A 71,598-nucleotide genomic window follows, 5' to 3' on the forward strand; every position below is an offset into this window, starting at 1 on the left:
TTTGCCATGATTAGGTTAACTATCTATTCAAGTAAGGTTGGCACACCCTAACTCATCTAGCGTGATGAGATCACGCTCCTAGGAACCCAATACCTATTGGAGCTCATTGGGTTCACTAAATATTCACTAGGGATGACTTCCCTAGCAACCCTTCTAATGACCCTCCTAGGTTTTGAAGCCTTGGTCATTTGGGACTCATCAAGATCAATTCTAGGGGTGACTCCCCTTGTGACCTTGGTGATGGTCTTCCTAGCCCTAGATTTTGTTCCATAATCGAATGGAACATTGTGATAAGTGGGCTTGACCATTTGGGACTTAGGTTTGTGACCCAAACCTTTCTTGTCCTTGGACTTGGGTTTTTGACCCCTAGACCCTAGAGTCAAATCCTTAAGAGCCTTTTCTAGAGAGTCAAGTCTTGACCTCAAGACTTGATTTTCTTTCTCTAATACCTCAAGCTTTAATTTATCATTTTTCTTTGAGGTATTCCTAGGCATATGTCTAGTTGTTTTGGGATTTCTACTTAGGTTCTCCTTAACCTTAGATGAGTTAATCCTAGGGTTGACATTTCTAGAGTTATCCTTATCTAGGTTAACATGTTTGACTCCTAAGCATGTGTATCGATTTCTATAATTATCATGCTTATCATTATTGTCAATTGCAATCAAACTACTAGCATGCATCTTACTAGTATTGCAATAATGTGCCTTAGAGATTACCTTAGGGTTTGCCTTAGCTCCCCCTATCGATGTGCTCGGTCTCTTGTCCTTGTGAGATTGCCTCCCCCTCGGACATTGGCTCCGATAGTGTCCCCTTCGCTTGCATTGGAAGCACACCACGTGCTCCTTGCTCTTGCGTGTTGGGACTCCGGCTTCCTTGATCTTTGGCGCCGGTGAAGTCTTCCTAACCCTCTTTGGACATTTACTCTTGTAATGTCCAAATTCTCTACACTCAAAACATAATATATGCAATTTACTAGAATTTAAATTGCTTGAGTTACCTAGGGTTGAGGTGGGATGAACGCTCTCTCCTTCATCCCTTCCGGAGGTGGAAGCTTCTTCTTCTTGCTCCGAACTTGAAGAAGAACTCTCCTCTTCTTCTTCTTTAGATGTTGAGTGGCCCTCAACTTCTAAATCCATCCCTCCATGATGTGAACTCCTTGGCTCACTTGACTCCTCTTCATGGCTTGAAGTGGAGTTCCCTCATGGAACTTAGCCAAGTTGTTCCACAACTCCTTGGCATTGTTGTATCCTCCTATCCTACACAAAACATCATTAGGTAAAGAAAATTCAAAAATCTTCAATACCTCATCGTTGACTAGGGATTGGTGGATTTGTTCCTTGGTCCACTCTTTCTTCTCTAGGGTTTCTCCTTTCTTGTCCGTCGGAGGCTTGAAACCTAATTGGACACAACTCCAATTCTCAAGATTAGTCATAAGAAAATATTTCATTCTTACCTTCCAATACGCGAAGTCGTCGCGTTCGTAGAAGGGTGGAATGGTGATGTCTTCTCCAAGCCGATCCATCTCTAGCTTGTGCTCCCTCGGGTGTTAATCCGGCGAAGAGCGACCTCGCTCTGATACCACTTGTTAGGATCGATGATCGCGGCTAGAGAGGGGGGGTGTGAATAGCCGACCCCAAATTCTTCGTTTCTTCCTACGATTAGGGTTAGCGCAGCGGAAATAACTAAATAGAAACGTAAAGGAAAAAGACAAACCTCAAACTCGATGGATGTAACGAGGTTCGGAGATGAAACTTCTACTCCTCGGCGTGTCCGTAAGGTGGACGAAGCCTATCAATCCGTCGGTGGATGAGTCTCCGAAAACCCGGCTAATAATCACTCCTTCTGGGTGGAGAAACCTCGCCACAATGTCTTGCAACAGCAAGATAAACAGGAGTACAAGAATACAGCAAGAAACTAAGTACAATACAAAAATGTAATGACCCTAGCTTGCCTTCTTATCGACTGGATGAAGCAGCAGCTTCAAACGACGCCTACAACAGCAGGAATCCAGCCGATGAAGCTCACACGAAGCTTCAAGCAGAAGCGAGCTCAGCAAAGCTCAGATCACAGCAGTGAAGAAGAACAGCAGCTCGAGAAGGAAGAAGAAGAAGAAGAAAGAACAGTAGCTCCTCAACCCTTTTTATAACCTGCGAAAAAGACACAACAGAAACTAGCCGTTGCTACGCAACGGCTAGGATGTGGACCGATCAGGCTTCATTCTGATCGGTCACAAGACCGATCAGGTCCTTCCCTGATCGGTCCCATGACCGATCAGGGCCTTTCCCTCCTTCTGATCGTCTCCTTCTGATCGTCTCCTGATCGGTCTGCAGACCGATCAGGAATTTCACTGTATGCTACTGATCGATCACTGATCGATCTTCAGTCCGATCAGATAACACATAGAAGCTCACTGTGTGGTTACTGATCGGTCACCAGACCGATCCAGATACCCAGTGTATCACTGGATCGATCCACTGATCGATCCAGAGCTTGGTTTTCGCCCAAACCAAGTCCCAAGCCTTCCAAACCAACATCCGGTCAACCTTGACCTGTTGGTACATCATGCTTAGCATCCGGTCACTCCCTTGACCTGCTAAGACTCCCCGCCAAGTGTCCGGTCAATTCCTTTGACCCACTTGGACTTTTCTCTTCGTGTCAAGTATCCGATCACTCCCTTGACCTACTTGACCTTCTCAACACCAGATGTCCGATCACCCTTGATCCATCTGGATTTTCCCTTGCCCGGCTTCACTCACCAGGACTTTCACCTAGCTTCACTCACTAGGGTTTTCACCTGGCTTCACTCACCATGATTTCCAATCTGCCCGGCTTCACTCACCAGGACTTTCCAACTGTCTAGCTTCACTCACCAGGACTTTCCCACTGCCTGGCTTCACTCACCAGGACTTTCACCTAGCTTCACTCACTAGGGTTTTCACAATTGCCTGGCTTCACTCACCAGGACTTTCCCACTGCCTGGCTTCACTCACCAGGACTTTCACCTAGCTTCACTCACTAGGGTTTTCACAACTGCCTGGCTTCACTTACCAGGATTTTCCCACTTCCGGTCCAGAGAACGAGCTACCGAGCCCTCTCTGACCACAGTTCGGAGAACGAGCTACCGTGCCCTCTCCGACTTCCACTTGCCAAGTTCCCATACTTGGACTTCTCCGTGCCAAGTCTCCATACTTGGACTTTCTCCCGTACCAAGCTCCCCGCTTGGACTTTTCCCGTGCCAAACCCCCTGCTTGGACTTTTTCGAGTCAGGTCAACTCACCTTGGGTCAACCAGGTCAACTTTGACCAAAGGTTGCACCCACAATCTCCCATCAAAATACAACTCTTTTGTTCTTGTCAAACATTAAAATACAACTCGAGTCAGGTCAACCAGGTCAACCTTGACCTAAGGTTGCACCAACATGGACGAGGTCGTGCTAATGAGCAAGGATGTATCTCCAACAACAACAATGAAAGAGGAGAAAATTCAACAAGAGGACGTAGATCACCCAATAAGGCACACAAATTCAAGGTACGATAAGTCTCAAGTTAAGTGCTACAATTGTGACAAATTTGAGCATTATGATAAGGAATGTAGATCGCCCAAGAATAAAGTATATGAAAGAGCAAATTATATGGAAGAAAGGAAAGAAGTAGATGACACCCTACTGCTAGCATATAAAATTAATGAAAGAGGCGTAGATACAATCTAGTATCTCGACACTGGTGCAAGCAACCATATGTGTGGGAAAAGGAACATGTTCGTAGAGCTTGATGAATCAGTTGGTGGTAATGTATCCTTCGGAGATGAATCAAAGATTGAGGTGAAAAGCAAAGGTAACATTCTCATCCGTTTGAATAATGGAAAGTATGAATTTATCTCAAATGTTTTCTTTGTGTCAAATATAAAGAGCAACATCTTGAGCTTAGGACAAATTTTGGAAAAAGGATAAGATATTCATCTAAAAGATAATATGCTTATCTTAAAAGATGGTATTAGTTGCTTGATTGCTAAGGTGTTTATGTCAAGAAATAGAATGTTTTTACTTAATATTCAAAATGATATTGTCAACTGTCTCAAAGCTTGTCATAAAGAAATCACCTGGCTATGACATCTTCGATTTGAGCATCTCAATTTTGGAGGACTACAATTGCTTTCAAAGAAAGAGATGGTAAGAGGACTACCTTGTATCAAGCATCCTGATCAATTATGTGAAGCATGTCTACGTAGGAAGCAATTCAAAGGAGGTTTTCCAAAGGAGTTAAGTTCAAGAGCCCAGAAGTAGCTTGAACTTATACATACGGATATTTGCGGCAGGATAAAACCAAGTTCACTTGGTAAGAGTAATTATTCCATTCTTTTCATAGATGACTTTCTCAGAAAACTTGGATATACTTCTTGAAGCAAAAATCAGAGGTCTTCAGAATATTCAAGAAATTTAAAGCTACCGTAGAAAAGAAGAATGGTCTCGATATCAAAGCTATGTGTTCTGATCAAGGAGGAGAATTTATCTCAAAGGAGTTTCAAGAATTTTGTGAAGCCAACGGAATATGACGACACTTGACAATTCCAAGATCCCCTCAACAAAATAGAGTGGCGGAAAGAAAGAATCGAACCATCCTTGACATGGCAAGGAGCATTCTAAAAAGCAAGAGGCTACCAAATGAACTGTGGGCAGAAGTGGTTGCATGTGCAGTATACTTATCCAACCAATCACCAACAAAGAGTGTGTGGGGCAAGACACCACAAGAAGCATAGAGCGGAAGGAAACCTGGGATTTTTCATCTAAGAGTTTTTGGGAGTATAGCACACGTTCATGTGCCTGATGAAGCAAGAAGCAAACCGGATAATAAAAGTAAAAAGTTTATTTTTATTGGCTATGATACTAACTCAAAAGGGTATAAGATATATAATCTAGATACTGGGAAGACAATCATCAACCGGGATGTCATATTTAATGAAGAAGAAGAATGAAATTGGGAATCTCAAAATGAAGATTACAATTTCTTCCCATACTTTGAAGAAGAAGATGTGGAACAACCAAGGGTGGAGTAAACAAGAGAGGAGCCTACTACTCTATTGGTAACACCAACATCAAGTACTCAAGAAAATTCATCTCCATCAACTTCAAGTGAAAGAGTATCACACTTTAGAAACTTACGAGAAATTTATGAGATAATTGAAAATCAAGATAATCATACTCTATATAGCCTCTTTACCGATTGCGAGCCTATAGATTTCCAAGAAGCTATAAATAGCAAAAAGTGGAAAGATGTGATGGATGAAGAATTCAAGGTGATCGAAAAAAAAAATACATGGGAGTTAACTCCACTTCTTGAAGGGTATAAGACAACCAAAATTCAAGTTGATAACAAGTCTACAATAACATTAGCAAATAATATTCTCTTTTGATTTGGATTTTGATGCTTACAATTTCATTGTCTTTAGATTCTTTCTTACTAGTTATAAAGTATATCTATTTGGTGTAGGATTAAGGGAGTAATTGTGATGTGAGATTGATATAAACTCTTGGATTTGCCTATTTTCTTTCCATATGACATTATTTATGCCTTGTAATCCTTTGATTAAATGTGTGTGTGATGTGTTTGTGCTTAATTCACATGTTTGGTTGAATGATTGCATGCATTTGTTCATCCCGTAGAGGGGATGCTCTAGATCAGAGGGTCCTTAGTGACAAGGGCAATCATTTAACTGGATATCAAGAGCATCGCCTTGAAAGGGGAAGCAATTATCTATAAGGAGGTCTAGAATTATGCTTATTGGGTTGTTTCTATGTTCATACTATCAATTGTTTAGTGAATTCTTATGAATGTATGATCGGGAGGCTCTAGTGACAAGGGTATGATCCCTTAAACCAAACTTCATAGGAATCATTTCCATTAGGTAGCATTGGATGCCAATAGAGATGACACTCCGATATGACTACCGCGGGGAAATGTCGGTATCAAAACGAGCCTCCTACATATGCATAGGAATAGAGGTTGGGTAGTTGGTGATCCTTACTTCATTGATTAGCATCAAAATGAAATTGAACCGCTAGAACATTCCTCACAATCAAGTTTCTCAAGCAACTCTCAACTCATTCTCTCTCTCTCTCTCTCTCTCCTCTTTATTTCAATCTACTTCTTTAGTACAAGATTCTCAACCAACATTCGTTTAGCTAATTCACCGTGATTAATTTCTAATACTTATATCTAATCCTTGTGAGATCGATAATCTTTTATTACTTGACAACAACCGTGAATGCTTGATTCTAACTCGGTCGAATGGCTCGAAAGTCTAGGACATAGGTGTGAGAGTACGTTCACTTATAACTCAGTCAAACGGCATGAGAGTCTCGAACTTAGGCTCTAGAGCATACTTTCTTACAACTAGGCTAAATGGCTAGAGAGTCTGGAATATAGGCGCGGGAGCATGCTTGTTTATAACTCGACCAAACAACATGAGAGTCTGGGACTTAGGAGTGAGAGCACGCTCGCTTATAACTCGGCTGAACGTCTCAAGAGTATGAGACATAGGCGTAAGAGCATGTTCGTTTATAACTTGGTCGAATGACTCGATAGTGTGGGATATAAGCGCGTGAGCATGCTCACTTATAACTTAGCTAAATGGCAAACCAAGTAAATCGTTCAGCGTCCTTGTTCAGCCGACCCGAGAGCTTCGATCGACATGCTCGTTCGATCGCTCTGGGTCTTTGACCATTCATGACTTTGACCTCCAAGTCAGTGAGCCTTTCCACCTTTGACCAATTTTTGGTGGAGCCCCTTTTCATTATCGTATCAGAGAATTTCGACAGCCCCTTTCCCAAGTTGCTACCATATCTTAAAGGAAGAAGATAGAGATCTTCTTCCCTTTTTTTCATCGAAAGAGATCCATCTCCTTGTTATTTCTTCTCCTCTTCGAGAAGCATTATTGCCGCCCATCACTTTGCAGATTTTTTTATAGTTACCACCTCTTGTTGAGGGTTCTTTGGGCAGCCCCTTGTGAAGGGATAATTGGGCAGCATCTCCCTCATCTTCGAGGATGATTTGTCTAGTGTCTCGAAAAAAAAGGACACTTGATATCTAGTGTGATCAAGTATTTGAACAGGGACTTCGATCATGGACCAGATTAAACGAAGGAAGCATGAGCTTGAGACAAACGACGAAGAGCTATTTTACTAATACGGAAATAGTAAGAGTCATCTTCAAACAAAGGTTGTTGAGAGGTATGATTCTTAATATATGTTTTGATTCATACATATAATGATGTATGTGTTAATAGTTTTATTTAAATTATATTTAAATGTATTAGTTAAAGTTAATTATCTTTAAATAAAATGATTAAATTAGCATGAGTATATTTCAATCACTTGATATTTTATTTTTATTATACTTTTGAAATCTTACTTGAATAATTAAATTATAATACATATTTAATTAAAGAAAGTATGTTTTTTTTTGAAAAAAAAAAATCAGACGAAGACACTTTTAATGTAATTGTTGAATCATAAAATATAAATTTTAATTTTCCCTGTATATAGGGGCGTCGAAATATGACAAATTTTAAATTCATTCCTACAGTTAATTGGTTGGCGTGAGAATCGCTCAACCTAATAAATCAAACGTATTATCAAAATCCAGCTCGTCTCCTATTTATTGAGTACTTATTATGGATCTCCTCCAACGATATATATGCAACGCATTCACAAAGGATATACAGGCCACAAATTCTCAGAATTCTCAGCAGGTTTAATTTAAACCCTATTAGGCATGCTTCTTTCTCATTTTCTCTAAAATTAAGATTCTGCAGCTTCATATTTCCTTTTGGATATCTCAGTGTTGAAGCCGATCGAGATTTGATCTGTTACCTCGCGAACAACAATGGCCTTGGAGCAAAGTGGAAAGATTGGGTCCTTTGTGATTATTCTAGGCTTCTTGTCCTTCATATTGGCTATTGTTGCAGAGAACAAAAAGGTTCCCTCGGCTATCTCTTGGAATTAGATTCTTTAATATTAAGGTTTAGCATTTCATTTCGCGTATTCATTTTACAGCCTGCATTTGGAACTCCAATTCAAGGAAAGGGCGTTGTGATATGCAAATTCCCAAGCGATCCGACAGTGCTTGTCGGGTCTTTGTCAGTCGTTGCTCTAGTTTTTACGATCATCGGAGGGCATGTCGCTGTGTTCTTTAACTACAAAGGGAAGGTTGTTTCAAACAATGTCCTGTTTGGCTACTCCACCTTATTCGTATTCTTTGTGATCGCTGAGTGAGTTCACTCCTCTTTCTTACTGTGTAGGCATCAGTTCTGTATTCATAAACTTGTTATCGTCTTGTTTCAGGATTGTGTCAACTCTAGCATTTGCGTTCTTGATATGGACTGTCGTTACTGAAGGCCTACACCGATCGCGCAACGTTCACTACGATCTCACGACTCAGTGTCCCACGGCAAAGACCGGCATGTTTGGTGGCGCAGCTTTTCTCGCCCTTGATGCGGCCATCTTGTGGCTTGTTTGCCTCACGCTGACCTTGAACGTAAGAGCTGATCACTTTGAGGACGAGGAGGTTAAGAAGGGAGAGTATGGGCAGGTTTATGCTACTGAATTGGTTAGCCAAGGAGCTTAGCAATACTAATTACGTGCATTTCTTTCTCTTGTAACATTTGTAATTACTAATTAGTATTAGTACTTGTGCTCTGATCTTTGAATTATAATTTTAATGAATAATGATAAATTGTATAATATTATAAGGCTTTTTTATTTCAATTATTACATTCATGATTTTACTATGAATTTTTTACATATATTATATTTTTATGTAAAATTTTATAGAAAATGAATAGATATTTTTTTTTCTATTGTTAATTTGAACTTAAAATTTATCTCTAGTTTCTCCATTTTGTTCCAGTTTTATCAGTTTGTCAATTCAAGCTTCCTTTATTTGATTGGCCTTCCTTTATGATCTTTTAGTATTAAGTTCGGAGAGAGATAAATTTGTTCCTGTTCCTACTGTATGAATATTTATTATAATAAATTTTGTGATTAATTATTAATGGATACGAAATAAGTGGCTATGCAAGGATAAAGTTCTTTCGTGATTTATTTATTTTTTAAATATATAAAGCCTTTCTAAAGGAAAGGTTAAGATGATGATTTTATTTTTATTTTATTTTTTGAGATGAATTTGAGTGTAAAACTGACATTCATTTATTTTTAAATTGGATGCTTTCTAAATACATTACATTTTTTTTTTCTTAAAATATTAATATTTATGACTATTTTTTTTAAATTCATTGATCATCATTTTTATTACATCAAATATTCCAAAAAATTAAAATAAAATGTTATCACCAAATGATCATCAGACATTTTAATTTATTAAGATTCTCTCCAAGGATTTAGTAAAATTAAAAAAAATAAAATATAGATTTGAAGAGACAATTAGTCAATGCATGCCCTTTAGATTTGTTTGATAATTTAAAAATAGAAAATGACAAATTGAAAATGAAAATAGAATATTTGAAAAATTGTGCATGCTCAAATAATCAAAAATATTAAGGAGATATAATAATTTAAATTGATATTTTAAATACCAAAAGGGTCAAATTAGGAAAATATTATAAAATATTTTAAATACCAAAAGAGTCAAATTAGGAAAATATCATAAAAATACATTCCTAAGAAATTTCTGATTAATCATGTAGAGGAACCTATTTTGGGTTCCAAAATCATATTTAAATTTCTTAGGCTACATTTGGTAGGGTGTAATCTGCCTTGTAATGTAATCAAGATTACATTACAAGGCTGATTATTTCGTTTGGTTTAACTTTAAACTTGTAATGTAATGTAATCTCGATTACAAAAGGTAGTAAAGTTTTGTAATCTGGATTACAAAGTAAATACTATGTAATCCGATTACATTACGAGGTCACTGCTTAACTAAAATTTGAATGCCGAATATACCTCTAGCCAGGGCAACGACCAGTGGTGACGACCGCTAGTTGCCAGTGGCTGCCGCAAGCTTCGACCCGTCGGTAAAAGTCGCAGGATATTTTTGTCATTTTATAATAATATGAATTACATTCCTTATAAAACATAATGAACACCAAACAAAAGAATGTAATCACCCTTTTAATCAAAGATTACATACATTATATTACCAAACGTAGTAATGTAATCAAGATTACATTACATTATATTATAAATTTGATTACATTACAAGCTCCATTACATTACACCCAACCAAACGTAGCCTAGGGCTTTCAGAAAAAAAGTTAAATGTTTAAATTCTTTAAGAGGCTTTGTCCAGAAGTGGTTGATGCTCCAATAATCAAGAAGGCTTAGTGCCTCGCCATGACCTAGAAACCAATTACTAAATTAAATATTTAATTGACTTAACATTCAACTAATGCTTTAAATTTTTAGTAGAAAAATTTATTTAAGAAGGTCTAATCATTAAAATTTATTTAAGCTAATCTAAAAAATCTTTTGAAAAAAAAATTAGCTAGAAATTTTTATGAACTAGTGATCAAAATATAATTTTTTTTTTAATTTTGCCAAAAATTCAACTTTCTATGAAATTTTTTCTATTCAACCCTGGCTAAAGTTTTTATTATTAAAGGAGTTTTTTTTAATCAAAGTTTTCTTTTGAAGATTAATTTTTTATTTTTTTTCCTTAGACTTTTTAAACCTTCCAAGTAATATGTTTAACGTATCCCATTTTTAATGCGATAAAAAGGGAAGTAGTAAAGATTAAGTCTAGGAGGAGATAATACAATTTTAAAGGAGGTAGTACAATTTTAATTTTTGTATTTCTGTACTTGAAAAAAAAATTGCAAAAAATTATAACTATTTGTTTATGGTTTACCCTGACTTAACTTGTGTTTGATCACATAAAAAAGATGGAGATTGTTAGTACCCCAAGGTAGTTTTGATGTGATCAACCAAGTCAGGTTAGGTCCTGTTGGTATTTAACCACTGTGTCTAAGTGTGCAATAACTTAGGAGCAGAGGAAGTCGAGCGAAAGAAGCAGCTAGCGAGAAGGACGACACGGAAGAGAGCCAATGGGCTTGGTGCGTCTGAGGGACGAGGTGCTGCGGAAGAGTATGCAGGCGGACGAGAAGGAGGCATGCGACGTTTTCGAGGGACGAGAAGCCAGAGTAGAAGATTGCTCGAGAAGGCCAAAAGTTGGGTCCGGGTTGTTAGGATCGATGATCGCGGCTAGAGAGGGGGGTGTGAATAGCCGACCTCAAATCGTTCGTTTCTTTCTACAAATCAAGGTTAGCGCAGCGGAAATAACTAAATAGAAACGAAAAGAGGAAAGATCAAACCTCAAACTCGAACTCGACGATGTAACGAGGTTCGGAGATGAAACTCCTACTCCTCGGCGTGTCCGTAAGGTGGGCGAAGCCTATCAATCCGTCGGTGGATGAGTCCCCGGAAAACCGGCTAATAAGAACTCCTTCTGGGTGGAGAAACCTCGCCACAATAGCTTGCAACAGCAATATGGAAATACAAAGAAGAGCAAGAACAAAATACACAATGAATGTACGAATACTCGCTTGCCTTCTCGTCGACTGAAGTCCCGGATGAAGCACCAACTTCACGGACGAATGCCAACAAGCAACTCAGTCAAAGAAGCTCACACGAAGCTTCGGGGCTCAGCAAGGCTCAAGAGCACAGCTTTCAAAAGAACAGCAGCTCAGTTCCGAGCAGGAAGAAGAAGGAAAGCACTAGCCCTCGATCCCCTTTTATAAACTCTGATATCCTGAGCCAACCTGCGAACCTGCAAGCAAAAAGGCCAGAACACAGAAGCCCGAAATAACCTAGCCGTTGAGTCACAACGGCTAGGGCCAGACGATCAGGCATCACCCTGATCAGTCTGGGGCTGATCTGATTGGTCGTGGGGACCGATCAGGCTCTATGCTGATCGGTCCCCAGACCGATCAGAACGCTTTCACAGAGAGTTGCCCAACTCTCTGTGCGTACCCTGATCGGTCCAGGAGACCGATCAGGCTTCCTCCTGATCGGTCCCCAGACCGATCAGTAAGCTCACAGAGGCACACTGATCGCTTTCTGATCGGTTTCCAGACCGATCCAGGTCTTGGTTTTTGCCCAAACCAAGTCCAAACCAATATCCGGTCAACCTTGACCTCTTGGTACATCATGCTTAGCATCCGGTCACTCCCTTGACCTGCTAAGACTCCCCACCAAGTGTCCGGTCAATCCCTTTGACCCACTTGGACTTTTCTCTTCGTGTCAAGTATCCGGTCACTCCCTTGACCTACTTGACCTTCTCAACACCAGATGTCCGATCACCCTTGATCCATCTGGATTTTCCCTTGCCCGGCTTCACTCACCAGGACTTTCACCTAGCTTCACTCACTAGGATTTTCACCTGGCTTCACTCACCAGGATTTCCAATCTGCCCGGCTTCACTCACCAGGACTTTCCAACTGCCTGGCTTCACTCACCAGGACTTTCCAACTGCCTGGCTTCACTCACCAGGACTTTCCCACTGCCTGGCTTCACTCACCAGGACTTTCCCACTGCCTGGCTTCACTCACTAGGGTTTTCACAACTGCCTGGCTTCACTCACCAAGACTTTCCCACTGCCTGGCTTCACTCACCAGGACTTATCCGTCTGCCTGGCTTCACTCACCAGGACTTTCCACATCCGGTCCAGAGAACGAGCTACCGAGCCCTCTCTGACCTAGTCCGGAGAATGAGCTACCGAGCCCTCTCCGACTTCCATGTGCCAAGCTTCCATACTTGGACTTCTCCGTGCCAAGTCTCCATACTTGGACTTTTCCCGTGCCAAGCTCCCTGCTTGGACTTTTCACCATGCCAAACTCCCTGCTTGGACTTTTCCCATGCTAAGCTCCCTGCTTGGACTTTTCTCGTGTCAAGCTCCCTGCTTGGACTTTTCCGAGTCAGGTCAACTCACCTCGGGTCAACCAGGTCAACCTTGACCACGGGTTGCACCCACAATCTCCCAAGCTTGTATCCTTGTAAAACATCAAGATACAACTTTTCTGTTCACGTCAAACATTGTCAAACATAACTCGTCAAACATCAAAACACAACTCGAGTCAAGTCAACTCGAGTCTGGTCAACCAGGTCAACCTTGACCTAAGGTTGCACCAACACGGGTGAGCCCTATTCCGGATGGCCAAGATCATCCAAACGAGCGGAACCGGAGTAGAAGACCCAAACCAAGACGAGCAGAGCCGGAGCAGAAGATCAAAACCAAAAAATCAACAAAAACTGATTTTTCGGTCCGCGGTGCCCCGAGCTAGTCAAGGCGCTTGGTCTTTGGGTGCCCAAAACTCTTTCGGGCGTCCAAAGCAGAAAATTTTTCGGAGCACGACGTGACGCGTTCTGTTGTGACAGGGATAAAAGTTTATCATCTCCCAGGCACCTGGAATCCTTCCAGGCGCCTCGACCAGGGCTATAAATACAGCCCTGGTCCCAATGGTTCAAAACAACAAGAAAAAGAGAGAAACAACACTGGTAATTGATTCAGTTTCAGTTTAACTTTCTAGTTGTGAGATTTAACTATTGTAAGTAGCTTCTTCGTCCAGAGTAGAATTTTAGCACGCTTTACATCTTCTTTGGATTAACAACCTCTCCGGTTGTAATCAAGTAATTTTTTTGTCCCTCGTCTTTTTAGTCTTTTAATTATTTTTATACAAGTGTTGATAATTATCAAGCTATAAAATTCGAGATTTTTTTTTTTCTTTACAGGACTATTCACCACCCCTAAGCCGAAGTCCTACAACCCCCTCCTCTAATACTTGTCAATATTTTGTGATATTTTTTCTTCAACCTTAGTTTGCCCGTTTCTGAAAGCCACATGTTCTTAGAAATTCTTTCTTTCATTTCTTGTGTAGTTCTATAAAAAAAAATGATGTTGCATCAGCACCAGACAGAGCAGAAAGTTACTTACTATAATATCAAGCAAAACAGTATCATATTGTATAAACTACTAAAGAGACCAGTCAGTAAGTAAATCAAAATAAACTACAGATGCACGCATGTCAAACTAACATTTCTTTCTTAATTCTTCCTCCTATCTGCTTGAGTCCTAACCTTGAAATGCTTTGCGATGTCAAATAGATTAAAGAACATGTTTAATCCATATAATCTGCTATTTCTGTCCTAGCAAGACAATTTGGAAAACAGTCATAGGTACCCATTTATGAGTTACAATTGAATTAGCTTTATGCCTTTATGGTTGTCTTCATAGTTAGGAAACAGCACCAAAATTACCCCATTAAAAAAAAAGAAGATCAAAGAGTAGAAACATTCACTTTAGCATAACCTACTTCTGCAGCTCCAACATATTCTGTTGAAGAATAATTAGTCAAGGAAAACATTGCCAAGGATAGAGTGGAATCAGGGCTAGGTGGGGGTAGAATCCACTTGGTGTTTGGTTTAGAGATTTGGGAATGAGGGAATAGATTCATTCTCAAACCTTGTGTTTGGTTGATAGGAATGGAATCAAAATTTTGAAATGAAATCCAAAAATTGGGTATGAATGAAACTCACCCCCTCCCTTCGGTTTTGATAAAATGGGAATAAGAAGTAAGTTTTGGACGAAAATACCCTTAGTATATTTCTTCAATTTTTCTTTCATTTCACTCTCTCTCCTTATTTTCTCCCATCATACTTTCTCCCTCTTCATTCAATCATCACATTTTCTCTCTCAACATACTTTCTCTCTCCTCATTCTCTCTCATCACACATTCTCTACTATTTTCTCTCTATATTTCCTCTCATCACACACACTCTCTCATTATTTTCTCTCTCTTCATTCTATCCTCATTTTTTCATCGTACTTTCTCTCTCCTCAATCTCTTTTACCATACTCTCTCTCCATATTTCTTCTCATCACACTTTCTCTCTCTTCATTCTCTTCCATTACACTCTCTCTCCTCATTCTCTTTCATCACATATTCTTTACTATTTTTTCTTTGTATTCTCTCTCATCATACACTCTCTTATTATTTTCTCTCTCTTCATTCTCTCCTTAGTTTTTCATCATACTTTCTCTCTCATCATATTTTCTCACTCCTCAATCTCTCTTACCATACTCTCTCTCCATATTTTCCCTCATCATACTTTCTCTCTCTTCATTCTCTTCCATCACACTCTCTCTCCTCATTTTCTCTCATCACATTTTCCCTCTCTTCATTTTTTTCCCATCACACTTTCTCTCTCATCATACTTTCTCTCCTCAATCTCTCATTTTCTCTCATCACACTTTCTCTCTCTTCATTTTTTCTATCATTCTTTCTCTTTCAGCACACTTTCTCTCTCAGCACACTTTCTCTCTCATCATACTTTTTCTCTTCTCAATCTCTCCTATTACGCTCTCTCTTCTTATTTTCTCTCATCACACTTTCTCTCTCTTTATTTTTTTCTCATCACACTTTCTCTCTCGCTCTAATTTTTTCTCTTATTTTCCTCTAAGGGTAAAAAAGAAAATTTAGGTTCATTCCGATTGAAAATATTCAACTAACCAAATATTAATTTTAAGAATGATACTCAATCTCACTGCTCATACTCATTCCCATTCTCATTCTGATTCTTAGGAGAGAACCAAACGTCACCTAAATGTACACTCTACTGTAATATATCAGACATGAGCTTATAGTCTATGAGAATTTAATTCATATGAGAACAAAACGAAGTTACGTTAAGGATTCACATACATTCATTAAGAAACTTCGACTGATATTGTCCAACCACATTATGAATACATGCTTTAGATAACAAAAAGATTTGTACACGTTCCTCTTGAAAATTAAACAAGCATTGAGAAATGACATATCAATAAAACAAAAATGGTTCTAATGCAGGTAATCCATTAGATTTTATCAATCAACTATTATGAACATGGCGTAAGAATTTTTTTATTATTCGGCTTTAAGCATTATTTTTATTTATCATCAAAAGAATTAATATCCCATCTCATGTTTTCTATCAAATTTGTCCATCAATCCATGTCTTCTATATATATAATTTGCTCTTTAAACCACTGCACCTTCATACGCATGTTTTAAACAAACAAGAGCGATGATGAGAGGTTTGATGCATGTGCCTCGGCAATTCATGGAACTTTTTGGTCGAAATTGTTACACGAATTATAAATTTTTAAAAAGCAAAAAATATAAATTTATTTTTAAAAAAAAAATAATAGAGCAACGTAACAAATTCTGCATGCCATAAAGTTTTAAAAATTAGTATATTTATTATAAATTTAAAAATAATAAATTTAAAATATCTAAATTATTTATGAATGATCCAAACAATTAGGACTTTCAAATGGAAAATAATGAAATAAATGTCCTCATGAAAGCCACACACTTTTTTCCACAAATGTAGTTGCATGGATTCAATTATTCACGAAAGACCCTATCAACCAGCAATAAATAAACATTTGTTAGATGATGTGTGCAAAATTCTATTTCTTTGGCTAATTTAAGCATAGGCAAATGAGGTTGATGCCCGCAACAAAAAACAGGAAGAAGAAAAGTTCTTTTCTCCCCAAAATATCAATTTCATTCAAGTTTGAGATAAGCATAAACATTCAAAACCCAACAAAAAATATATTTTGTGGGGTTGGGTTAAAAGGCGTGCACCAAAGCCTATTGCAGAGCTCTAATACATTTGGCTAATTTGTCAATAAGCAACTGAACAAGATAAATTGAGCTGATGCCCTCAACAAAATAAGTATGAAAAAGGTCCTTTGCTGGTAAAAAGATCAACATTAGCCGCGGGAAAAATTCTGATTCTCATTAAAACACAATAATAAGCATAAATATTTAACTCCCGTACCAAAGGAAAGAAGAAGAAAAAGTGCTCTCTTGGGGATGGGTTGAAAAACACGCACGAAAGAAGAATTCCATAAAATGCACCTCCCGAGAAAACCAAGAATTTTCGGTCACTGCCTGTATAGGTAGATTGAAAATTTTCGGTCGGATTCGAGGTTGTGCCATGCAGTGTCCCGAACAATCCCGAGAAAACCAAGAATTTCAAGATGTACGACAAATATCCGTCAAAAATCCAGTGTGATCCTACTACAGTTGCCATGAAAGTAAATGAGAACCAACCAATAGCTTTCACCTATGAGGTTACCTTCATCGAGAGTGATATCAAGTGGCCTTCTCGTTGGGATGCATATTTGAAGATGGAGGGAGCTAAGGTTCACTGGTTCTCAATCCTTAATTCACAAATGGTGATTGCTTTCTTGGCTGGCATAGTTCTTGTCATCTTATTGAGCACTGTAAGAAGGGACCTTAACCGGTATGAAGAGTTGGATAAGGAGTCACAAGCACAGATGAACGAGGAACTCTCTGGGTGGAAACTCGTTGTCGGAGATGTCTTCAGGGCCCCAAGCCATCCAATGTTGCTTTGTGTTATGGTGGGTGATGGAGTGCAGATTCTTGGCATGGAAGTGGTAACCATCTTTTTTGCTGCACTTGGATTCATGTCCCCTGCATCTCGAGGGGCCCTTGTCACAGGGATGTTCTTCTTCTATTTGATTCTTGAAATCGCGGCTGGGTATGTTGCTTTAGGATGTGGAAGACGATTAAAGGAGGCGATCATTTTGGTTGGGTTGCTGTTTCCTGGCGCGTTGCTTGTTTCTTCCCTGGCATTGCATTCCTGATCCTCACAACATTGAATTTCTTGTTGTGGGGTAGCCATAGCACTGGAGCAATCCCAATTTCCTTATTCATTGTGTTGCTGCTGTTGTGGTTCTGCATCTCACTTCCACTTACTCTTGCTGGTGGATTCCTTGGTGCCAAGGCATCACATATTGAGTTCCCTGTTCGGACTAATCAAATCCCTCGCGAAATCCCTCAGCAGAAGTACCCATCATGGTTACTAGTTATTGGAGCTGGGACGCTACCTTTTGGTACTCTCTTCATTGAGCTCTTCTTCATAATGTCTAGTCTTTGGATGGGCCGAGTCTACTATGTTTTCGGCTTTCTCTTAATCGTGATGATTCTCCTCGTTGTTGTTTGCGCGGAGGTTTTTCTTGTCCTTACCTACATGCATCTATGTGTGGAAGATTGGCAATGGTGGTGGAAATCATTCTTTTCATCAGGATCCGTAGCTATCTACATCTTTTTATACTCGATCAACTATTTAATCTTTGATCTCAAGAGTCTAAGTGGACCTGTGTCGGCCACACTCTACCTCGGCTACTCACTGTTCATGGTCACTGCTATCATGCTTGCTACTGGTACTGTTGGATTCATTTCATCCTTTTGTTTTGTTCACTACCTCTTCTCCTCTGTCAAACTTGATTGATCTACTCCAAAAAGCTAGACCTGTCAAACTGAAGACGCGAAGATATTGGCACTACTTGATCAAACAATGATAGAGAAAAAATTGGTAGCTTGAGAAATCTACAAGGAACACGATGGTTCTTGTATGCTTGTTATCTTTAATTCTGTTAGTAGCTATGCCTTTTTTTTTTTGTTACCTGTTTTATACTTTTTTAGTTAACGAATGAAATGAACTTGATGAATCATTTGTTAAATTATGTCTTTTATTTCATAAGCATAAATGAAAATCTATCATCTTCTTATCCTGTTTAGGCACATGTAACTTGTAGTGCAACTGTTTGTTTTCTGAATCGTGGTAATGATAACTGACTAATATTCATGATTACTCCTATGTTTTCCACTATTGTGCTCGTCTTTAGTTCTCTGGTGGGTTGCTGATGTCGGTATGTTCTTTAGCTTCATTAATTTTGCCTGTTCATTTTTTAAAGTATATTGATTTTTTTAATCATGAAGGGTCAAAAAAAAAAAAAAAAAAAAAAAAAAAAAATTACGGATTCGAATCCTGAAAATAATTTTTTGTAAAAAGTAGAATAAAATTAAGTATAATGGATCATTCTCCGAGACTCGTATAACGAGAGTTTCATGCATGATACTATTTTTTTTTATTAATATTTTAATCATTACCACTCTGCAGACCAAAGAATCAATTACTCCAATATGAATATTGCTTATTATTTGTTCAAGAATCATTAATAATGAGTTAATTAAAATCAGATTTTCTTAGATGCTAGACAATTTTCTTTTCCCCAGACGACATAAAAAATGGTTGCTCATATTCACGAGAAAATGAACTTTAAGTGATGTCAGGGTGTTTGGTTGATGGGTATGGGAATGAAGGAATGGAATGAGAGTAAAAGATAGTGTTTGGATTGTGAGTTTGGAAATCACATTTTGGGAATGATTACCAGATTTATGGGAATCAACCAAACTCATATAACTTGATGGGTTTCATTTTCATTCCTATTCTCATTCCACCCTACTATTAAACTCATACCCATAGTCATTCCCATCATTTAACCAAACGTCCCCTAAGATTTTTCTTGATTCCGAGTTTAATGAAATTTTTTTACCCAAAATATTCTCGAATAAGAGAAAAATGTGATAAGAAAGAAAAATTGTAAAGAATAATAAAAAAATATAAAAAATAAAATAAAAAACTTTAAAAAAATAAAAAAATGTAAAAAAACATTAAAAAAAATTTGTAAAAAAATTTTAAAATAGAAAAAACATAAAAATTTAAAAAAAAGGGAATGAAAAATAGAAAAAAATTTAAAAATAAAAAATTTAAAAATATATAAAAAATTTAGAAATAGAAAAAACATAAAAAAAATAAAAAAGCATTTTTTAAAAAAGGAAAAAAAATTTAAAAAAACTTTAAAAAATACGCATAAAAATAAAGAAAAATGTGAAAAAGGAAAAATAAAAAAAATATAGAGTTAAAAAAAAAAATAATAATAATAATAATAATAATATTATGGTTAATTTTGAACTAAGGGTAATATAGTAAAATATTAAATTAGGTTATTCATTAAAACCTTCAAACAAATAAGTTTTTAATGCATTACCAGGTTGAACCAAACAATATTTGGTTATATTTTATTCTCCATAATCTTGATTATATGATTACTTGATAATCATATAACTAAGATTATACATAATAACTTGAACTAAACGTATCCTAAAAATTGTTATCAACGGTCTTTTCCGCAAGACTGTTAATGGCAGGAATTTTATACCCCACATTTGGCATATTAAAGGCATAGTCATTCTATTAGATCATCAAACCCAAGTTCACTTGTTTGTTCATTCTACTTTTACCTAATCCATTTGGCATACTAAAGGTATATTTCCTTCTAAAAAAAAAAATAGAAACAAAGGATGAATAGATATTCTTTCAAGTTTTATAAAATAATAGTAATGAAGTACCATTAAAAGAAATAGCAACTCGAAGAATTGAAATTTCAAATTCATTTTTATAATAAAACATATATATATATATATTTTCACAAAAATTAATTTAAGAAAGGAATAACTATTCCTGCAATCCCAGAACCATCTTATTTGGAATATAAATAAAGGTATTATCGAAGGTTCGTTCAACTAGTTGATGGTTTAGGTCAGAACGCTTTATTCACAGCAATGGTTAACGCACCAACTGAACCAGAAACCCACTTGAAACTGGTACTCATTGATCACATTGCTGACCAACATACGCCAATACTCTGGTCACAAATGGGAATGCAAATCGTTAGGACAAATATTCCCGTGATTTACCCCTTTCTAAAAAATGTAGGACCGTCCTAGAAAAGCCGTTAAGGTCACAGCTTCACCTATTACTCCAACAAATGGAATTGCAAATATATCTAGATACAATCAACCTTAACAAATCGCAAAACTAGTCAGTCTAGTCGCTATTTGCAACAAAACAATGTTTGGCACAAACTTTCCGGTCAACCTACTATAATATTCACTTCAACCAGGAAATTTTAAAACATAGTTGGGGAGACATGAGCACATCTGGGAGAAATTGGTTCGGATATAATTTACACTGGGGATGAAACCATTTTAGCAGCTTCTGCTCACGTTCATGCACTCGAAAACCAACACAAATACACGAATAATACAGTACAAGTTTGCTCGTCAGCTGACCGTACTCAGTAAGTAACAATTACTAAGCAAAAATAATAATCAGGACTTGAATTCGCGGCTTATGTTTGCTTCTTGGAAGCATACCAGCTCTCGGCAAATTTTGCATCAACAGCAAGGTCAACCTTAAGGAAATTTTCGCCAAAGAAGGGCTTGGACATGCACTCGACGAGGTCCTTCTAGTATAACTTCATCACGCACCTGATTAGAGTATATTGTTAGCAACTTTTGTAAAACCTTGTTCTCCCTTTCTACTGAAAACCTCCGGTTACAAGAGAAAAAGGAACAACACATGAAGTCTGAAAAATCAGAACTCCCAAAGTAAAATGGTTACATTTTTGTTTTACCTTTGATGAGTAGTGCTTGAGCCAGACTACAGAAACTAGCGTATTGAGAAGTTGGAAAGAAAATAAAAGAAAAGATCAAGATGGCCAGCTTAAGTAAACTCCAATATATCCATCAAGCAGCGTGTGTAAAGAACAAAATTCTATAAGGAAACAACTAGCTTTTCTAACCAAACATTTCATCTACCCCCGCAGTATCTGAGTTAGACACCCGAAATTCCAACACCGATACACCAAGATAGATATCTATACTCCTATGGGTCATGTGTACTTTGAAAAATATTTATTGGGATAATCATATCTGAGTTGATAACTGTCAGTTGACCGTTGTCTAGCTGCTTTACTAAAGACATTAGCAATTAGGCAATAACTTTCAAAGTATCCTAGCATAACAAGCATGTAATGCAAATGGGGAAAAAAAGCTTGGAAAGGTACTTCAGCATAACCAATAAAATATTTCTGACTTCTTGCTACAGTCACTATTTGTATCCTTGTTTCCAATTCTTTTGGGAAAATCTTGGCGATTAACAGGAGAAAAAAGAAAAGAAAAAAAGACAAGTCTTTGCATCAAACATTTTTCCTAAAAAAACGTTTGCATTTGGGGCCAACTTGTTCAGTTGCTTTACTAAAGATATTAGCAATTAACTGAGATTTTGAAGAATCTTAAGATAACAAGTGTCGTAATGCAAATGGAGAATTTATTGTCAACCTTGTCAACATATCCTGAAGGGTTGGTTCGCTGATTGCTCGGTCTCAAATTTTGCCTTGAAATTCTGTCGCGCTTTTTGGTTGGCAGTCTGTTGGAATAGGTTCGGCCCGTCGAAAGACTGTAGGGATTTTCTTAACTTCTTTCGTTTACCACGGTCATATTCCTCATTCCTGAGATAAGTTGTGAAACTGAATTTAGGAAAGGAAACAACCAGAGTTGCTGCAGGTTTAATGATAGAGGCTACAACTTAGCAACAACAGTATTATCTAGGAATCTATTATATGTCACAACCTGCTTAGATGAAAACGTGTCAAGTTTGACCACCAACCAAAAATATTTAACCCAAATTAATAGTAACTCTCGTATCCAAGATTTAAAGCTTATTGATCAGTTCACGACTTACAATATGAGAGTAAAATAGAGTACCACAATATTCCTACTCGGGACATCAAGATCCAAAGTGCAATTGTTGCCTAGGATCATCGCTAATCAGAAGCATATGAGGCCCAATGGTATCTATACCATCAAAGTAACATTTTCCAACACTTTACTATGCCTAAGATTAGGTTGCTTTGGTACAAATTGTCACGAGTTGCTTAGATGGGAGAACTAATCCCATTCAAGTCCAACTAATGGCCAAATTGCTCAAGTCCAATTTAATAGTAGTTCACACACCTAACCTGGTAAAGCTTCCTTTTAGTCTACAACATACAATGTGAGATTTATTGGGTTGCCACAGCATCATTTGTCTAATAATAAGTGAACTTCTCAGATAAAGTTCAAATGGTTAGATTATTAAAAAAAAAATAATTTGATAATCAGGATTAAAGAAAGATTTATAATACACAAACTTCAACATTTTTGAATGAAATAACTACCAAAGAAATAATCTGGTTTTACTACAACATTCAGACTGAAGCAATGCACGATCGTATAACTAGACAAGTGTTGCCAGATCATCCTTTTGAATGAAAAAAACTACCAAAGAAATAAGCATGGAGCTAATGAGTACGTCAACTTTCTGTGGGAATAAATTATACTGCATAATCAAGGCAAAGAACCTTACCATTCATCTAATACATAGCCAATACTGGTACTTCTAGAACTTTCTAAACCATTCTGGCTTAATTTATGCAATTTAGCATCATCCCATCTAGGAACTGCATGCCAAAAGATAGCCAATAACTAAAACACTGCAATGCAACCAAATAGCAAAAAACAAGCACAACATATTGCAGGATGTTGATACTCACCAGAAATCTCCAAACCCATCATAAGCATATTCCTAAAATCTTTCTGCAATCTTACTTGGTCACCAGCAAAGGTGACTCTCGAGTTAACTGATTTTTCGGTAGGATTTGAGCTAATTATTGGCAACTGAGGGGCAAAAATCACATCTTTCCCATTCACCTCTTCATTTTCAACAGTGAGCCTTGAATTAAGTGATTTTATGGTGGAATTTGAGCTAGATATTGGCAACTCAGGGGAAAGAGTCTCATCCTTTTCAGTTACCTCTTCCTTTTTGTCTGCATGATCAAATGATTCATTGCAGTAGTTCCTGATCTTCATAGCTTGGTCAATACTTCCTTTGATCATTTCAGATCGAGAATGTTTTGATGAAGAACCCTTACCTGCAGAAACATTATTAACAGCCCCAGATGTGGGCAAAGCCTGGTCTTTTTGACGGACACACTCATGTTTCTGTGAATCTTTTAATCGTAAATGGAATTTTTTGTTTTTCTTGGATCTTTGGATCACTGACAAGTTTAAAGAAGCAAGAAATGAACGACCAAATGGCAGGCCCTTCTGGGCATATTTAGCAAGCCTCCTCAGTTTCATGGGATTATGCAGTTTCTTCAACATTTTTACTGAAGGAGCAAGATTTTCCTGTTTAGCATTGTCTTCTTCAGATTGCAGATTAGATGAGTGCCCATTTTGATGCGCACATTGGAGTGGACGACAAGAAGCATGAGATCTTTCATCTTCACCATCGACATTCTGGGGTAGATCAGAGAAGCTATTTTCAACAGCAACTTGGAACAGACCCTTCTCTGCCACCGAAACTTCATCCACCTCCTTCAAAACCTTTTCAACAGGAAGCTTCACTGGACTTTTAGAAAATGGTGCAGATGTTTGCTGCAATCCTTTCTTAATGGAGCTTCCGTCTTTCAAAGTGGAAAGTTTCACTCCAAGTACCTGGTTATTATTTTGTAGTTCAGGAATTTTATTTTTAGAAGTGCCACCATTCAGCAAGGGAGACAGCATTTGTGTTGAAAGTTCATTTGATGAAACATTCATAGCCGAAGCAGAATGAGCAACAGCACTTGAAATTTGCAATTGGGAAGAGGTGGGTTCCATAGGACTATGGCATTTTTCTGTCAAACCATTTTGAACAACACCGTTCAAAACCAAGGATGACTGGGGAATCAATTTCTTTCCATTTTGATTAGCCCTGTCTTTGCAGAACAAATTTTCAAATCCTTTGGGTATAGAACTTCTGTTCCGTACATAAAATAACATATATGCTTTCTGTGCCAAAACAGTCTTCTCACTTACCTGGTGTACCTGCAAATGGATGCTTGACAAATGAATAGAGGAATTCATTTACCATGGGTATAAAAATATACAAATTGCATCTTACTCATGATTGAAAAAAACTTTGCAAAAACAATTCAAATATTGTGGTCATCCGTTGTACTTTTTTCCATTTTCCACATTATCCTCTCAATTCAAACAGTTTCAACATGCAACTTTCAAATATGTTCCCAAGACATGTAACTTCATCCTCCTACCCCCTAAAAGGATAGAACAGATAGATCCTTATAGATCCACTGCTTTGCTTCCACTTATATGCCTGCTTACTATGCCTAACTGTACATGTTTTCCACATTCACAAGTACAAGCAGGGGAACTTTTTTTGTTAGTTTCTTTTAATTTTTCATAAGTAGCATGGAAATTTAATATATAATCACACAGGTGTATTTTCAGAAACTTTTATTATCATAGCTTGCAAATTACGCCACATTGGTGGAATGAGAAGTTGTAAAACCTGATTATCATCTAGAGAATGCCACAAGCCACTTGAGGTACGAACATAACAATAATAGTGTCCAGAGCGGGTACTCCACCCTGCATGTACTAATACACCATAAAGTGTATATTTTAGATTTCCACCCTGAAATTTTCAATAGGGAAACAGATTAGAAAAGAAAGCACTAGCCTCTAAAATATGGAGTTACTAGACAATTTATTTATATTTTGACTACCTGTTGATCGCTGACAAAAGGTTTTAAATCCAAACTTGGTTCAAATTCCACTTTTTTGTCAATCTTTTGACCAGGATCATGAGAATAAAAACGCTTGAGATGAATGGTAAGAACATGGGGAGCCTTGTAAATGGTAAGTTGCTTGAGGGCCTTGACTTTCTCCTTGCAGTTTTGGCACTGGTATTGCTTCTGACCTCCATCTAATTGCTCCACCTTGGTGTAATGGGCAAGTGCCTTAAGCAAAGAGTCAGCCTTCACTATTTCAAGACTCAAGTCTAAGAAGGGATCAAACTTATTAGAAGAGTAGTTACACCGCATGCATTTAACCTGCAACATGTTGTAGATGAATGCAGTGTAATATAAGATACACAAGAACCAAAGTTACTGCATTAGAAGTTTGTACAATTAAAGACATACGAAAAAAGATATTAAAAAAACACTTATCATTTGAATTTACCATAAATGTTTGACAAGTATGGGAGACATGCATACTCAAATTACACATTTATACATCCTTTTACATTGAGCTCAAACTTTTGGAACAAGTAAACAGCTATACAATAAGATATTGTACCAGATCAGAAAGGTCCTGAGTAAGAATACTATATATGCAATAAAACATGCCCCTATTCAATAGATTTCATGTGCTGAATTTGAAAATCCAAATCTAGTTAAGTATGCACACTTACACATGGAGTGTTAAAAATATGAATGTATAAATCCATTTTTCCTAATATCGTGAGCTTATGGGATAAGCGATCGGCCAATCAAATTTAATAAAAAGTAATGAGAATAAGCCTAAATTAACTCATTAATCAACAGTCCAATATATCAAGGTTCGTCTAATATGAGTGCCAAAAGAGGAAAAAAAATATTGTAAATTATTTGCTGAGCGAAAGGATTTCTCAAGTATTTAAAAAGATTTAAAAGGATCAAACTTATATCCATCAAAAAGTATTACACTATGGCCTTCCCATGCCCATGAAGTATGTAAATAACATGATTAATGACTCCACAAGTATTGAACCTTATATTAACCATCACAAATCAGATTCCTAGCTCACATAATATTTCAGATAAAAAAAATGCATAAGCATTTATATTTTGCTCAAACATATATGTGCCTTCAGATTGGTTTTCTAAGATAAATTATCCTTTAGAGAGGTATTTCCTAAGATTAACCATATATTCAAGATTGCAAAGACATCATCAAGAGTGTTGATATACCTGACTCTGCAATCGACCACCAAATATCTTGTGTACCAAGCTTTTTTCATAGGCACTGGGGGACTCACTTGGTACTCCAGATGGTAAACAGCATTTATGCATTGATTCTAGCAAGTTAACCATATACTCATGAGCATCTTCTTGTCTTGAATTTTGGAAACTGCGTGACACACCTGATTAGTAATAGTTAAGGTTTGTGATTTAAAGAAAAAACAAGCAATCCTATCAAACATGATGGTTTCAGCATTTACAGTCATTAAGTAGAGAGTTTAACCAACATATGAATTCAACAAAAAGCCACATATGAGTAATCTATACATAAACATGTAAGATAAGAAGGATACAACGTAAGTTCTTAACAAGATGTGAAGGTGAAACTATCTTTCCACTTGACTGTAAAGCAGTAATGACATGATTCTGAAGGGCACACATTGCACAAAATCCAGCAGTATGACCTGCAGTAACAAATTTCAAAAACCTTTTAGGACAATAGTTTCAAAAGTACTACGAAAACAAGACAGCTGTATAATGTGTTACCGAGCAAACAATACAATGAATTCATCTAGACATTTTAGTCAACAGTACAACGGCTGTATGAAAATATGCCTGAAGAGAGGCACATTCTTGGTTTATACTTTCGGCTGAATGGAAAATATGCAAGAGGCACTTTCTTGGTTTTGTGAAAATATGCACAAAACAAAAACAATGCAACTGAATGGAAACTTACAAGAAGATTTATGCTTTCCACTTTGCAAATAAGCTGCAAAAGGTTCAGTATATGTAAGGCACTGAAGAACCGAATTAAGAAAACAAGTATTGCCGAGATTTGCCAGACCAGCACCCTACAAGATAATCCAAATGTAAGGAGAAAAATATAGTGATAGAAATGTTTGCAACGAAAGTGGAAAGATGTTAAGATCAAATAACACAAAACCACCTTCCACATTTGGTATATCGCTCAGAACTATGTGAGATAACTTATTAGAATATGTGGAGTAAAAGGAATATTTTTGACGATGAGAGAAAAATTCCATATTTGCTCCCAGATGATAAAAGATCTATCAGCCAAATTCCATGGGAACCAAACTTACTATCCTCCGGAAGGTGATTCTACAGCTAAGCTCTTGATCGAATCCAAACTCGTAAAACTCCGACTCCACCGATCGATTCTCCTTCGACGGCATGGAGACTCCTCCTATTTTCTCTGCAGATGTACCGGGACCCGAGCTGGGGTTCAGAGTCTCGAGGCGGAAATCCCCGTTGGGAAAGGAAGACAACGGCTTCCGATTGGGATGGAACTCGATCCTCCTATGGAACAAGGCTTCCAACTGAGCCGTGACGGAGATGGACGCCCCCTCCGCCATCGCGAGAAAAGCCTGAGCCGGAAGGGCTTCTAGGGTTTTGAGCTTAAGGACATTCAGCGAGTAGGGGACAGAGCGTCGCGGCGGTTTCGAGTGGCCGTGGGTGGAGCTTCGTTTTCCCGAACTAGTCCTCCGAACCCGATGGATCCGAAGGAGGGTTTAGAGGGACTATCCGATTCAAATACCCGATTAAAGCGTCACGCACGGGTCTCGAGGAGGGGACAGCGTTCGGTGAGGGAAAAACCTATGCGTTGCGGCGAGGAACGGCGTCTGTCAAGGCGTTGCGACGAGGGCGGCGCCGAGGAGAGGAAAGGGTAGAGCTGCGGCGAGGATTGCGTCGAGGAGAGGGAAGAGTCGTGGCGAGAACGCGCCGCGGAGAGGGAAGAGTTGCGGCGAGGAAAAGACCGGGGACGGCGTCACGAGGGGGAAGAAATTTATTAAGCAAATAAAAAAAAATTGAGGTGGACTGCCAGATGGATGGTCGCTAGCGAGTCTCCCCCTCAGGATAACTGTACTCTCTCTCTCTCTCTCTCTCTCTCTCTCTCTCTCTCTCTCTCTCTATATATATATATATATATATATATTAAAGAATATTTTTTTTATAAATTTCACTAACTTTTTTTTACATTAGGAGTAGGTTATTTAGATTTTTAGTTTATTTTTTTAATTATATATATTTTTAATATGAGATTAATTTTAATATGATTTTATTAAATAATGATAGTTGGATATAAAAAAAAATTATTAGTATAGAAGATATCTGATCTTTCACTTGATATAGGATATGAAATGTAATCCGAATCTAATCTATTGTCATGCTTATCAGTCATTGCAGGAACTCCAATATGAGTATCGACATCGTGCATGGCTCGGGAAGAAGGATGGGGTGTCGATGTCTTGTGTGGACGGAGGCAACACTGGCATCTCACATGGACGGAGGCAACGCCAATGGACGTGCACTCGGTTGCCGGCTACTCCGGCAATTGCAAGGAACTCCAATATGAGCGTCGATGTCTCATATGGCCTGGGAATGAGAAGGATGGGGTGCCGACGTCTCGTGTGGAAGGAGGCAACGTAGGCGAATATGCACTCAGTCGTCGGCTGCTCCGGCGATATCACTATAGGCACTCACGAGGGGAAGGTGTTCGTGAGGGGAAAAAAAGGAACAATGCAGGAAAGAGTTTAATTAAGACTTAGAAATAACTATTCCTGCAATATCAGAAGTTCAGAACCATCTTAATTGGAATATCAAGAAAGGTATTACGGAAGGCCGGTTCAACTAGTTGATTGGTTAGGTCTGAACGCTTTATTCACAGAAATAGTTAGTGTGCCAACTGAACCAGTGGATCTCAACCAGAAACCTATTTGAAACTGGTAACCGTTGATCCCATTGCTGACCTACACACGCCAATACTCTTGTTCACAAATGGTGTTGCAAATATATCTAGATACAATCAACCTTGACAAATCGCAAAACTAGTCAGTGTAGTCGCTATTTGCAACACGATGTTGAACGCAAACTTTCAGGACAACCAACAATAATATTCACTTCAACCAGGAATGTTTTAGAACATAATTAGGGAAACATGGGCATATCTAGGAGAAATTGGTTCGAATAGAATTTACAATGGGGATGACGCCGTTTTGGCAGCTTCTGCTTTCATGCACTCGAAAACCAACACTAATACACGAATAATACAATACAAGTTTGCTCGTAAGCTGACCTTTTGCACTCCGTAACTTGCAAAAGGCAATATCGACAGTAGCTTCTTTCCTGAGCTTGACCCCTCGTGTACACGTTTGCTCGAGTGACAATTACTAAGCAAAAAGAGAAATCAGGACTTGAATTCGCGGCTTCTGTTTGCTACTTAGCAGCATACCAGCTCTGGGCACATTTTGCATCGACAGCAAGGTCGACCTTAAGGATGTTTTCGCCCCAGAAGGGTTTGGACATGCACTCCACGACTATGGACTTTGCAAGCTCTGCGGACTCTGCAGGTCCTTCTAACATAACTTCATCGTGCACCTGGTTAGAGTAAAGTGTTAGCAACTTTTGTACGGTTTTAAACATAGAACCCATTTCCACTACAATTATTGGGTGAAACAAACTGCTCAAAAAAAAGCATTACAGCCAAAAACAAATTCAGAGAGAAACATGAAAAATGGAATCATCAGGCAAAAAAGGCGAAGGGCATAATTTGTATATGCAAAAATAGTTATGTAGCAGTTCTCGCTTTCTACTGAAAACACCAATTTATCCATCAAGCAGCGTGAATAAAGAACAAAATTCTATAAACAAATGAACTGCTCAGCAGGCATCTTTCCATTATATGGAAGAAACAACTAGCTTTTCTAACCAAACATTTCATCTATCCCCACACTATATGAGTTAGACACCCGAAATTCCAACATAGATACACTATACTCCTATGGGTCATGTGTAAGAACTTTGAAAAATATTTATTGGGATACCGGTATCTGAGTGATCTCAGAAACAGCCTTTTGCAAAGCAGACTATGGCTGCATTAGCCTGCATACCCTTCTCCGGGACCCGTATTGACAGGAGCTTCGTGAACCAAGCTAATCTTTTATACTCATATCTGAATTGATGTTGACAGCTGTCTAGCTGCTTTACTAAAGACATTAGCAATTAGGCAATAACTTTCAAAGAATCCTGGCATAACAAGCATGTACTGCAAATGGGAAATAAAAAGCTTGGAAAGGTACTTCAGCATAACCAATAAAATATTTCTAACTTCTTGCTACAAGTTCTATTCGTATCCTTGTTTTCAGTTCTTTTGGGAAAATCTTGGCGATTAACAGCAGAAAAAATAAAGGAAAGAGGGCAAGTCTTTGCATTGATCATTTTTCCTAAAAAGGAGGTTTATATCTAGCATTTGGGGTCAAACTGTTCAGTTGCTTTACTAAAGACATTAGCAATTAACTGACAGATTCTGAAGAATCTTAAGATAACATGTGCAGTAATGCAAATAGGGGTGAACATTCGGTTAATTCGGTCCATAAATTAACCGAATTAACCGAAAACCGATTTAGTATTAGCTAACCAAATCAAATCAAAATTTTACTAAAACTGAATTAACCAAATTAATTATTTCAATTAATACCGAATTAACTAAATTTGTTTAAAATAACAATAAAAAGAATTTATACAAAATTAATATCAAATTAACTGAATTAACCGAATGCTCACCCCTAAATGCAAGTAGAGAATTTTTTTATTTTTTATTTTTAAAAACCTTTTGCATAACAAAAAAATATTTGTTTACTTTTTGCTATAATCACTGTTGAGAATAAGGGGGAGAAAGTCTGTGTCAATCCTAGCATACAACAAGTTCATTATTCTTAATGGAGAAGAGGTTATAAATCTAGAATATTTGGCTAGAACTAAGAGAGAAATTCTCATGATGACACATTATCGCAGGATCATGGACACAAGACTGTCTGACAAACTCACCTGCAACAGAAGTTTCCATCCAAGCTCCTTCAGATGAACATTTCTATCTATTTCGAGCATAGCACACATGGCGACATCTGCTGCACTTCCCTGTTAATTGATTTCAGTACATAAGCTGCGAAACTTGAAAATACAGAGAATTAACTTATATAACAAAAACAACACCAACACCCATCAGCTAGGTTATGTTGAGAGAGAACAGTAAGCTAGGTTATGTTGAGAGAGAACAGTAGGGAAGCCATGATATGGAGGCAATCAAGATATTGAAAGCTTCTAAAAAGAAGAATGTTATAATCAAGTTGAAATAGAAAAATAATCCCACACTCTTATGTGTATGAACATGTGTACATGCACACGCTTGTAATTATTGAATTTTACATCTTGCTTGGGTGGTTATACAAGTTTCTAGATGAACTACGAGTTTTTTCACATGTTTATAGGAAATTGCTTTCCAACCAAGATGAGGCGGTGCATCTGATGTTCAGTGGTCTATTACACAACAAATTGATATAAGACATCTTTCAAAAACTAGATTTACTCGATCACTCGAGAAAAAGGATGGAATGAGTCATATGTTGAAATGTCATCACATCGCATCACATCTTACTAAAGTTTTGTTGAACTGTATATTAAATTTTCTGTTTAAATGAATGATTGATTCTGCATCTCATATGTCATCAACTAAAAGTATGAATAACCTATGACGAAATCAATTACATATGTAATTTTAATCTTAACCAACCTCTTGTATGTTTTGGGACATCAATAAAATGCAGTGACATATAGACGCTCAAATCCTTTTTCAAAAAAAAAGGGTGGAATGAGTCACCTACTACATGATCATCGTGATTCTCCATGTCAAAAACATTATTATATTTTTTTTTTGTAAATCTTGTATAAAAGCATAAGCTGTAAGGTGATGATTAATTTTTTACGAATTGGATTTCTCTCAAAAATCTCCCCATTTTCCTTGGTTCTTTGATTTCCCTCTTCTCCTTTTAATAGATAACTAACAGATGCATTTATAACTAAAGTTTTAGGCCAAATAGGAAATTCTACACCATACCTGGACTGGTGTATTTATTGCAGCTCGTTCAATGTGACCCCTCTGACTTTTGGAATTTATCATTGAAGTAAAATGTCTTGAGCGTCCAAGCAATGTCTTCACACAACCAGTTTCCCAGACCTCCTTTTTCTGTCTATCCTGCCACTTCATTACTTCTTTTCTTTCCTTGTACCAAAGATCGAGGGTTTCTTTGGCTTCCTTCAAAGAAACCTGAGCACAAGAGTTGATGAGAAAATGTTCGTGCATGTGCATTGTTTTAGACTCTTCATTTTGTCAACCTTGATTGGGAATGCAATATTAAATCTACCAAACATTTTCTCCATGGACTATTGAAAAAAAAAAAAGCTTCACCATAGCACATCTCAGTATTTATTGCACATAGCCATTATATAGGAAGCCATGTTTAGGCTGCAGACACCAAATGGATGACATATTAATGTCAGGAAATGAGCAGCAGCAAGCAAATGTGATTATAATGTAACTGACAATTGAATTAATGACCATGTCAGCAACACAAGCACCAGATTCTGTTGTAGTGGACATGTATTAACACAACTGTTAGGACTCTGCAACTGAATGAGTAGAGTAGACATTTCAAGAAGGTACAGTTGTAGCCTTTTAGACATCCTGTGCTTATTAAATTTAGAAATGCAGTCACTCACATGCCCAAGAGAAGAATATACAAAAAATAGAAACAGGTCATCGGGTATCAGATAACATGCAAGATAACTTCTATGCCAAATTTTACCAAGGATACTGTCACGGGTATCACGTAAGACACCACGACATCGCAATACAATAACAATACATAATTCAGAAATATTTGTTCTTTCAGAGCCAAGCCTCTGAACTACAGAAGTGACTAATGGCTGAGGTTAATCATGGAATGAAATAATTTGGACATTCAAATTTGATCATAAGCATAAAATGTTACACAGATGTTACCTAACTTCAACTATATCACAGAATAAAATAAGACATGGATGGACCAATACATACATATATTTATTATTGCTACATTGAGAAATTGTTGTCGAAGTTAGATCTTACAAGTTATCATGAAATTACCTTCCAATCACGAGAAAGGCCTACTGGAGTTTTTCCATATGCAATAGAAAAATTAAGCATCTTAGCCTTCCTTCTCTCGGAAGCAAAAGCATCCTAGACAGGAAAAACAATTGGACAAAATTTAGAGTGTTAAATAAATAAATCATAGCAATCATATATTTGACTATCTTATGACAGACAAGATAAAACTAAGGAAACTAAGGAATGTGTGAGAATTTGCCATCCTAGAATTATAAAATTGGACTTATACTAAACTCTGCGAGGCTATCAAAAGAGCTCCCTTCAAAATTATGATAATGAACACAGATAATAGGCATGATGATATTTAGCATGGTGTTGCAACTATTGAACACTAATAATATATTAATAGTCGTAGCAACAACTACTAAGTACATAGTTCATTAGCACGGCAAAGTTCCAGGCAAATTAGTAATTATAACTAAATAGAACAGATATCAGCAACACAAAGTAATTTGGTAGGTTAAGTTTGGTCCCTCAATGCAAATTAGTAATTATAACTAATTGGTAAAAATATCAGAAACACAGCAGTTTGGTAGGTGACGGTTGGTCCAGCTGGTCTCTCGAGCAAACCTAACTTAACATCCTGTATTGATGACAGAGATAATGAGATCAACGAGGTAGCAAACAGACCTTTCAGATTGTTCCATCTACTAAAAACCAACACAATAAAGTACTCTAATTACATTTCCTGTTCCCTGATTAGTAAAGCACAAATGTCAATGGAAAAATGATTATCCACCCAACAACAAGATGGTGAAAATATATGTCAAAGAAGATAAAGGAAAATGAACCTTGTAAATGTAAGGCAGAAAAAAGTTTGTTATTAGAAAAAGTAAGAATTTCATAGATTTGTAAGTCTGGCTTAAATAAGAGGATTTGCCACACATGGATCATTGACAAAGTCAGATATCCAAATTTAACCAGAATACGAAATTTACCAACTCAGATGGCCTAGCCAGATTTTAAACATTAATAATATGGACCTTGAGATTTCTAAATAATCCATTTACCTAATTTTTAAGTAAACTTGTTAGGCCTAGTGGTTAGATATCTAAGGGTTGTAATCCCATTTGACGTCCTGGCATAAGCTCATAGTTGTCAGACAAAGAAAAGCAAATTAAAAGGGCAAGAGAAGCTGATGGATTGCAGAAAAAATATTGCTAAAATAGAGCACCAGCAAAGTAAGTGAAACAGAATAAACATAAGAGAAGTGATCGACAGTCAACACTGTCATATTATCTCATAACAATGCTTCTAAAAATTTACCTGCATAAATAAGTCTTTTGAAATATTATTGGAAGCTTACTTTCAATAAAGGAACTGGAGGCTTGTCTTCTCCAGGTTGACGATCCCACTCAAGAAGAACTCTCTTATTTTTGACAGCCTCACGCACATGCGCATACATATTCATAGCTGTTCTAGAATGGAAATCTCCACCAGCTTTAAAGGCCTCCAACATGCTTTTGCAGTCCGCAAGATGTGCTAAGATCCTAAGCTCCAGCTTTAATTATTTTAATTAACAAAAACAACATAAGATAATTCCTCACAAAGCCAAAAGAAGTTACAAGTAAATATTGAGCTCGCTAACCTGCCCATAATCAGCAACTATAAGAGATTTTCCTGGTTCAGCAATAAAAGCCTGCCGAATTTTGTACCTATCCTTCTCCAGTGCAGGTTGATTCTGGTTAGACAACAAAAAGGGCACCTCATTTAACATAAATAAATTTTTGCTGTAACACACAGGTTATTACACAAAAACCTAATACCAAGGATTCAAACTGATAAATGCAAATTCAATGCAGAACTGAGCACATATAATAATTGTCCATACATGCAAATTCCCAAGTTTCTACAAAATGGAGATGGACTTCACTTTAGTGCTATTGAATATTGAAGAGATAATAACGTAAATAACTAAATCTACAATCCAACTTAATTTGTTAGAAATCTTGCAGTCCTTTATACATCTAGATGGTTCAGAAGCATATTTTATTTTGACAAATAACATTCAAACTGCAAGTCAGTAATTTGTTATTACCGTTCACAATTTCAACTGCATGCAGTAAAAAATAAAAAAATTCCAAGCAGGTTATTAACACTGACATGATCAATAAAGCCAATACAGCTAACTAGCTTTTTTGACTAAGGACGATATTTTGGAGGACGGCTGGGAAGGCTGTCTAGCTAATATCAAAAAAAAAAAGGCTAACTAGCTTTTTTCGGTATATATATACTACTTTATTCTTAATTTCCTATAGTTACCTATTCCTTTTTATCATAAAACGATCAGACAAGAAGAAGTTGATTAGCAAGGCCTTCCTGCTCCACCCTATGTGGGGTAAACAAGATGGGTAGGATAGCAGTCAGACATCAAACAGGTCAATCCAAGCTAGTGATGCGAAGTTACAGGATGAATCTCATTTCCTTCTTATTTTACCAAATACAAATTTACAGTTTTTTCAGGTTAAAATATTTTCCAATGAAGGATTGAAAAACACCCCTACACTTGGCAGGTCATGTACAAATACCTTGTGTCCTTAAATACCTCAAACCAAGCCTATCTAGAGAAATATGTCATTTGGTTTAAGCACCAAGGAACTCGCATGAACATCTTTAGCTATTATATAAAATTATATTAAACAATGATTTTATATTGAAAAAGATTAAAAAATTCTCAACAAAATTTGCAGCAAAGCAAGTACCAAATAGATGAGAAGCCATGAAGAGAATAAAGAAATGATGGAGGTATTATCAAGATCACAGAACACTGATCACACAGTGTTGCAACTACCGAGTAACCACAACATGCCAGAGAGAATAAACTAACCTGCAAGTTTGGTCTCCTAGCTGATAAGCGCCCAGTTTCAGTGTTGATGTTCAGAGAACAATGAATTCTCCCATGGACACAGGATATATGATTTTCCTAAAATCATAATAAACCAACATAAGGATCAACATCAATTAATAAAACCAACAGGGAAAACATAAAACAGATCATCAGCCAGAATTTCAAAAACAGGACCAGTCAATTCAATCATTAACCTAGGAATCAAAGACAAAGTCAGTATAGTTGGATTGAGGGGAATTCCAGTTGCACCAGCTTTTGGGAAAGTTAAATGAGAAAAAATACAAACCCGTAGGACTACTGATACACTTGCAAGTCTGCTTCTTTAAAAAATGTCAGGAACAGCATTTGTCTAAGTGTTTTAAAATAAAACTTCAAAATTTATGACTGACACCCCAAAAGACCTTAACAAGCAATATTTACATTGTGTTGCAAATATTTTACATACCTAAATGCAGAATTAAATGACCAGGAAAATTTACTATTGTTAACCAGGAAAATTTACTTAAATGCAGGCAACATTTCTCCACTTCATACAAAAATTTTGCAAGCGAGAACATATGTTTCATCAATTTACCTGCAAGGGAATAATGAAATTTGTTATCAGTGAATCAATGGCAGAAGTTTCACAAAGAGCAGCAATAGCTTCACAGGCCTCCCTTCCTTTATTGCCTCCTCCAAATGCCTCAAATGCAGTACCATAAGAGCAGTCTTCATAATCTGTCCCTGTATCTGACAGATTGTGGTCGTCCATTATCCCTTCTTCAGTGGCATACTCATCTTTACATGCATTATCGATCCGAAAAATCTGATTGCTGGGGATGTTTCCAGCAAATACTTTTAGAGCATCAGCACTTACAGACGGAAACCCACTGGCTGTATACATATCAGTTTGCAAACCTTCACAAATCTTATGTAGATGAATTGTACGATACTTGAGAGGAGTCTTCTTCCCTTCTTCAACAATTTTCTCAGTATTAGGAACCTTAAATGACTTTGACTCTGGCTTTGACTCAAAATTCATATCATTTCGACCTCTGCAAAACATAATGACAAAAAGGTTAAAATTACAGACTTGTTGATTCAAAAATTAGGGTGAACTCATCTGGTAAACAGGTAAAGCAGTTCATAAACAATGTGATTAACTTGATGTGTAACAATCATAGCATCAAGCAACCTTGATTGGTGCACGCATATACCACTTGCACAAACATAGAAAAGCTTTATCAAGCAAATCTGAACAAAACATAAGATTTTTTTCACAATACTTCTACCGTCTTCCATCACTGCAACATGCAACTTGAAAACCAACAAGATCAATTTGGTCTTCCAAGTACTGGTGGACAGGCAATATATAAAGCATTTATAGATGAAATAGTCAAACAAGACATGATTACTCTAGCTAAATGATCAAATCTGGGGCTTCTACCAATCTCAATACAAATTGACAGTCAACAAACTGGAAGCTAAAAACAATCTGTCAAAATGCTATAAACTTCATTGGAAAATTTTGGAAGTCTAGTAATCAACTTTAGGTACTACTTGGCTGTGGCCATATGACAATGTAAAAATGTTAGAAACAACTATAGCTAAAAAAAATATTAAGTACCTCCTCGATGTGTCATCAAATAGCAGCTGCCTTATTTGAGTATCACTTCCCACATTCATATACTTGGCATCCTCACAGTACTTGGATGCCCACCGTCTGAATTTATCTGCAACTATTTGCTTATCACCAACAGCGAGCTTTTCAATCTTTGATAGATGGACTTTATCGACCAGAATTCCTTCAGATTCCATCTTTACTAATAGAACACCAAAAGGGCGCCAGCAGTTTTCATAGAAGTTATACATTGTTCCTTGTAAACTGCCTTTATAAAACCATGGTACATGCATAAGTTTTTCTTTCAAGCGATTAAAAAGTTTTAATGTATTCATTGCATCTAAAGCAGAATATCTGATCCACGATTTTCGTTCTTCTCTTTGTAGAACTTCAACAGGAGGAAGTGTGATAATTTTTCCTTCAGTTCCATCTTTCTTTAATTTTTTCTTACCAAAGATGGATTTCATTGACATCTTTCCACTGATTAATTCAACATCATCATCTGAGTTTCCTTGAGACATGATCTTTGGGTCACTTGTAAGTGCTTCAAGTGAATAACCCCCATCGATTGTCCTAGAAGAATCAAAAAGTCGTGCAAGATGCATGGTATCCGCATGGAACCCAGCAAGCTTGATCCCATTGTTTCCTATTATATGACTATCAAAGCTATAATTATGCCAAACCTACATGTTATTGAAGAGAAATACATTTAGTATCACACAACTTTGAATACGAGCATGCCTTATTCCAACTGAGAGGAAGAAGCACTGGTATAGATAAGATTTTCATAAAACAAATAATGATCTTAATCTAGGAAGTACTAATCCTCAAACTCGAATCAACAATCTATGTAGCATAATTGAAAGAATAAGAAATAACAGTGACAAACAGCTATCTTTCATAATTTAATTTAGAAACGATGTGGATAAAGGTAAGCACTGTGTCCAGAGTCCAGACCAAGCTCAAAAGCTTGCTGAGACTTAAAATGAAAGATTACATATCCACCATTGCTAGAGTCATATGCAAAACAAACAATATGCCTAAAGGAAAAGAAGGTGCTTGACCAATGCAGCACAAACAAAAAACAGCTACAATTCCAAGAAGATGCAATCAAAATATTTGATGATGTCAAAAATATACATTCACATGCAGCACTAGGAAACCAATCTAGAGAATGTCAGAAGAACCACACAATACTTCTAAAATATACATCATTAGGCATATAGGATACCTACTCTACCATTTTCCAAAAAATCATAGCTTTAGTAACTGTTCAATAGTGAAAACATGAGACAGGAGTAGAATTTTAGCATATTGAAGTGGATAAACCAACAATGAACTACACCTTCTTGATAGAAGGATCTTGAAAAAATGGAGCAAACTCCATTAACACTTCCACTCCACCATCAAGAACATCAACCCAAACACAAGACTTTCCATTTCCAAAGTCTGCCAGTGGACCAGAGTAGATACTGAAGCATATAACATCCCCATGTCCAACTGGTGTGTCGGACTTCACATCAATATTGGCTACCTATGAGAGAAAAGATCAAATAAATCTTTTTTAAAAAGAGAGAGAGATGATATGAAGCTAGAAATTGCAAATCAAAAAAAAAATAATAATAACTGTAAAAGGTATTTATCTGTAAACATCATAAAAGAATCTATATACTTGGATTGCTTTAGAACTGATAAATATATTAAACACTAAATAAGTGACCCATATATTAAACACTAAGGATGGTGCCTTATAATATAGGGGACAGATGAACTTAACAAAATTTCAATGATGATGAGGGATACACATAGCCCAGCTCAATAATCTGTGGTTAGTAGTTGCTGATAACTCAGTTTAATTAGAGGCTCGATTTCAGGATATCAATTTCTACCAAATAAGTAATAAATTGCTTAAATATCAAGTAAAATAAAAGCAATAGTATCCACATTGGGGTAAAATCAGGACGTATATTCACCCCTTATATCCACATTATGTAGAAATCAAAGCAATAGCAACATAATGAATGTGAGTCAAGCAATTGTGCTACTTAAATATCAGTTAGATCATGTGCTCTTGATAACTTACCTCAGTATCACATGCATGAATGAAATTTTTGTACTCTGTAATAAGTAGCCGAGCTACTTCTTTAGCTGTTGAGACATTATCAACAATAATTACTTTGTCATACACATCAGTAGTTTTTCCCTGGTGTACCACCTTTTGCAAATCCTTGGCAGGTGGTCCTGTTGTAGATGTCGTGATATGTTGGCCATTGATAAAACATTTTTCAGAGTGCACTGTTTCACTAGAAACATCATTTACAACTTCTGCAACATGATCATACTGAGGCAGTTGGAGATTCAATATGGGTTTCTCCGGATGAGAGTTCTGGAATGTGGACCTGCTTTCTGGTATCAATGATTGTTGGTGTTTATTATCAACGACACTCTCATTCATACTTGGTGAATTATGTCTTACAGCTACTTCTTTAGCTGTTGAGACATTATCAACAATAATTACTTTGTCATGCAGATCAGTAATTTTTTCCTGGTGTGCCACCTTTTGCAAATCCTTGGCAGGTCGTCCTGTCGTAGATGTCTTGATATGTTGGTCATTGATAAAACATTTTTCAGAGTGCACGGTGCCACCAGAAACATTATTAACAACTTTTGCAACACGATCATACTGACGCAGTTGGAGATTCAATATGGGTCTCTCCAGTTGAGGGTTCTGGAATGGGAACCTGCTTTCTGGTATCAATGATTGTTGGTGTTTATTATCAACGGCACTCTCATTCATACTTGGTGAATTATGTCTTACAGTATGAGTAGGAACTTGGTGAATTATGTCTTGACGATGATTAGTAAGAATGTGAACTCTTCCATTTTCAACATTTCCTAATTCAACAACTTCCTTTCTAATTTTAGAATCAACATATTGGGGTAATAAATCAGTGCAACCCCCTCCTCTAATATTTGTCAACAATTTGTTATGTTTTTTCTTCAACCTTAGTTTGTCCGTTTCTGAAAGCCACCAGTCCTTGGAAATTCTTTCATTCATTTCTTGCGTAGTTCTATAAACAAAACAGATGTTGCATCAGCACCGGACAGAGCAGAAAGCTAATTACTATAATATCAAGAAAAGCGCTATCATATTGTATTAAACGACTAAAGAGACCAGTCAATAAGTAAATCAATATAAACTACAGATGTACGCATGCCAAACTAACATTTCTTTCTTTATTCTTCCTCCTATCTGCTTGAGTCCTGACCTTGAAATGCCATGTGATGTCAAATAAATTAAAGAACATGTTTAAGCCATATAATCTGCTATTTCTGTCCTAGCAAGACAATTTGGAAAACAGTCATAGGTATCCATTGATGAGTTACAATTGAATTAGCTTTATGGTTGTCTCCATAGTTAGGTAACAGCACCAAAATTACCGCATTAAAAAAAGAAGATCAAAGGGTAGAAACATTCACTTTAGCATAACCTACTTCTGCAGCTCCAACATATTCTGTTGAAGAATAATTAGTCAAGGAAAACATTGCCAAGGATACAGTGGAATCAGGGCAAGGTGAGGGTACAATCCACTCTAAATGTTCACTCCTTGCATCCCTGTCGATGGCCATCCCTTTCCATGGATATCGTATGAGCATAATGCCATTAAGACACCATTGCAAAAAGTGAAAGTACCTAATTCTCACGATTGCCCACTTGGAAGAGTTAATTCTCACGATTACATGATTTCAATTGTACATACAGATTATATAATCTAAGGGATATGGTCCCTTAATAGAAATAACATTTCCCCTTTTTTGGATTATGGGCTGTGAATAAATCTAAGGATTGTAAGTACCAGCCAAACCCTAGTTTGCCTCTGAGAGTTAAGAGCACCCTGACCCTACTCCTAAAGTATGTTTCCATCCTACTGTAGTATATCAGACATGAATTTATAGTCTATGACAATTTAATTCATATGAGAAAAAAGAGGTTGAAGGATTCACATGCATTAAGAAACTTCGACTGATATTGTCCAACCACATTATGAATATATGCTTTAGATAACAAAAAGATTTGTATATGTTCCTCTTGACAATAAAACAGGCATTAAGAAATGATATATCAATAAAAAAATGGTTCTAATGCACGTAATACATTAGATTTTGTCAACCAACTATTGTATTTGGCTTTAAGCATTTTTATTTATCATCAAAAGCATATCCCATCTCATGTTTTCTATCAAATTTGTCCATCAATCCATGTCTTCTATATAATTTGCTCTTCTAAACCACTGCACCTTCATATACATGTTTTAAAAAAACAAGAGCGATGGATAACAGGTTTAGTGCATGTGCCTTGGCAATTCATGTAACTTTTTGATCAAAAGTGTTACATGAATTATAAATTTTTTTAAGACAAAAATTATCAAATATATATATATATATATATATATATATATATATAAAATAATAATAATAATAATAGAGCAAAGTGATCTTCCATAAATTTTTAAAAATTAGTATATGAATTATAAATCTTAAAATAATAAAAATAAAAATATCTAAATAAAAAAATTATTAAAATTAGTCGTGTAGCAAATTTGGCCAAGCCTATTATGTGCTCAAATTTTGAATTTGAATATATAGATGAATTATAAGAGACGACTGATTGATCAAATGACCAATTTGTATGGTCATTCTGATAGATGGGCTCTAATTGCCTCTTTGAGTGCATTTATATATTCAAATTTTAAATTTGATATGAAAAATGGCAATGTAGCCATTTTAACCAAAACTACTATGTTTTCATAATTTGTATATATATGTGGCAATTTTTACAAATTTATAGCAGAATTTGTAACTTTACTCAATATATATATAGGAGAATGTTACCATATATGTATATAAAAAAAAAATACCCAGTGCAGCACGCGACGGGACGGATGGGCAAGATCGGCCGCGATCCAGAAGCGCCGTGATGGAGGCAAGAGGATAACCAGAGATAGGAGGGAGAGGGAGAGAAGCGCCCCCGAACGCCTACGTGGGTGGAAACCCCTATCACCATAGCTCCTGCTGTCCGCGCCAGGATCAAGTAACCACGGTTGCTAGGCCCCGTTTTGGATGGATATGGGAAGAAGGAACGAAGTGGTGGAGGTCGGGAGGAGGAGGAAGAAGAGGCTGCGAGGGTGCGGTGTGTTGGCGCGACGCCCGCCCCAAAAACCCTAACGAGACCGGTGAGGCCGAGGGTTTAGTCGCTATTGAGTTGAGCGGTTTTAGTTGTCGAATCGTAGGACGTTTTAATTTAGTCAATTAATTATACGCGTGACAAATTAAAGGGCGATTGATTATTGTTATTCAGCAAAGTAATTGATTTATTATGATATTTATTTTGAAAACTTTCATTTCACTCCCTTTTGTATTTCCACACTATAAATCCGTAATAAATTGGCTTTCGTAACCAATTAGTTCGAATGATATATAAACTATTTATTTATTCTATGGGTAGATCGGTAAAAAAAATCAACTTATGTATAGATGATAAATTAATGTTTAAAATTATTTGACGACCTAAGAAATTATTATATAATTAGTTTGGTTTAATTTAGTTTGATTTGACCGGACGAGACCACGAACGCATGAGCTCGTACATGGTTCACAGATGTGAACGTATGAACACTAAATTGAATGTACAAGAATTTAGAATGTTGAGCCATTTGTGATTAAAATTAAGGGATTCATAAGACTAAATAAACACCTTCGCTTGGGACATCCGGACTTAGTAAGAGTCACCTAGTAATTATTCATGAATATGGTGTGCAAGATAGCACCCCTATATATAAAGAGGTTGTTATTTTGCATATCTTGCTCATGGGCAATTATGAAATCCGCTCTGGGTATTCGAGAGGTGTCCGGGTGCCTAAACTCATTGAGATTCGCTCAGTAGTCACCTACGAATGAGGTGTGCAAGGTAACACCTTTTTATATATATATATATATATATATATATATATATTGCGACATTTTGTTCAAGGTGTTTAGAATTAATCTAGACGTCTTAATTCATTTATTATTATTATTATTTTTTAAATTGATATTAATTCAAGCGTCTCGATTTTTTATTTATTTTTAAAAATAAAAAATTCCTTATACTTAAACTTGAAACATTCTAAATACATATATTATACTCTCTGAACATCTAAAATTTTTTATTTCGAACACTATAATCTAAGAAGGAAATTTGAATCTTAAAAAGAAAATCTTATTAACTTAACTTCATTATAACTCAACCTCTAAATCTTAAAATCTTTAACCTAAATATATATAATATACTTTATGAATATTTAAAATTTTTAATCTTGAACGAAGTTTTAACCAACTATCTTAGAATAGACATTTTTTTCTTTAGTTCATCTGTCAAATAAATCTGTTATACACATTCAAAATTTGAAATTTAAACTTTCATCTTTTTATTAATCTTAAGTTTCTTATTACTCTCCTCGGGAAAAAACGAAGGAAAATTTGTCTTCTCTTCTATTAATAATTAAAAAAAAAATCATTCATATTACCCGTTGATACGGTTAGTGATGGAGGGGTCCAAGAGGAAAGGATTAGAAAAGTCCAGGCTATGTGGCGGTCAAAAGTCACGAGGAGGTAGCGGTCAATAGTCAGGGCAACTTGGCGGTCAAAAAGGCAGGCTGACAGGGCAGTCAGGGCTCAGCATAGGCAGAAGCAGGTCAGGATCGGCAGAGCTGAGCGGAGTCAGCTCAATCCACAGACCTACGGTTGAGGGCCAGGAAGTACAAAGCGCAGGATGCAAGTCGGGATCGGCAGAGCTGAGCGGAGTCAGCTCGATCCACAGACCTACGGTTGAGGGCCAGGAAGTACAAAGCGCAGGATGCAAGTCGGGATCGGCAGAGCTGAGCGGAGTCAGCTCGATCCACAGACCTACGGTTGAGGACCAGGAAGTACAAAGCGCAGGATGCAAGTCGGGATCGACAGAGCTAAGCAGAGGCCAAGAATTAGAAGTATAGGTCAATGGGTCGGAAGCGGCAGAGCTGATCAGAAGCAGCCCGAGCTACAGACCTGCGGTGGAGGGCCAGGAAGTACAAAGCGCAGGATGCAAGTCGGGATCGGCAGAGCTAAGCAGAGGCCAAGAATTGGAAGTATAGGCCAATGGGTCGGAAGAGAAGCAGCCCGAGCTACAGACCTGCGGTGGAGGGCCAGGAAGTACAAAGCGCAGGGTGCAAGTCGGGATCGGCAGAGCTAAGCAGAGGTCAAGAACTGGAAGTATAGGCCAATGGGTCGAAAGCGGCAGAGCTAATCAGAAGCAGCCTGAAGTACAAAGCGCAGGATGCAGGGTGAAGATCAGCGTAGCTAGGTCTAGACAGTTAGGGCTGCATGTTTGCGAGTTGGAGGCCTGGAAGTGCGAACCACTGGTGCAGGCTGGTGCGCAGACACAATGAATCGGAGGAGCTAAGTGATAAGGGAGCGGAGAATCTCAACGGCCCGTCAGGGGTAATCATTACATACCAACAATGCGGGTGAAGGCAAAGGTTCCTGAAACGAAAAGATGCCCTCATAGCCAGTAGTAGCTTGCCAGCTGTCCCTCATTACAGGACAAAACCCAAGTGCGAAGGCGGAGGTTCCTAACAGAAAGATGCTCTCACAACAAATAGCAACGCGACAGGTGTCCTGGACTAGCGGACAAAGCCGGGTGTCTAACGTTTTCTGACAGGAGGGCAGGTTCTGGCAGGAGGACGCGCGGAGGCATGCGAAATCTTGTGATTCCACACACTCTACTTTTCTTTACTGCTTTTTTTCTCCACTGGGGGAAGGACCTGACTTGAGCGTCGGAGGGCCTGATCCGGGGACTTTTTCCCTAGGTTTTGGTCTCTAACGTGAGAAGGGGGATCGTCTGAGTATGCGCAGGGTCCTGCAGCCGCATCAGCCACCCGTGGGGAGCCTGCACCGCCCACGACTTTCCGTCAACGCCCAGTCCACCGCGACCGGCCTTCGTCCGACTCAGCTTCCGGACGGGATCAAATTTGGCGCCGTCTGTGGGAATACAAGAACCTGTTCCGGAGCGTGAAGATGGAGGACTCCGGTCGAAGCTCTAGCCGGAGGATCAACGTAACTATGACTGCGGGGGAGTACGAGCTTTTCAAGGAGGTTAGGAAGCAGGCCGCCTCCGAAAGACAAGGCACAATTTCACGACCTCGCCTAGCCCCTGAGGCATCCAAAGAACTAGCTCCCGCTTCCGACAGGAGCTCAAAGAGGAAACAGCCGGAAGAACTTCCGCATGCTTCATTCCGAGAGCCCCGCCGCGATTATCATCGGTCCGGACCTCGCGGGCGTAGTCCAAAGAAGGAGGAGCCGCCAGCCTCAGTGGCGGAAAGCTCTCTACACCCGCCTCGGGATTCAGGAAAGGGGAAGGCCGTGATCATGGCTGAAGATCTGCCCGAAGATCCTGACGATAAGGTACCTTTCTCTGCCCAGATCTTGAAGATCACTGAAAGGGAGATAACCGCCGACCTTCAGATAGTCGAGGGACCCATCGATGTCGAAGTTCAAGAGGCGGAGCGCGCAGTCTGTGAACCGGTTGTTGAAGGTGGTTCGACGGAGATAATCCCGCTTGAGGACTTCAAAGCGTTCAGGCCCTGCATCTAAATAAATTGCTTTTTTGCTCTCAAGCAGAGTCAACAGCCCCTGAGGCTACATCAATCGATTCAACCAGTAGCTAACGACGTCCCCTTCGCCACCTCCGAGATCTTGATGAGCGTCTTCTCCCACGGAGTGGAGGGAGAATTCTTCAGGATCTCATCAAAAACCCTGAGAGTTTTGACGATATGGTAGAGAAGAGCGCAGCTACATCAAAGTAGAGAAAGCTCAGCAACCGACCTGAAAGAAGAGCACCACAGCCAGCCCAGCCCTTCCAGCGCATTCAACCCAGGCCTGCCCCCCAGCCCGCTCAGGGAGCCAGGCCAGCTCCGCGAGTCGCCGCCATACAAGCGCCCAGGCCTGGACCAAGGGGAGCACCATATTGCACATATCATCGGTCCAGGACACACGATCTCAGCAACTGCTTTCAATTCGCCCGGGATTCCAGGCGAGCTGCGGAGCAAGGCTTGCCCCCCCCCCCCGGCGCTGGCGCCCCAAATACAGAGAATGGAGGAAGAACGGGCTGCAGCTGGACGTGCTCGGCAGGCCCGGCCCGACCTAGCTGGCCCACCTAACCAAGCTGGCCCCGGCGAAGACCGAAGAGACGCCGGAGAACTCGATAATCGGGGCAACGTGGCTGTGCGAGAGATTGGTATGATTTCAGGAGGGCCCACTGACGGAGACTCAGGCCGGGCACGTAAAGCACATAGCCGGCGACTATATGTAGGGGTCGTGGGATGCAGCTACGAGCAGGCATCCTCAGCTTCGGGCCCCAAGACTTGGAGGGTTTAGAGCTGCCCCACGATGATGCCCTCATAATCAGGGCCGTTATTGCTAATAGCCGAGTGGCTCGGGTCTTTGTGGATACCGGGAGCTCGGTCAACATTTTATTCAGGGCTGCGTTTGAGGAGATGCAGATCGACGCCGCTGAGCTCCAACCTGTAACCACTTCCTTGTACGGATTTACAGGTAATGAAGTCAAACCCATGGGTCAGATCAAGCTGGCCATTTCCATGGGCACTGAGTCATTGGTGCGCACGCGGAGGAGCAGTTTCATTGTGGTGGATTCGCCTTCCTCCTACAACGTTATCCTGGGGAGGCCAGCCCTGCATGAGTTCCGGGCTGCCGTCTCCACCTTTCACCAGAAGATCAAGTTTCCGGTCGGCGAGCAGGTCGGAGAGGTCAAGGGGGAACAGAAAGTATCTCGTAGTTGCTACATAGACATGGTCCGAGTAGAGGCGCGCAAAAGCCGGAGGACGCAAGATGGGGGAGTACACGCTATCCAAGAGGAACCGCTACCTATTACTGAAGAACCGATCTCTTGGGAGGAGGTCCAGCTACACCCTGACAGATCGGAGAGCATCACTCGCATCGCCAGTGACTTACCTCCAGAGCTTAAAGCGGAGCTGATACAGTGTCTGAGCCGCAACCGAGACGTCTTTGCTTGGTCGCCAGAGGAGTTGCCCGGGGTCAGACCAGAAGTAGCCGAGCACAAATTGCATATTATACCCGAGGCTAAGCCAGTCAAGCAGAAGAATAGAAACTTCCCTGCCGAGCAGAATAAAATTATCCGAGCTGAAGTAGAGCAGCTCCTGAAGGCTGGACACGTCCGAGAGGTGCAATTCCCGTCTTGGCTCTCTAACGTCGTGTTGGTAAAGAAGCCAAACAACAAGTGGAGGGTGTGCATAGACTTTCGCGACCTAAACAAAGCCACTCCCAAAGACTGTTATCCTCTCCCGCGTATCGATCAGGTGGTAGACTCAACGGCTGGTTGTGAAAGGATATGCATGATGGACGCTTATCAAGGATATCATCAAATACCCTTAGCCCAGGAAGACCAGGAGAAGGTCAGCTTCATAACGGCTGACGGTACTTTCTGCTATACCGTCATGCCATTCGGACTCAGGAACGCTGGAGCTACCTACCAAAGGATGATGGACAAAGTCTTTCGGGCTCAGATCGGGTGGAACGTAGAGGTTTATGTTGATGACATCCTGATCAAGTCCCCTCTGGCGTCCAGTCTGATAAAAGATGTAGAAGAAACCTGTGGGACTCTGAGGCAATATGGGGTGAAGCTGAATCCCTTGAAATGTCTGTTCGGGTCCAAAGGAGGGAAGTTTCTGGGCTATCTGGTGACCGAACAAGGGATAGAGGCCAACCCTGAGAAGGTGCAAGCACTTCGGAACATGCAGATCCCTCAGAATCTGAAGGAGACGCAGAAGCTGGTCGGCAGGATAACAACCCTGTCCCGATTTATCTCCAAATCTGCAGATAGAGCGGCGCCCTTCTTCAAAGTGCTCAGGAAAGCGGCTAAGTTTCAGTGGACGGAAGAATGCACACAGGCCTTTGAAGAGCTGAAGCAGTACCTGGAGTCTTTGCCATCACTGTTCAAGCCTGTTGTGGGAGAGCCCCTTTGGGTTTACTTGTCAGCCACCCCCGAGGCCGTGGGGGCCGTGCTAGTTAAGGAGCAGGATAATGTACAACGGCCGGTGTATTTTTTCAGTCATCTATTGAAGGGGGCCGAGTCTCGGTATACGGCCCTGGAAAAGTTGGTCTATGGACTTGTTCTCATGGCTCGGCGTCTCCGACCGTATTTCTTGGCGCACCCCACTACCGTCTTGACGAACAGTACAATGGGCCGAGCTCTCACCAAGGTGGAAGTGGCGGGTCGGCTTATCAAGTAGGCAACTGAGCTAGGGGAGTATGACATACAATATCAGCCTCGAACCGCAATTAAAGCACAGGCTCTGGCAGATTTCCTGACAGAAGTATACCCAGCGGACTCAGAAGAGGTCTGGAAAATCTACGTGGACGGGTCAGCTACCCATCGGGGGAGTGGTGTAGGAGCACTGCTCATATCCCCACAGGGAGATATCATGCAGTTGGTCGTGCGGTTAAATTTCAGAGCTACCAACAATGAGGCAGAATATGAAGCTCTACTAACAGGCCTGCAAGCAGCTCGGCATCAGCTGGTAACGCAGCAGACAACCGGCCAATTTGGGGTGAATAGCGAGAGGATGCAAGTTTATAAGGAGGCTTATGAAAAGATGAAAGGAGAATTCAAGGAGGTCACAGTCACGAAGATTCCTAGAGCTGAAAATGAAAGAGCGGATGAGTTGGCTAAAATGGCTAGTTCCCTGAGTACATGGACGCTCGACCGATCTATAGCGCAGACCTTCCTTGTAGCCCAGATAGATTTACAGAATAACACGGGAGAAGTAATTGATTGGAGAGCGCCCATAATGAGCTTTCTTCAGCAAGGAGCCATGCCCACCAACCCCGAGGAAGCGCGTATGATTAGGAGGCAAACCCACTCTTATGCAATGATTGGGGATCAGCTGTACAAAAGGTCTTTCTCCAGACCTCTACTCAAGTGCTTGAATATGGAGGAAGCGGACCAGGCCTTGCGAGAGATACATTCGGGGTGCTGTGGTAATCACGCTGGGGGAAGAACGCTGGCTCGGAAGATATTGCTGGCTGGTTATTTCTGGCCTACCTTGTAGAAGGACACACAGAGGTTGGTGAATACTTGTCTATCATGCCAGAAGTACCAGAGCCTGACGCACAGACCTACAGAGCTGCTGAGAACTTCTACAGTATCCTGCCCTTTCGATCAATGGGGTATGGATATCGTGGGGCCTTTCCCGATGGCTACCGGGCAGAGGCGCTTCTTGTTGGTAGCAGTAGACTACTTCTCCAAGTGGGTAGAAGCAGAAGCCCTAGCCAGAATCACTGAAGATGTGGTGATCCAGTTCCTATGGAAAAATATCTTTTGCAGATTTGGCTTACCCCATAAGTTGGTGTCAGACAATGGTAGACAATTTCAAGGGCACAGGATACAGAATTGGTGCAAGGGGTTCGGCATAACTCAGGCCTTCACCTCAGTGGCTCATCCTCAAAGTAATGGTCAGACCGAGGTAGTCAATCGGGAGATAGTACGCGGGCTTAAAGTCAAGCTGGATCACATGGGGGGCAGCTGGGTGGACGAGCTCCCAGGCATTTTGTGGGCCTACCGTACGACGCCCCGAGAGAGCACAGGTCTGACACCCTTCCATCTGGTCTATGGTAATGAAGCGGTGGTTCCTCTGGAGGTCGGGATACCTTCTGTAAGAAGGATGATGTACGACGGAGAGAACACCGAGCGGCGGCTGGCTGAACTGGATTTCATCAGCGAAATTCGTGAGCAAACAGCTGCCAGGTTGGAAGCCTACAGACAGAGGATGAGACAGAACTATAATAGGAAGGTAATCCCTCGGTTCTTCGGAGAAGGTGACCTGGTTTGGAAGCAGATAAAGCCCTTAGGGGAAGTGACGAAGTTGGCTCCTCAATGGGATGGACCGTACAAGGTTATCAAGAGGTTGGCATCAGGAGCCTATTATTTACAAGACGCTCAAGGAAGGAAGTTGGATCGACCTTGGAGTGCCAACTACCTACGGCCCTATCGAGTTTGAGGGGGCTGGCTCTGTGGACGTAGGCTGGATCAGACGAGGGGCGAGGAGGCAGTAGGATAGTCAAATGAAAACTCGAAAAGACATATGTACATGTAACGATTTCCCAGTTTAAGTGGCTAGTACAGATCATTTGAAAGGAGCAAAAATCTCATCCGGAAAGCCTTGAACGATTTGGTCATGATTCAAGAAGTTTGCTGGGGGGATAGAGCTCAGGAAGCCCTGTGCGTGCAGTTGCCTGATGACTCCAGCCGCCGTGTAGGGCACAGTCGTAGCCAAGCGTGCCCCAGCCTGGGACAGGAATTCGGGGGAAGTCGGGTAGGACATTCGACTTCGTAGGCAGCGGTCCTCCTCTCCTCCTTGATAGACGGTTAAGGCGGTGGATACCCCAGTTAACGCCGCTCGGGACTGTGACAGTTCTGCTTTCAGCGCCCGCAATTCAACTGCCTGAGTCTCCAACTGCGCCGCCTCGACCTCCAGTTTATTGTTCTTGTCCTGCAGAAGAGTATTCTTGGATTGTATTTCCTGAGCTTGGTGGGTTAGTTGCCGCTGAAACCCCGCCTCAGATGCAGCTTTCTCTTCCCTCATAGCTCGGAGCTCATCCTTCACCTGTATCAGGGACCGTTTCTGTCGGTTGGTCTGATTGGTTAGGGCCTGAATCTCCGCTCGCAAAGCATAACTGGCCTGGGCGGGGTCGTTCAATTGCAACTCTAATTCGGAGACTCTCTCCTGTAGTTCTTTGCTTTCATGATGAAGGGTGTGGAAAGATTGGTTCAGCACTAGGGATTCTGCATGAGTCTGGAGGAAAGATATAACCCTCAGTTAAGGCCAACCACTACCCAGTATAAGGTGAAGAGTACTTACTTTAGCCTAGGACTTTGAGAACCTGTCCATCTGGGCCAATGGAGGTGCGTCACCCATTTGATCCATGCTCTCTGCCCACAAACTGCCGAGACAGCCTTTCATCATCAAGAGGCTTGCGGGGGCGTCGGGCCGCCGAGCTAGAGCAGCTTCAGAGGGGATGGTGGTCCTGTAACGATGGCGGGCGGAGAAGGAAGGTTGAGAAGGGCCGGCGTCAGCACTAGGAGGGGCCGGGGTTGGCTCAGGAATGGGCTCAGTGGGCACCGGGTTTTGATGATCGCCGGGGCTGTCTCCCTCTGCAGCAGTAGGAGTGGAGCGGAACGCAGCTGGTCGCCCCCTGTAGGGGTTAGGGGAAGCTGCCAGATAAGGAAAACAGATGTAAAGAGGGAAGTAATGTCAGAGCCAGTCACGACAGTAGCAAGAGGCAGTATGATCATAAGAAAAAAGCAAGACCAAGCGTTAATGAAGTCAGACCTGGTTTTCGGCGCCGCCTGTGAAGCAGGGGCTGGTTATCAGAGTCAGAATCATCAGAACAAGGCTGACCCAGGGAAGAGGCCGCCGCACCCCTGGCTGTGTCGCCCTGTCCGGATGAGCTCGGACCTGCGCGATGAAGAGCTGCGCGACAGCGTCTGGATGATCGCGAGGCTCCTCGGAAGACACTTCTGGCCGGGCGAGTGGCTTGGCCCCGACCCCGACCTCGGTTCAAGGCGGCAGAGGAAGGAGAAGCGGCGTGTAGGGCAAGGCTGGGAGCAGGCTGAGTCGCTGCCCCGACTGCGGCAGACCCCAGGTGAGGGAGTAGCCTCCTGCCCAAGATTGCCCGACTGCGCCGCATTATCTCCAGGTCATCGAGAGGCAGAGGCAGAACCTCCGACGCTCGATACAAAACTTCAGCTGAAGGCATCAACACAAGAAGTCACTCTTACAGGGAATCGAAAAGGAGGCTGATCCGGCGGTAAGAATGGGGGACCCACTTCCTGAAGGGTCTCAGCTTGAGGACCGATGAAGGGCTGACTAAGCGGTTAATGGCCGCGCCGAGCAGCCGAGTAGGTCCGAGCGGAGCTAGAGATAACACATCCATGGGCTTGGGTTTCCGACGCCAAGGCAGGATGATCGAAGGGCCGAGCGGGAGTCCGCTCGGCTGGGGCCAAAGGGCCGAGCGGGTTGTCCGTTCGGCCCAGATAAGGGCGAGGGTACAAAGGTGGCCGAGCGGCCTATGCGCTCGGCTCGGGATATGAGATATCAGCAGAAGCATGTCTGATGATTAGGCCGTACACAAGATCGCACGATGGAGGATTTTGCCGTCACATCATGGAAGGGTTGATACAGTAGCAGTATGGCCTCATGAACGTCTTCCTGACAGATCCATATCTGGGCATGGCCCTTCTGACAGACCCATACCGGGGCATGGTCAAAGGCAGGTGGTTGCTTTGATTGGCGCGCCCAGGCTTCTTCGAGAGGCCTATATAAGGCCTCCATTTCTTCACCGGAGGTATGAAAAAGAGTCTTCATCTTGAGGCCACCCTTTTTGTTATTCCTCGCCTGACTTGAGCGTCGGAGGGCCGTCGCCGGGACACCCCTCCCGGCTCGGTTTTGCTGCAGGTTCGCCGGAGCACTCAAGGATCCAGCAGGGAGCGCCACGTGCCCAGTGTCCGTTGACTCCTGGTTCGGACAGGATCAAATTGGCGCCGTCTGTGGGAACGCTCCTGCATCCGAACGGGAACAATGGATGAGGCTGGACGACAACACACGAGAACGCTCTCCATAAAGAAGCCCGACGCTCTAATCAAGGCAAGAGCAGCTAAGCTCATGAAGCAACAGAAAGAGAATGTGCAAGCCGAGCGGCTGAGCAGCAAGCGGCATCAGCCTCCAAGGGCTGAGCGGAAGCATCGACTGCCACAGCCCCATTTCCCTCAAAAGCAGATACTTCGTCTCCCGAATTCAACTTATAGCAAACCCCTCTTCTGGAACTTCAAAAGCGGGAGTTTGATGTCAAGCGATGAATTGACCACATAGGAGGAAGATGGATAGACGGGCCGGCAAGCGGATGAAGAGGGAATGGGACTTGGATCAACCAGGAAGCACACATTATCTCCCGCCTTTCCAGGGCAGGGTGAAAGGTGCGCCAATATAATATATGCTGTATATTTTCTGTTTGGCTGTATGTTCGAAATGTAGGAAGCAAAATGTTAAAGAACACAATTGGCATTATCGGCCGAGCGGCCTATCTTCATGGTGTATAATATCCGAGCCAAGCGCTCGAGGAACGAAGGCCCCGCGCCGTTCGGCCGAAGGTAAATTGGTCGAGCCAAGCGCTCGAGCGGTCGGAGGTAAATTGGTCGAGCCAAGCGCCGAGGAACGAGGCCCCGCTTCGGTCGGAGGTAATTGGTCGAGCCAAGCGCCGGGAATGAAGGCCCGCGTTCGGTAGGAGGTAAATTGGTCGGTCGAGCGCCGAGGAGGCCCGCGGTTCGCCGGAGGTAAATTGGTCGAGCCGAGCGCCGAGGAACGGGCCCCGCGGTTCGCCGGGAGGTACATTGGTCGAGCCAAGCGCCGAGGAGCGAGGCCCGCGCCGGAGGTACATTGGTCGAGCCAAGCGCTCGAGGAACGAAGGCCCCGAGCCGTTCGGCCGGAGGTACATTGGTCGAGCCAAGCGCTCGAGGAACGAAGGCCCCGCGCCGTTCGGTCGGAGGTAAATTGGTCGAGCCAAGCGCTCGAGGAACGAAGGCCCCGAGCCGCTCGGCCGGAGGTAAATGGGTCGGGCCAAGCGCTCTAAAATTGAAGGCCCCGTACCATTCGGACGGAGGTATATTATCCTAGCCAAGATGCTCGACGAAGTAGACCCTGAGCCATTCGGCCAAGAGTACGTTATCCGAGCTGGGTGAAAGGAACCAAAAGTGATAAAAAGGAGGGTAAAAAGCTTCGCCGAACGGCGAGCGGAAGACCGTCTAGCCCGGACGTTAAACCGTAGAGCCGCTCCGACCGGCTATAAAATCGAGCGGAAACCGACGAGCACCGTCGTTAAAATCGAGAGCGCGCCGATCGGCTATAAACATCCGCGACGAGCACCGTCATTAAAATCGAGAGCCGCGCCGATCGGCTATAAACATCCGCACCGTCGAATCGCGAGCCGCGCCGATCGGCTATAAACATCCGCCCGAGCACCGTCGTTAAAATCGAGAGCCGCGCTGATCGGCTATAAACATCCGCGCCGACGAGCACCGTCGTTAAAAATCGAGAGCCGCGTCGATCGGCTATAAACATCCGCGCCGACGAGCACCGTCGTTAAAAATCGAGAGCCGCGCCGATCGGCTATAAACATCCGCGCCGACGAGCACCGTCGTTAAAAATCGAGAGCCGCGCCGTCGAGCTCCGACTTTAAAAATCAAGTCGGTCCGGCGACTATAAATACCCCGAGCGGACGAACGAATATCAGAGCAAGATACATGCAGAGCGAGTAGGCCTCCCCGCTCGGACTTTATGCAATGGGCTAAGCCGATCGGACGCGTGAGGAGGAACGCTTAAGAGCATGACTGACTCTAAGCATCAACGTTAAGCAAACAGAAGAATATTATGGACAATGAGTAGGAAGACAAGCAAAGGGGCATCGTTTCATTAGAAGAAAAATTATGCCGAACGGCACGTACAAAAATTTTACATCCGCCGAGCGGATGAAATACAGAAAGTACTTGAAGTAACCCGCATCACTCCGGATCTTCAAAATTGAAAAAGGCGTCCGGGATGTCGTCAATCATGGCCGCCAGTTCAGGAGGGGGAATGCTCAGGTCAGCAGGAAGGTGCCCCCCCTTCTTAAAGTACGCCGTGGTAACCTTGACCGCCTCGATGAAGGTTGAGGAGACGTTGCCACCGAACTTTTTGCCAAAGCGCTCCGAGCGGAGGTATTCCTGGCGCGCTGCTGCTAGGCGACTCGGCTCTCCCTCCTTATATTTTTTGAGTGTCGCTCGGGAGGCAGTTAAGGTATCTTGGACAGCCTTCAAGTCCACCTCGGCTTTTGTGCGTTCTGCTGAACGGATCTCCCGCTCAGCATTCAGCTCGGCCTCTAGCTTCTTAGACTGCTGATCTAGGGCCCGGACTTCGACTTTCATTTTATCCAGATCAGCAATCGCCCGCCTCTTCCGGCCACTGGCGCGCTTCACGTCCCCGTCCCGCTTCTTCACCAAGTCTTCGAGTCGGGCCACCTCTGCAGCCAGATCGGCAGCCTTCTTCTGTTCGGCCTCTAGAGCTTGTTTCTCCCGCTCGGCCGTGGGACCTCCCGACACTTGGAGTTTTTCCAGGAGATCCTCCAACTCGGCTAGCCGATGGCTAGTGGCGATTTGCTCAGCCCAGCACTGTAAAGGAAATAAGGAAGTCAGGAACCAAACCGTAGCGTGGCACAGGAAGAAAAATGAATTTACCTGAGTGGCCTGCTGCATGTTGTTGTCGCCGAGCTGCTTGGGCGTCATGAGGGCCACTTGGATCTGCGCGTCCTCAAAAAGCTTGGCGAGCGGACCCGTCAAGGTTATTTCGTGAACGGGGCTCGAGGGCCGATCGGCGGACAGTAAATATTCCTCCGATGGGAATCGGAGGGTAGTCTTGATGGTTGGATGGCCGGACGGCGCTTCTTCAATCGCGGCCGCCTGATGCGAGGACTCCCCTATGGTGGAAGTTTCGCCCAACCGACGTAAGCGGCGACGAGTCCGGGGAGGGGAGCCGGAGGGCTGTGCGGTAGGCGAAGCCCCAAGGGTCCCGATCTGTGATGGCGTGCGAACAGGCGAAGTTACGCCGATCGACGCCTGTGGTTCCGCCTCTTGGGTCGGCGGAAGGCTGGAGTCTCTTCGACGTTTCCGCCGAACCTCCAATGGGGGATCCCCGACCTGGGGGACGCCCAGCTCGGCGGGGGCCGAAGAAATAGGATCCGCCTCAACCTCCGTTGAAGCGGATGGGGCAGCTTCTGTTTCAGGGGCGGATTGCGCCCCCCCCCCTCTCCTGCATCTGCCGGGCGGCTGGGGATGAGACCCCGCTCGGCGAGCTCTTTCTTGGTGGCCGCTTCAATTTCCACGGACTTCAACTTCAGATGATCAGTAGCCTTGGAGCGCCACATGACTTCAGCTGCAGTAAAAGAAATTAAAATCAATTAGACAAAAAAGACTAAGAGAGTAAAGAATCCTTACTCATGCGGAAGGGGAGATTTGCCCGAACGGGAGACAATCCGAAAATATACAACACCCCCTTAAGCAGCAACTGGTCGATCTTGTATCGCTGACCGGACAACCAGTTCGCCGCATGAAGATAGGCTGGATTGCTTCTGAACTTGCCGAGCTCCGGCTGAGTCGGCACAGCGGTCTGCCATTTGGTTCGGAATGCTGGCCGCTCGGGAAGTCGGATATAGAAGAAAAACTCCTTCCAGTGTTTGTTGGAGGTCGGCATATTATCAAAAAATTTAAAGCCTATTCTACTTTGGAAAATAAAAGTGTCCGGCTCGGATTGTTTGGGGTAGAAGAAGAAGTGGAATATTTTGGGGTCAAGAGGGATACTGTGCAGGACGACCACCCCGCTCAGCAGCCTAAAGGAATTCGGCACAAGTTGGCCGAGCGGGATGCGAAAATAGTTACAAACCTCTAAAATAAAGGGATGGGTAGGAAATCTAAGGCCACCCTGGAATTGGTCTAAAAAGAAATAGATTGTGCCGATCGGCGGGTCATGTGGCCGGTCGGTCGGGTCGGCTATAATTATTTCGTGGTTATCAGGAATCCCATACGCCTGAACAAGGCGCCGAGCGCCCTCCTCATCAAATCGGCTCTCCATGGTCAGGTACCAAGGGCCATGAACGCCAACAGCGGGTTCAGAGGAGCTTGCCATCTCGAAGGAGCGAAAAGACAGCGAGAAATCGAAGGAATGGGAACAGAGGAGGCAGAACAAGTTGGGAAGATCTAGTAAGTGAAGGAAGAAGACTCACTGGGAAGGAAACGGGCGGAAAGAATCACCGATGAGATGATCGCCGCCTAAAATCAAACACTAGATCGCCGGAGGCCGCAGCAACAGAACGAAACAGAAAAATAAAACGCGAGCAAGTGGCCGGCCAAAAAAGGGGACGGAGGCTTTATACGGCCGAGCCCGGTCAGCCTCCGCCGTCTGATCTAGGTCACGAGAAACGAGGACGCCAGCGGGCCGTCCATTTCAAACGGGGGCGTCCCATCGTAAGTGACGCCGCCGCCACACGATGGTCGACACGTGTCGCTCTGTCACCGGGTGCAATTAAGGCGCCCATACCGCGCGTGCTTCGGCTTAATGAAGAAGATTTGCGTGATTTTCGAGAAGATTTAGACAAGCAAACATCCATGTTGAGCGACAAGACAATCAAAACGAAGAGCCGAGCGGCTGAATTTGGCAGAAGGGCCGAACGGCCCCAGGGATATTATAAGCTACGGAAAGGCGGTGACCGCCCGCTCGGACACATATAGTCCAATCAGTCGAACTCACTGCCTCCTTCGACTAGACTTGAAGGGAAGGCAAGTGATCCGGCGGTAAGAATGGGGGACCCACTTCCTGAAGGGTCTCAGCTTGAGGACCGATGAAGGGCTGACTAAGCGGTTAATGGCCGCGCCGAGCAGCCGAGTAGGTCCGAGCGGAGCTAGAGATAATCATCCATGGGCTTGGGTTTCCGACGCCAAGGCAGGATGATCGAAGGGCCGAGCGGGAGTCCGCTCGGCTGGGGCCAAAGAGCCGAGCGGGTTGTCCGTTCGGCCCAGATAAGGGCGAGGGTACAAAGGTGGCCGAGCGGCCTATGCGCTCGGCTCGGGATATGAGATATCAGCAGAAGCATGTCTGATGATTAGGCCGTACACAAGATCGCACGATGGAGGATTTTGCCGTCACATCATGGAAGGGTTGATACAGTAGCAGTATGGCCTCATGAACGTCTTCCTGACAGATCCATATCTGGGCATGACCCTTCTGACAGACCCATACCGGGGCATGGTCAAAGGCAGGTGGTTGCTTTGATTGGCGCGCCCAGGCTTCTTCGAGAGGCCTATATAAGGCCTCCATTTCTTCACCGGAGGTATGAAAAAGAGTCTTCATCTTGAGGCCACCTTTTTTGTTATTCCTCGCCTGACTTGAGCGTCGGAGGGCCGTCGCCGGGACACCCCTCCCGGCTCGGTTTTGCTGCAGGTTCGCCGGAGCACTCAAGGATCCAGCAAGGAGCGCCACGTGCCCAGTGTCCGTTGACTCCTGGTTCGGACAGGATCAGAGGCATTCCACACGGACTCACCTAAGGAGCGCGGTGTGTCAGAGGTACAGCGGCTTAGCCTGAAGAAAGAAAGTAGATCTTCAGATAGTAATCTCGTCAGATTCAAGCGCCAATCCTCTAGTCGATCAGCAGCTGTGGCATAGGAGAGGTCCAGGTGGAATTCGTCCAGCGCTGGAGTCAGAGGCAGTTCAGGTTGCCAGTGCATGGGCCAGGCAGTTTCCTCCGGAAACCGGAGAAAAAAGAACTTTTTCTTCCAGTTAGCACTAGGAGGAGGAAGAGGGGAAAAGAAAGAGGTTTGGCTGCGAGCTTGGAATTCAAAGAGACCATCGGCACCCCGAACGAGAGTGAAGAAGCAATGAAAAAGGGGAGCTGACCAAGAAACCTCACAAACTTCGCAGAGTACTACAAAGCCACATAAGATTTTTATGGAATTGGGGGATAGCTGACCTAAGGGAATCTTAAAGTAGAAGCACACTCCGGACAAAAAAGGATGCGGGGGTAGACGAATGCCAGATACGAACTGCTCAGTAAAGAAAGTACAAGAACCCGGCGGGGGATCGAAGTACAAGTTCACACCAGTAGGAATGATGGGGCGAAAGCTAGAAGGGACTTCGTAAGTGTACCGTAGGTCATCCCAATCTAACTCAGCGAAAGTTGAAGCCCTTGGGAAATGCTCCGCTAGCAAGGAAGCCCAAGAAGGAGAAGCCATTGCAAGGAAGATTATCTCAGGCGGCAGAAGGAACAGACGAAAAGGGGAAGCTTGGAGAAGAAAGAAGAAGCGAGGCGCAGTCTCAGAAACGATCAGTCGGCGGCGGCGACGCTTGAGTGCTTTACTGTGATGGCGAAAGAAAGAGTCAGATAATACTTATAGGTATGGTGGGTGGAGGACATTTTCGTAAGTCAACAACGGACGGTAGATGCAGGGTCTGGAGTGACGGGGGACGTTCTGCGATGAGCTTCGAGAAGACAACCAGGGGGCATTACGGGAAAGATAAGGGTTCGAGATACGAAGCGCCTCCCTGGGAAATTGTGTCAAACAGGACAAAAGCGTATGGAGGGGTCACCAGAAGGCGGATAAGTCAAATCCGCGGGCTGCACGGACACACGAGGTAACCTTTAGCCCAGGCAAGCCCATTAGGAGGGCGGCGATGGGAGGAGAGGCTACGTAGCGAAGGAAAGTAGATAAGGGAAATCTGATCATCGGAGCTCGCCCGAAACCAACGAACAACTTGCCGAAGAAAACAAGCTATCAGTGCGCGAAGGAGACGCAGCACAGTTGTAGGATCGCAGGGGAAAGCGAAGACAAACAGGCCGAGGTCAGTACCATTACACAAATACCACCGAAGAAAAGTCGGTGTCAACGCATCAAAAAGTAAGCAGCATAACATAGTTCTAATTACACTACATTCGGAGAAGGAGGAGACGGGTCATCAAAGGCCGACAGAGGGGGTGCCGGGTCGGCCGACTCAGCAGGAGGAAGGGCAAGGGCTTTAGAAGCTTCGGGGATGGCGGCAGGAAGATCCTGGGGAGACACCTCTGCGGGGGTTGGAGCAGCAGCAGGAGGAGGAGCAGCCTGGAAGAAGAGCCCGTCATCCGCCTCGAAGGAGGGGAAGGTGTCCTGCGGCAATTCACGGGCCAGGTGAGCAGTATCCAAGAAAGTGGCGGGGGGTGCTGCGCGCAAATAACCTTGCTCGAAGGCTTGTCTCACCCCGCCAGCAGCCCCGTAACTCAGCAGCACGACCATCCAGTGCCCCAGCTTCTAAAGGAAAAAGGAAGAATGAACATAGGCCAAGCGGTAGGCCTTCAGCCGCCCGAGCTCTCCCGCCAGGTGCTCTGCCATGGCGTCCTTGTCCTGGGTAGCCTTCGCGCAAGCTGCATTCAGGTCACTCTGGCCCTGAGACACTGCCTCCTGGGCCCGCGAAAGCTCCGCCTGCAAAGATTGAAGCTGGGCCTGGCAAGCTTCCCACTGAGCTCGCAGGGTGGTTTCCCGACCCACAGCGGCATTGGCCCCGGTTTGGGCTTCAGCCAGCCCCATTTGTAGGAGCTCCCGACCTTGCTTCAGTAGGGCCAATTCCCTAGACTGGGCAAGCAACTCTGCCTCTCGGTTTTTCAGTTCAGAGGTCGCCGCTTGACGGCGTTCCACTTCAGAGGCCAGGGAAGACTCACTTGTCTTCAAAGCCGCCTCCAACTGTTGAAGTTTATCAAAGGCAGCATGGGAGATGGTTCGAGCCGAAGCTGCCGACTCCCCGATGGCCCGCAAATAGGCATCCAAGCTTCCCAAAGGGGGCTCGGGAGGAGCTGAGGAAGTCGCAGGATGCTCTAATTCCTGGAGACGTGCCTTGAGCGTCGCGTTCTCTCGCTGAAGCTCGGTCGCTTGTTGCACGGCGCTCAGACTCGCGGAGCAGGTCTGCCAGTAGCCGGAAGAAGAGGAAGGAGGTTACAGAGATACACGGATACAAGGGAACATAGGAGAAGGGACTTACCGCGACCAGTGAACGAGCAATCTGATCAAATTCCCCCAAAGGAGAACCGCTCTCCCAGAACTGCTGGCTGGCTGATTGTCAGGAGATGGCCAGGTCCCCAAAGAAGTTGACCCTACCGAAGATAGGCGACGAATCAGCAGCAGGTGTGCAGGCCGGATCGGTCTCCGAAGGAAGCCTCCACAACGCTTCGAAGGCTGGGTCTGTCGAGGGCAAGTTTGGGGTCGGCATGGCCGAGCTCGGAGGCACGCGAAGAGGAGACGCGGAGGGCATCAGTAAGTACGGAAGCTGATCGCTGGAGGACGAAGGCGGGGCAGGTAACAGGCTCTGGATTGGCGCCGAAGCAGTCAAGTCCAACGGCGGGTCTGCCACTTCCGGATCAGGGACCTTCTCCGGGACCAAGCTTGTCTCTTGGACTGAGCTCGTATCCGAAGACCTGGTGGGGGAAGAAATGTTCACCACACGCTGGCGGCGAGGAGGTGGATGAGAAGTTGCGAGGGCTGGAGCTGTTCTCTTGCCTTTGCGCCTAAGGCGCAGCTTCATAGTTGGCAGGAGAGAAGACGCGGGCTCTGCGGGCGATGGCTCGGCCGCGGGTTGATCAGCGATGCGGGGCAGGGCTGAGTCTGCAAGGCTGAGAGCTGGGGGCTCAATAAGCATCAGGTCGTCCTCTGCCTCAGAAGCCCGGGGTTCCGAAAGTGGTGAACCGGAGGCGACAGCAGAAGCAGAAGGTAGACCCTGTGTTAGCTCTTCGTTCAGAGCTTGCAGAACGGCCACCGCAGGTGTCTCTTTGCTGGCAAAGGAACGGAGGATTGCGGCCGCTGCAAAAATAAGAAGAAAAAGCACTTCAGTTAGCGAAGAGCAGTATACAAAAAGATAATGACTCACCGAAAGGAGCTCCAATGTCGGTAGGGACAGGGCTAAGGCCAAAAACATGTAGGATGCCTTCTAGCATCAGCACAGACAGGCGAACCACAACACCTCTTAGCTTGTCCGCAGCTGCGGAGCAGGCAGGTTCGTGGACATGCGAAGGGAAGTCCGAAGTAAGGAAAGAACGCCATTGAGAAGACCCCGTTAAGGGGGCAGGGGGCTTGAGGAAGAAAAAGCGTGACCTCCAGCCTTTATTGGAAGAAGGTAGGTCGTCAAAAAACTTGAGGCCCGGCTTGGCCTGAACGTTGAATACCCCCGCCTCGGCCCACCGGAAGGAATAAAAGTGATGGAATAGTCTGGCGGTCAAAGGGAGTTGGTAAATGCGGCACAAGATGATGGTTCTGCAGACCGCTCAGAACACATTGGGGGCAAACTGAGAAATACCAATTCCACAATACTGGCTCAACTCAGAAAGAAAAGGATGTAGCGGGAAGCGAAGACCGCCTACGACCTGATCCTTAAAGACTGTGATGAACCCTTCGGGGGGAGAAGAAGGATGTTCGTCTGTCGAAGGAAGGCGAAACTCATATGCCGGGCCTACCCCCAGGTTGGATTGCAGTGCGGATAGGTCATGGTGGTCTAAATCAGAAATGTAATGCGAATACCAGAGAGGGTCCTTACCATCCATGGCTGTGAGGAGCAAGAAGGCAGAGAGGATGGAGACAAGAAGGGTCACAGGTCAGGCGTAAGCAGGAAGACGAGGAGTTGCACTGCTAGAAACGGCCAAGAACAAAGGGAGGAGGAAGATGGCGAAGCGTCAGGGTAAGGAAGGTGGACTGCTTTTAGGGTTTATAAAGCTCATTCATTTCTAGGAAACATCGAGAGTGGAGCCGCATATCTTTTTGGGGCAACGTGCCTCAGCGCCGTCGGATGGGAAATAAGCGCCGAAGGGTGCAAAAGGGTTCAGATGCTGACGTCAGGGGGCGTGCGCAGTAAAGGCGCCAGACAGGTGTCATCGCGAGAAGGAACGCATTAAAGGTCGACAAGGTAAGGTAATCATGAAGAGGCGTGGCCTCAACGAAAGAAGCATTCTTCGTGAAAGGCTCGACGCTAGGCGGGAAGTGTCATGAAGTTGCAGAAGTCAAATAATTTAAAAGGGCCGGGGGTAAGACGGGATAGCGAAAGCGATTGCCGGGCCAGAAAAGTAGCAAGCAGGTCTGCGGGGATATTCATCGACCGAGCGAGTAGCTCCACGTAAATAGCCCTGATCCAAGCAGCTGACCAGGCGCGTCGCGAGAATTGCAAGATCATCATAGGATGCAAGGGCGTTGTGGCCCAAAGGTGGAGTAAGGTTTTTACGCTCCCTCTTCCATTCTTAATTCTATACTGTGCGTAATGCAATTGCAGGAAGAAAACGCGACACCAATGGGGACGCCCAAAGCTAGCAATAGCGACAAGATTAACTAAAGCAATGAGGCCGGCGTAGGCAGCACTGATGGAGGCAAAGAAGAGTGACTCATCTAGGCCTTTGCCGTTTGGGGGTTATTACTGGTCTCGGACCAGCGCCATCGCCACCGGTCTCGGACCGGAGTATCATTACTGGTCTCGGACTAGCGCCATCGCCACCGGTCTCGGACCGGAGTATCATTACTGGTCTCGGACCAGCGCCATCGCCACCGGTCTCGGACCGGAGTATCCAGACTCTCGCCTCAGTGCGAGTTATAGGTGAGCTCTGCTCTCACGCCCAACGACCTTTTAGGTCGGCTCCCATGCGAGAATTATAAGTGAGCCTCGCGCTCACGCCCAACGACCTTTTAGGTCGGTAGTCCCAGACTCTCGCCTCAGTGCGAGTTATAAGTGAGCTCTGCTCTCACGCCCAATGACCTTTTAGGTCGGCTCCCATGCGAGAATTGTAAGTGAGCCTCGCGCTCACGCCCAACGACCTTTTAGGTCGGTAGTCCCAGACTCTCGCCTCAGTGCGAGTTATAAGTGAGCCTCGCGCTCGCGCCCAACGACCTTTTAGGTCGGTAGTCCCAGACTCTCGCCCCAGTGCGAGTTATAAGTGAGCTCTGCTCTCACGCCCAACGACCTTTTAGGTCGGCTCCCATGCGAGAATTATAAGTGAGCCTCGCGCTCACGCCCAACGACCTTTTAGGTCGGTAGTCCCAGACTCTCGCCTCAGTGCGAGTTATAAGTGAGCTCTGCTCTCACGCCCACGACCTTTCAGGTCGGCTCCCATGCGAGAATCAAAAGTGAGCCCTGTGCCCACACCCAACGACCTTTCAGGTCGGTAGTCCCAGACTCTCGCCTCAGTGCGAGTTATAAGTGAGCTATGCTCTCACGCCCAACGACCTTTTAGATCGGCTCCCATGCGAGAATTATAAGTGAGCCTCGCGCTCATGCCCAACGACCTTTTAGGTCGGTAGTCCCAGACTCTCGCCTCAGCGCGAGTTATAAGTGAGCTCTGCTCTCACGCCCAACGACCTTTTAGGTCGGCTCCCATGCGAGAATTAAAAGTGAGCCCCGTGCTCACACCCAACGACCTTTTAGGTCGGTAGTCCCAGACTCTCGCCCCAGTGCGAGTTATAAGTGAGCTCTGTCCTCACGCCCAACGACCTTTTTAGGTCGGCTCCCATGCGAGAATTAAAAGTGAGCCCCGTGCTCACGCCCAACGACCTTTTAGGTCGGTAGTCCCAGTGTGAGTTATAAGTAAGCTCTGTCCTCACGCCCAACGACCTTTTTAGGTCGGCTCCCATGCGAGAATTAAAAGTGAGCCCCGTGCTCACGCCCAACGACCTTTCAGGTCGGTAGTCCCAGACTCTCTCCCTAGTGCGAGTTATAAGTGAGCTCTGTTCTCACGCCCAACGACCTTTTAGGTCGGCTCCCATGCGAGAATTATAAGTGAGCCTCGCGCTCACGCCCAACGACCTTTTAGGTCGGTAGTCCCAGACTCTCGTCTCAGTGCGAGTTATAAGTGAGCTCTGTCCTCACGCCCAACGATCTTTTTTAGGTCGGCTCCCATGCGAGAATCAAAAGTGAGCTCTGTCCTCACGACCAACGACCTTTCAGGTCGGCCCCATGCGGGGATCAGAAAGCAACTCCTCTGCGAAAATCATAAGCGAGCTCGGTGCCTATGCCTAACTAGCTTTTTGAGAGAGGTGCCTCACCTTGAGCAGGGCGTTTTCCATAATCAGGTCAGCTACATCTGACTTTACTTTGCACGAATTTCAAATATGCAGCAAATACGCAGGGTGAAGGATACGGAACGTCATCTACCCTACTCCTAGGGAGTCAGCATTAACTACGACATCAGGTTTCGCTCGCTCATTACAGTTTTAAGTCTTAAGCACTATGTTGGTTTTATTATCCAAAATTCATACATGAAAAGGAAGCATGAAGCAATTTTTGACTCTTACATACGGACCAGTTCCTAAAAAATACTTGCTAGATGAAAATTGAACAGGAAAGACCATGTCGAAGGGAGACAGATGTACAAACATCGTAGCACACTCCAGCAAAAAAGTAATACAGCCAAGGCCACAAGCAGGAACGCCGTATGACAAAGGAGCCACTGAGACAACTATTCCCCAGGCCAGCTTTGACTCGTGGAAGGAATTGGCCCTGGGGAACGAGCACTCCCGCGCGAAGACCTGTCGGGAGAGTCAGGGGCGCTCCGCGCGCAAAGATCTGATGACCGCTTGCTGCTGAATGATAGTGCGTTGCTTATCCTCGAGGCCCGCGCGGAGGAGAGAGAGCTCCTGTTCATGCTCTCGAAGCAGCTGTTCCTGGAGACCAAGTTGACGCTGCAGGCTAGACTGGCACTGCTCCTTCCTCGTCTTCTCCACGTCCACGCAGTACTTTGCAAGGCGATACTGGTCTTTCATGGAACGCAGAGCAGCTACCTGGCGATCTCAATCCTGAGACACGCGATTTAGCTCGCGCTCTCTCGAGACAAGTAGCGTGGTGAGTTCGTTTACCAACTTTTGAGAGGGTGGTTGCTCAACTTCCTGAGAAGAAGGAGGAGAATGCATCGTGTGGAAAAGCGGTTGGTGAAACGTGGGTAAGACAGCGTGAAAGAGAAGGGATAGCATGGAAGAGCAACCTTAAGGCCTCTTTATAGAGAAGGCGGGTGGCCAAGTCAAAGTAAAGGCATGGGCGCAACACCCCAAGCGACTGGTGACGTAATGAAGAAGGCATGGTATCCCAAGCGACGCGACACGAAAGCTGACGCATGACGCAGGAAGCAGGGCGCGCAGAGATATGCTGAGATCATAGAGATACGCTGAGGTAGATACACAGAGATCTGCTGAGATCACAAAGATATGTCGAGGTCACAGAAAGGTGCGGAGGTCTAGTAAGTCAGACTGTCGTCCTCCTTCGACTAGACTTGTGGGGGAGGCTTGTGATACGGTTAGTGATGGAGGGGCCCAAGAGGAAAGGATTAGAAAAGTCCAGGCTATGTGGCGGTCAAAAGTCACGAGGAGGTGGCGGTCAATAGTCAGGGCAACTTGGAGGTCAAAAAGGCAGGCTGACAGGGCAGTCAGGGCTCAGCATAGGCAGAAGCCGGTCAGGATCGGCAGAGCTGAGCGGAGTCAGCTCGATCCACAGACCTACGGTTGAGGGCCAGGAAGTACAAAGCGCAGGATGCAAGTCGGGATCGGCAGAGCTGAGCGGAGTCAGCTCGATCCACAGACCTACGGTTGAGGACCAGGAAGTACAAAGCGCAGGATGCAAGTCGGGATCGGCAGAGCTAAGCAGAGGCCAAGAATTAGAAGTATAGGTCAATGGGTCGGAAGCGGCAGAGCTGATCAGAAGCAGCCCGAGCTACAGACCTGCGGTGGAGGGCCAGGAAGTACAAAGCGCAGGATGCAAGTCGGGATCGGCAGAGCTAAGCAGAGGCCAAGAATTGGAAGTATAGGCCAATGGGTCGGAAGCGGCAGAGCTGATCAGAAGCAGCCCGAGCTACAGACCTGCGGTTGAGGGCCAGGAAGTACAAAGCGCAGGGTGCAAGTCGGGATCGGCAGAGCTAAGCAGAGGTCAAGAACTGGAAGTATAGGCCAATGGGTCGGAAGCGGCAGAGCTGATCAGAAGCAGCCCGAGCTACAGACCCGCGGTTGAGGGCCATGAAGTATAAAGCGCAGGATACAGGTTGAAGATCAGCGTAGCTATGTCTAGACAGTTAGGGCTGCAGGTCTGCGAGTGGGAGGCATGGAAATACGAACCACAGGTGCAGGCTGGTGCGGGGACACAATGGATCGGAGGAGCTAAGTAATACGGGAGCGGAGAATCTCAACGGTCCGTCAGGGGTAATCATTACATACCAACGATGCGGGCGAAGGCGAAGGTTCCTGAAACGAAAAGATGCCCTCATAGCCAGTAGTAGCCTGCCAGCTGTCCCTCATTACAGGACAAAACCCAAATGCGAAGGCGGAGGTTCCTAAACAGAAAGATGCTTTCCCAACAAATGGCAGCGCGACAGGTGTCCAGGACTAGAGGACAAAGTCAGGTGTCTAACGTTTTCTGACAGGGGGGGCAGGTTCTAGCAGGAGGACGCATAAAAGGGGAGAAATCCCTCATACGCAGGTACGCGCACACACTCCCCCGTCACTTCTTTCCACAACTGTTTTCCTTTTCTCCTTCTGTCTACTTTTTTCTGGGGAAAAAGGACCTGACTTGAGCGTCAGAGGGCCTGATCCGGGGACTTTTTCTCTGGGTTTTGGTCTCTAACGTGAGAAGGGGGATCGTCTGAGTGTGCGCAGGGTCCTGCAGCCGCATCAGCCACCCGTGGGGAGCCTGCACCGCCCGCGACTTTCCGTCAACGCCCAGTCCACCGCGACCGGCCTTCGTCCGACTCAGCTTCCGGACGGGATCACCCGTTTATATTTATTTACGCTGCTCGCCATCGCTATAGAAATGCCTCAACACTCCCTCTCAAATCTCTCAAAATTTTAAGTCGTAAATTCTCGTCTTAAATTTTCTCTTTCTCCCATCTCCAAATAATTTCAAGTTTTCAAAAGTTCATAGACTTAAAATTTAAAGTGCTCTTTTTTTAGTTGTAAATTGTTGTCTTTGAGGAAGTGATTGCTAATAAATCTTAAACACATGAGTAAAATAATATCTTAAGTTTTTTTTTAAAAAAAATCTACTTTCACTTTAATTCTCTTATTGATAGGAATAATTTGATCCAAAAGGCTATGACAGTATAAATTGATCCTTATGCTAACTTATGTATTAGATTAACTCTTTGATACTTGTTATTCTTGGCAGAAAATAACAGCCCTACAGAAGGAAATCTAAAAGAAAACATTGATATCATCGTTTTATACCGGGATGCATGAATTTCTACAACTATATATATGATACGGTACATAAAAGTGAGGTCCGATAAGATCAGTCAGTCAGAAATCAAGGGGACGTGACAGCCAGTAGTTAGGAGAAAGAAGGAGTCAGATCGCCTGACATCACCCGCCGCATAATTCTTGATCGAGTACTAACAGATCATGATCCCAGATCAGAGACATGAGACGTAGCCTAGAGGAAAGTCTTACCTTCCCCGACTAGTCTGGTTTCCTCAACCTAATTTGCATAGACAGACCTGGTACTTTCAGTAAGACAATTCTCAGTTGGCCCTTCAGTACTCCAAGCGTGAAAGATGGGACCACCGTTGCAACTCATCTCCCTCATCCAAACTCAGGCCAAGCGCCACACCCTAACGGTCATCCCGAACTACCCGCAGCTAAACTCGGGCAGGACAAAAGGCACTAGGCGACAACAATGTCAAGGAATCGTAACCACCTTTCAAGGAATAACTATCATATGTCATGGAATATTCCCATGGGTTGCTGTCATTTGCAAGTAGCATCTTCTATCAATCCATAAGAGGGCGTCATGCGTCTTCCATCACCCGACAGGCGCTAACACCCAATATTCTCTGACATCGGTCAGGCTCCAGAGGTACGCATAGTCATATAAAAAGGGAAGTTCTCTCCCTTGAATAGGTATGTGCACATCCGCACTTGTCTTCTACATTTCTTTTTCCTCCATACACCGTTCTTCTAGGGAAAAAGTATTTGACTTGAGCGTCGGAGGGCCTGCACCGGAGACTTTTTCCTTAGTTTATGGTCTCTAACGTTCCGTGTGCTTGTCTGAGTGTGTGCAGAGCCTAAATACCGCCGTCCTTCATTCTCACGTGGGGGTCTGCTTTCCTGGGCACATACGCTTGGTGTGTCACAGTCGTCTCTCTGTCAACACTATTATATATATATATATATTAAATTTTTATGTTTCTTCTTATAAGTTACATTGGAAAAAATATAGTAAATAGTAAACACTAAGTGAACAGTAAAGTAAATAGTAGAAAGGAAAGTATAGCAGTAGTGAATTACGGAAGTAAAGTAAATGACAATGGTAATGTAATGATGCAGTAAATATAATGATGCTGTAAATTTTTACTCTTTTTTTTTTTACGCTTACTCTGCTTTCTGTTCTTGTTTGTTTTCCAGGGAGCCTCACCTGTTAAGGATCTCACAGTTTAATCAGTGCCCCAATTTATGCGTAAGATTTTGGATTAAAGATACCCTTCTTACTTAGCCCGCACATGTCTTATATGATTTTGATTATTTCTGATACAGTTACTATTCACCTATTGGTTACTAAGATAAGGACTGAGGGAAAGAACCAAGAAAAGATAGACAGAATATCTTTATTACTAAACTCAGTTTATCATCATAAAAGCAAGCATAGATCTTATTTAGCGGAGAATTTTATAGAGAATTACAACCAAAAAACTGAGAGAGTTACATATTTGTACATAAAGATAGCTTACAAAGAAAACTTACAAATACACTTGAAGAACACTGGGGGAATTTGGACAGTTGCGATGGCAGTGGGAGAAGTGGATGCCCCAAAAGGATATGGTTTGGGGCCCTTTTATACGCTGAGGAGAGAGTGTTTGCTTAGAGATGAAGGAAAGCATGGAGAGAAGAGAAGAGAGGGGTCGGGAAAGAGGAGGCTTGGTGAAGGGCAGGTGGAAAGCAGCAAGAGATGGGAAGAAGGAGGGACTGGCAAAATTAAAAGAGGCTTAGTGAGGGACAGATGACTGCATTTTAGTTAGGTGGACATACTATTGGAGGAATGGAAAAAAATGTCATGGATGATGTTTTTAGTAGATATTGTTGTGATATTGTGTGAATGGAAAAGGACATCATAAATGACGTTTTTAGTAGCAATGTTGTCATTAAGTTTCTATTAGGTTATCTAGGTTATTATCACTTGTAAGGTCCAGAGAGGGAGTTTGTGAGCTTCCAGCTAAGTCTGACTGCGTACTTCCTGTTGGATTGTGAAACACCGATAGAGGGGGGGTGAATATCGATTCGAAAAACAACGAGTATAAACGCAGCGGAATAAGAAAATTGAACATAGTGGATTTACTTCGTTCGGAGCCTGTGACGACTCCTACTCGAAGGCCCGTACTCCGTGAGTACTTTCGTTGGGCAATTCACTAGCAATTCAAAATATAGATTACAAGTTAAGTACAATATTGCTAATAAGGAAAAATTACCGACAATAAAAAGACTTAGAACAGAAAGGAAAAGCTTGTCGGAGATCACAGCGCAGCAGGAGCACAAGGAAGCAGATTCTTCGTTCTGAGAGTTGTTTCCTTGAAACTTGCTCACCCCCTCCTTTTATAGCCCTTTGGAGGGGTCTCCAGAGCTTATCAGATCCCAAAAATTCGGATCAGATGAGGAAAGTTCGAATCTGGCTGATTCGAGTCGTCTCCAACAACTTGTTTGACACAGTCATCTTCCGAAGGTCATAACTTTTGACTCCGAACTTGGAATCAAGCTCTGTCAGTTGCTACGCGTGCAAAATTTGAAGCTCTACATTTGTATCTACAAAACAGAGTTAGAAAAATATATGTATAGACATTTTATATAGATTTATGAGTTAGGTCCTGTCTTTCCGAGACCAGAACCTAGTCAGAGTCTCAATTTAGGGATCCAAAGTGGACCTAAACTGGACCGACGCCTACTGTCCCTTAACTGGGATGCGTCCTC

The 71,598-nt window shown here is 42.8% G+C and overlaps 3 protein-coding genes and 1 pseudogene across 4 annotated transcripts; 2 read left to right on the plus strand and 2 right to left on the minus strand.

Annotated features, from left to right (window-relative positions):
* Positions 1-7,880: 7,880 nt before the first annotated feature.
* Positions 7,881-8,621, plus strand: LOC122036916. Its single transcript, XM_042596350.1, has 3 exons — positions 7,881-7,973; positions 8,051-8,265; positions 8,339-8,621. The coding sequence occupies exons 1-3, from the start codon at positions 7,881-7,883 to the stop codon at positions 8,619-8,621; spliced, it is 591 nt and encodes a 196-aa protein (XP_042452284.1).
* Positions 8,622-17,022: 8,401 nt separating this feature from the next.
* On the plus strand, positions 17,023-18,549 carry LOC122036929 (annotated as a pseudogene).
* A 2,236-nt stretch (positions 18,550-20,785) lies between these two features.
* Positions 20,786-28,335, minus strand: LOC122036913 (ubiquitin carboxyl-terminal hydrolase 23-like). Its single transcript, XM_042596347.1, has 10 exons — positions 27,638-28,335; positions 27,274-27,388; positions 26,891-27,001; positions 26,547-26,719; positions 25,320-25,646; positions 25,103-25,228; positions 23,307-24,618; positions 23,120-23,213; positions 22,054-22,223; positions 20,786-21,201 (listed from the first exon to the last, which is right to left on the minus strand). Exons 1-9 carry the CDS (start codon positions 27,908-27,910, stop codon positions 22,058-22,060), a joined length of 2,697 nt encoding a protein of 898 aa, XP_042452281.1. The 5' UTR covers positions 27,911-28,335; the 3' UTR covers positions 20,786-21,201; positions 22,054-22,057.
* Positions 28,336-29,416: 1,081 nt separating this feature from the next.
* On the minus strand, positions 29,417-43,268 carry LOC122036914 (DNA polymerase I A, chloroplastic-like). 2 transcript variants are annotated; one of them, XM_042596348.1, is made up of 12 exons: positions 42,905-43,268; positions 40,069-41,056; positions 39,331-39,519; positions 37,992-38,668; positions 36,960-37,419; positions 36,365-36,460; positions 35,126-35,218; positions 34,844-35,038; positions 33,517-33,609; positions 32,449-32,658; positions 31,383-31,472; positions 29,417-29,933 (listed from the first exon to the last, which is right to left on the minus strand). In XM_042596348.1, the coding sequence occupies exons 1-12, from the start codon at positions 43,048-43,050 to the stop codon at positions 29,772-29,774; spliced, it is 3,399 nt and encodes a 1,132-aa protein (XP_042452282.1). In that variant the 5' UTR covers positions 43,051-43,268; the 3' UTR covers positions 29,417-29,771. The 2 variants fall into 2 exon arrangements, with proteins under 2 accessions (XP_042452282.1, XP_042452283.1); XM_042596349.1 differs by lacking the exon at positions 29,417-29,933 and adding an exon at positions 30,001-30,533.
* Between the last annotated feature and the right edge of the window lie 28,330 nt (positions 43,269-71,598).

Source organism: Zingiber officinale, unplaced genomic scaffold (assembly GCF_018446385.1).
Source record: "Zingiber officinale cultivar Zhangliang unplaced genomic scaffold, Zo_v1.1 ctg224, whole genome shotgun sequence".
Lineage (NCBI taxonomy): Eukaryota > Viridiplantae > Streptophyta > Magnoliopsida > Zingiberales > Zingiberaceae > Zingiber > Zingiber officinale.

What these genes read in the sequence shown, in the direction of transcription:
- LOC122036916 (XM_042596350.1), top strand. Translation starts at nt 7,881, where the DNA reads ATGGCCTTGGAGCAAAGTGGAAAGATTGGGTCCTTTGTGATTATTCTA. An exon ending in TTGTTGCAGAGAACAAAAAG is followed by an intron (nt 7,974 to 8,050) that starts GTTCCCTCGGCT and finishes TTCATTTTACAG; the next exon opens with CCTGCATTTGGAACTCCAAT. An exon ending in GTATTCTTTGTGATCGCTGA is followed by an intron (nt 8,266 to 8,338) that starts GTGAGTTCACTC and finishes GTCTTGTTTCAG; the next exon opens with GATTGTGTCAACTCTAGCAT.
- LOC122036913 (XM_042596347.1), bottom strand. Translation starts at nt 27,910, where the DNA reads ATGGCGGAGGGGGCGTCCATCTCCGTCACGGCTCAGTTGGAAGCCTTG. An exon ending in CTTTTGTCAGCGATCAACAG is followed by an intron (nt 25,229 to 25,319) that starts GTAGTCAAAATA and finishes TGAAAATTTCAG; the next exon opens with GGTGGAAATCTAAAATATAC. An exon ending in GGCTATGTATTAGATGAATG is followed by an intron (nt 22,224 to 23,119) that starts GTAAGGTTCTTT and finishes AACTTATCTCAG; the next exon opens with GAATGAGGAATATGACCGTG.
- LOC122036914 (XM_042596348.1), bottom strand. Translation starts at nt 43,050, where the DNA reads ATGGTGATAGGGGTTTCCACCCACGTAGGCGTTCGGGGGCGCTTCTCT. An exon ending in CTCCAGTTCCTTTATTGAAA is followed by an intron (nt 33,610 to 34,843) that starts GTAAGCTTCCAA and finishes TTTCCTGTCTAG; the next exon opens with GATGCTTTTGCTTCCGAGAG. An exon ending in GATGGAAACTTCTGTTGCAG is followed by an intron (nt 29,934 to 31,382) that starts GTGAGTTTGTCA and finishes TACTCTAACCAG; the next exon opens with GTGCACGATGAAGTTATGTT.